Here is a 72,089-nt window from a genome sequence, read left to right on the forward strand (position 1 = left end):
AAGTACGACACAAATAATCTTCATGCTCATTTTATTTTATGGTGTTATATTTGTTGCATAAAGTTTATACTTTAAGGTTTGTACATAATATTTGACGAATGCGTGATTTAAAAGAAAAGGTAAATAAAATATCTATTTTTATTTGAATAACAACAAAGTTTAAATTATATTTATTCACCGTTGATTCAGACATATTAAAATAACTGAGACACATGTATTATATAAATCAAAAGTTTATATATCAAGTGTATGTTTGTTGTTGGCAAAATTGGTTGAGTCATCTCGGATATTATATGATGCATGCAAAAATTAATAATGAAGAATTAGAAGTTTCTTCAATATCCATTTTTTTTTGTGTATTCCCAAAGAAAATTAAAAATTTGAGAAATTGAGTATTTTTCATGACATTAATTATTGCATCAACTAAAAGATCATGCATATGTTTGTTGTTTACTCACACAATCAGAAATTTGTGAAATTATTTTCTCAACTTAAAGATCGTGTATATGTATTATGATGCGAAAAATAATATTGAAGAACTATAAGTTTCTTCAATTCAATAAATTTTGTGTGTTTCTAAAGAAAATTAAAAATATGAGAAATTGTTTTTTTTTTTTTAATGACATTAATTGTTGCATCGATTAAAATATCATTCAAATTTTTATTGTTTATTCACAACCTGGAGTTTGTGAAATTATTTTCTCAAACGAAGATTTCATTTTCTAATATTTTCAAAATTTTCTTAATAAATATTGCATGTATTATTAAAATTGAGATTGAACGTCTTGTAGCATACGCTCATAAAAAATGGACTTGAAAATCCAATTTTTAGATGTATAAAGTTAATTGTATGACTGATACTTCTAAGACCCTAAATTTTAAAGGAAAAAGCTAACATGTACACAAGTCAGTAAGCAATTTATGAAAATATTTTCTTGGAAGACATACATTCATTGTGTTGCAACTTTAAATGTGACTTTATTGTATTTAATTACATTTAATTTTTTCTAATTATAATATCCTTAAAATGTGTCCTTAGGGCACATGTTAGCATGACCCAATTTTAAATTAGATATTGGAAACACACAAAGCTTGAATATTAAGATATTTATTCGCATTAAGTCATCGCATTACTATATGTTTCTCCTTTCTTGATGTATAATTTATTTTAGGTTAACTACCTGGTACTTTTCATCTAAGTGAACTTTTGGATGTGATGTGTATTTACCAATTGCTCTAATAAAATACACTAAAACAAATTCAATACTTATTCTTGAGATATAATTTAAGCATATAATTCGATACTTGATTACAATCTAGTAGATTGATTATTAATGGAAAAATTAATTTTTACAATATTAGGGGAGAAAGATTAGGCAATTGAAGAATGACTCACAAGTTCAAATGAATAGTTTAAAATAAATTGTTATCTTGACCCTCGTATAAAAGTATATGAATCAAAAGTTCAATATATTTCTCATTTGTAAAGTTTATAAAATTAATTATCAACTACTAATACTTCAATCAAAGTAGATTTTCTTGTTGAACAATTTAATATTGCAATGAGTTGAAAATGCACATGAAACATGGTAGGAAAGTTGGTTACTATATTAAAAGTCCTCTACAAGAAAATGAGATAAATTAAAGATGACTCAAGTGAGGATATGAAAACTTTAAGATTACTGATCGGAAAAATAGCAAGTGTACTATTTTTACGATGTAGTAATAAAAGGGTAAAATCCAAGTATCGATCTCGAGGACTGCGTTGGAATATAAGTTTTATAATTATTCAATTAAATAAAAGGTCAACGGGGATTTTTGATTGAATTATAATTTCTAAGAGTAAAATAAAAATAGCGGAAAATAAATTTATGCTTTTTCACTAATATGAGTACATGTCAAGGCAAGGTGTATGATTTGCTCTGTAACAACCCTGAATCCTTATTTGAGATCTCTTCAACAAGTTCATTGTATTCAATTACTAAATCTTCAGATTGTTTGCCCATAAATCCTTATTTGGCAAACCTTTGGTTTTTCATCTATAAAACCTAAGTCCTTAGAGAAATCAGATAAAACCAAGCTTTGTACTATCAAGAGTTTCTTAGTGCCCATAGGGTATCCCTAGTCCTAGGCGATATCTACTATGATCCAATTGGATACAAACCTTAACAATTGCGGTCCGGTAAATTATTAACCACATAACAATCTTTATTGGTCCGATAAAGAAAGCATTAAAAACGGTATACAATTGAATTGAATAACATGAACATGGAATTGATCAAATCAAAGTATCAAAGTCATTACAAACCAAATCAGGGACACCCCCTAGCATTGGAGGGTTTAGCTACTCATATTATTCAAAAGAAATTCAAAGATATAAAAGTTAAACATTACAGATAATTGAGGAATTTTTTATCTTCAATTGCTCTTGCTCATGAATGATCTCCGTTCTTCAACAATCTCATATGTTACTTGCTCTCAATCAGATTCAATTTCTTCCTTGTGTAAAAGATACCTCTTCTCTTCTCAATCCTTCACTATATATTGCAAACCCTTATTTTTAAGTCGGAAAGTACCAAAACGCCCTTCTGGATCACTTTTTGAGTAAAAAACACAAAAACATGAAAATCAGCGTAACAAGCAAACACGGGTACCCGTGTTGGTCTTCTGGATCTCTTAATTCAATTTGTGCACTCAGTAGCAGCAACACGGGTCGTGTTGGGTAACACGGGTGCCCGTGTTGCTCCACTATTTCACCTTTTTGTTTATTGCCTTGCCTTCCCAGCAACACGGGTCGTGTTGCTCAACACGGGCGCCCGTGTTGCACCACTGATTCTCTATTTTCTTCTTTTATCTTGTTCCTTACTTCCGACACTTCTTGCAATGGATAGAGTGAACCATCTTCTAGATCTGAGGCATCATTAAACAACCAAACCAAAGCATAAAATGGGAAAATAAACTCGAAAACTTAAAAAGACTTAAAAAACTTGCAAACACACTCATAAATACTTAAAAAACTTAAAAAGACTATACTATGACTAGGGCTGGACAACGGGCCGGGTTGGGCGGTTTCGGGCCCAAAAGCCTCACCCATCCCAACCCGCAGTTGAACCCTATAAGCCCATTTCTGCTCATTTTTTAATGGGTTTGGACGGGTTGGGTTACGACGGGTTGCGGGTTAATACAAACGGTTTAATCGGGTTATTGAGTCATTTTTGGTTGATCCCAATAACACATTTTGAGCTACGAATTACTAAACTTAAATCCAAATTACCGAAAACTTAAATCTATAAATATATACAAGAACAAGAATGTCTTGCAGTGAGTTTGTGTTGTGGATTTAATACATACAAAATGAAAAGTTATATAGCAACATAATCACAAGACAATTCTAGTTGTTGTCAACTATTTGTCCCCATCAAAGCAAGGCTAGCCAAACTAGAAAAGAAAAACCACGTTCTGGTCCAAGTAGAAATAAACAGAGTGCTTTCTTTCATGAGTCACATAGAAACCTGCAAAAAGAAATAAAATTTACATGAACATTCCTTAATTATTATCTTAGTTTGTCATTCTAATCATTGAAACACCCTATAAAAGAATATTAATTAGGCATAGCATTTATGAGAACCAAACAATTATAATATGTTTTAACAAATAAATATCAACAATTCACCTTAAACATCTCTTGACTGGATCCCTCATTATAAAGCATCCGAGCAATTATCATTCTTCACCTAACAAGTTTTAGTGGACAAAGCATTCCATGTCTAGCACAAAAATTCAGCAACCCAATTAAAAATCAAAATGAGTAAATAATTGTATTAGTGCTTGTACTGTTGTGGAATGGTATGAACTGTCAGAACAAATAACAGCCAACAAACCTTAAGGGTTGTATCTGAAGAACAAGAAACGAGTGTGTTGTCACCGACAACAACAACATTGTTAACCTGCAAAGAACAATAACGAATTAGAAGCATCAAAGCAAGATTATTTACAAGCAACAGTTGGCATTACAACAACAAACAAGCTAATAATTTCAAAGATACTGAACTAGACTTTTTTTCCCTTCTGGACAGCCATAAATAACTCAGTGAAAGGTGCTCTTAATGACTTGGTTCTACAATTAACACATTTTATCCTGTTATGGTGTATGCTCTAGCAATAACCTGTTATGCTTTATGCTCCAGCAATAATAATGATGTTTGCACATGTTCTTCAATTAAAAATACAGAATAGATAACAAAAAATAAATGTCTCAAAGCTAGTTAAATAACATTGCTTTGTACTTACCTTCAAAGTTGTGTTCATCAATTAAAAATACAGAATAGATAATAAAAAAGTATGAAATAATGAAATGAAAGAGAAAGAAACTCACACATCATTTTCAATTTCAAGAATGGTGTCCTACAGCCATATCTTCATGGGTTCTGCCATGTACATTAATCAAACAATCCAGAAAAACATTAATAAGTCCAAAGAACTAAGAAAAAAAGCGAAATTGTCATTTTCATAAACAAATATATGGACTAGCAAAAAGAACAACAAAAAATTACAATCAAACAATCCAGAAACATAGTAGCAAAAAGAACACATGAGTATCCAATTTTTTCACTTTCATAATTAAATAAACACAAGGAACCTAAACAGATAAACTCACGCACTTGGAAACATACTTTTGACGAGGTCCGACATGCCGAAAATGTTACCCTTTTGGACAATCTTTGTTACCAACAATCTGTTAAACGAAGAGGAGAATAAATTAAATTAAGGTTTAATCAAATTCCTACATAGAAGAAAAATACAAATAGATATTTAAAATAGATAACAAAGTGAGAAATCAAAACTCCCAAAGGTTTAATCAAATTCCTATATAGAAGAACAATACAAAATAGATATCTGAAACCCTAATGAGCAAAACCTAACCATACAAAACTTTAAAACCGAATCAAAACCACAAACCTGAAACTTTTGCAAGTAGAAGAACAATGGTAGAACAAAGTAGATCAATGGTTTTTTGTGAAGGTCAGTGAGAATAACAGAAAGGGTGACTTATAGTTGTGGTGAGTGATGAGAGATGAAGAGAAATCGTGGTTGTTGAGAGAGAGGAGAAGAGAACTAAAAGGATTTACTCTGCTAGGGTTTCGTCGGATCTGAGATTAAGTGAGAGAGAGAGAGAGAGAGGGTGATGAAATGAGGGCTCTGGGTATTACCACTAAGTTAGTGGAAATCCCAAGTCGTTACATTCTATGGGCGGGTCTGGTTACCCGCGGTTCAGTTTATGTTACCCGGGCCCGCCCACTAAAACCCCCTTAAACCGTTAATTTAACCCGCCTAACCCGTTGGTCTGTTTGAACCCGCCCAATTTCCTTTTTTTTTTCGGTTTCGGGCGGTTTGGACCGGTTCAGCGGTTCTTGTCCAGCCCTAACTATGACATTAAGCAGTGCAAAATACCTGGATTATCATCAGGAAAGTGACAAAAACATAGTGAGAATCGTGACTGATCAAGTACCTTGACATAATTTATTTTGAGTTTTAGAAGAACTAACCAGTTACCCAAAATTTATGAAAATAAAGAGATCCCGATAAACTATGTATTGAATGGAATATGACTGAACGAAAATAAAGTCAATATTAATAATATCTTTATATACAATATAGAGCTAAAGGTGATAAATAATATAATGAGGACCATGAATCAAAGTTTATCAAAGATTTTAGACAAAATGAGAATTGGCAAAAATGAACAATTTAATTGAATAAGAATTAAACTCACTTTACAAGTGACTCGATTTTGTAGTTCGAACACCTCAAGGTGTGAAACCAATTGGATACAAATTTGATGAAACATAAACACCTGTAGTGAATGCAATTCAAATTTTGATATTTAATCATCTATGTAGCATATGAATGACTTAATTTGAACATGATGAATGTTGTAATAGCTTATTCGTATGACTCAATTGATAGTGACATTTGTATGAAACTCCCTAAAGGGTTTAATATATCAGAGATACATAATTTTGGATCTCGAGAAAGCTACTTCATCAAATTGAATGAATATCTCTATGGGCTAAAAATGTTAGAGTAAGCCTTAATAGCCAATCAATATTGGCTTAATATACTTTTGTATCATGACCTTGATATATATTTTATATATATATATATATATATATATATATATATATATATATATTGTTTGTTTGTTAATATAAATACTTATTAGACATTGTATTTATTATGTTATTTGTATATGTCATAATAAAGTCTTTAGAATAATTAGTGTATTAATGACCTATTAAGTGTGACTTAATCGTGAGACTTTATTAAACATAAGGACATTATTCTTAAAATATATTTGGTCAAGCTTTACTGTCAAATAAAACAACAATAACACATAAAGACTATTATGGTAGTAGACTGACCGGTCATGGATATGAGATATTAAGACTTCACATCGGTGTAAATATTATGAGTAATATTTATACTGGGTTGACCCACCATGAGAATACTACATAGTTTCTTATGTAAGTGTCATAAGTTATTCTCATTGTGATAGTGGTGTATATCATCCTTCGACCTGGAACCACTATGGACCCTAGATGTGGAGTCGAGTACTTTATTGCCAATCAAACATTGTCTGTAACAAAATGATCAATAAAGATGGTTGATGGGTACTTTATAAAGCATGCTGAGGGACATAAGTGACATAAATGTGATTGGCCCCTCCTATATGAGGGACATGAGTGATAGAGTATGACTGTAAAATGCACGGTCGTGCTCAAATTAGTCGATATCAGATATATGGCTTATTTGTTGTTATCAAGTATACTCGGGGATCAAGGAATAAAATATTGAGCTATACAAGGGTGACGCATTCTATGCCTTGTGTTCAATATAGATACTAGGGTGTAATACGGTGAATTGACCTTTTTAATCAAAAATGTCGCGGTTAAGCAAGAGTCGCCACCGACTTTTATTTTATCCAAACAAGTTAGAAAGGCTAAAAGAAACAGAAAAAACCTTTTAGAGAAAATAGGGTTCGGGGGGTAATTTATGCAAAGGGAGGGTGTAAGGCACCCTTTGCATCCATGGTTTTCCATGGGCTCTTAATTGCTTTGCTCGTTTGAAAAGAAAAGAAGAAAAGAAACTCAGGGACTTTAGCTCGTAAATGAGCGTAGCCTTGAGAGTGTTTGTTTTGAGAAAAAGATGAAAAGAGATAAGCCAGAACAAGGAAATTAGGAGCAATTACCTTATAGTTTGACGAAAACAAAGTTTCTTTTAGCCTTTCGGGATGAAAGGGTCTATTCGTGCCATAAGAGGGCAGAAAGCCTTTCGTTTGGATGTTAACGGGTCATCGAGTTATCGTTCGCCTTAAAACTGTCCCATGCCATAGAGAGGCAGGTAGTCTAAAGGGAAGGATCAGAATAGCCTCTTTGTAGGCAACCAGAAGATACCTCAGCCTTTTCAAAGGCAACTTCCGAGGGTCGAGATCATGTGTATCGAAGGCAGCATCATTAGGGACCATGATCTTAATCGAGGCAACACGGCTGAGGTATCCTCGTATTCGAGGGACAGGCTATTCTGCAAAAAACACAAAGGCAACAGGCAACAAGGCAACAGAGAGATTACCCCAAAAGTGTGCGTGGGTGCAACAATCATGTGGTTCAATTCGAAATACATTATCTTGTAATTATTAGTGATCTATGTTCAGTTCATGGTTGCACTCCCTATTTTACTAACCACGCAGTATAACATAAAGCAATAACAATAGCAATATGGGGAAGGGGACAATGAAACCAGCGGATCCCTTAATAGGGTTTGACATAAGTAATAATAAACGATAAGAAATATCAGGGTTTAGGGTTACCAATACTCGTAGCTAAAAGTAAATGAATAAAGTGTACTTAGCTTGGCGTTTGCCTTGCCAGGGTTGGTGGGCAAAGGTTTTCCTGAAGCATTGACTCTGACCATTGAGAATTGAAAGAAGAAACGACAAGGCGTGAGTGTACAGACAGTTCATTGGCATTTAAAATGAACCCTAATTAAAACAAAATAATAGGCGAAAAATATTAAGTAAGAAGGAATTAGAACTTAGCTTCGTTCTTTGACGTGGCGCGTAATCGGGGGAAATCCTGTTGCTAACCCTGAAAAGAATACACAAAAGAATATTTTTAGTGTAGGGCAAATTCTCGAAAATCCTGATTCGGACAAAAATTAAACATGGTTAATAGAATAAATAAATAAAATTGAATTAATTAGTTATTGGTTTTTAACCTAATTAATCCTAATTTATTTATCTAATTAATTAACCTAATTATTTAAATTAATTAATCAAATCTAAGTTATTTTCTTAAGGTTAAATATTAATTAAAATTATTTAATTAAAATTAAAACCTAATTAACCCTAAAATTATATTTATAAATTAGATAAATAAAAATAACAAAAATAAAAAGTTTAAGAGAATTTATGATTTAAAAAAAAAAGAAGAAAAAGTCTTTTTTTTTTATATAAAAAATTAAAAACTAATTATAAATAAAGAAGATAAAATAATAAAAATAAGAAAAAGTTAAAAAAACTTAGCGTAATAATCAGGTGTGGCAAGCCTGTGAGGGTTCATGGTGGACTTGCAGTCCTTCGTTCGTTGGATCTGGTCCATATATGATCTAGCGGCTGTGAGGTGAGGGCTCATGTTGGTCTCACATCCAAGCGTAACATTGAATTAGATGATAAAGAGACAAGTAAAAGAAAATAAAGAACGCACGAGGCCAGTTTCGAACCCACGCCTTCATGCACGTTACTCTGGTCCCTTGCTTCAACCATCGCACCAAGCTTCGTTTGCTGTTATTGAATTGGAACACGGTCTATATGGATAATCAAGCGACGTTAATAATTATAAAAAAAACTCAGCGCTCTTGTTCTTCTTCCTCGCGAAGATGCGGCCACGGTTTGGGCTCCATAGCCTCCTGCGAATCAAAGCTTAACAAAAATAGATGGTAAATAAAAATTAACGGCATAGATCGAATGGAAATTGCCCAATGAATCCAACGGTATCATCGATTTTGGACGATTTTGCCTCCAACCTCCGTCCCCAAATCATATGGCCGAAACCCTAACCATGGTGTTCCATGGTATCTGCATCAAACCTTGAAAAGAACAGCCCAGAAACGGTCTACGTACTCATACGACCAATACTATAGCTTTAAAACATATATATGATGCATGAATCGTGATGATTGAAAATACAGTAAACCGTAGCAAACCGTGGTAATAGTATGCGCGAATTGGCTTGCTTCAGTCAACAATATGGATTGTATCACGCCCAGAAAGCTTTGGAGAATTGAATGAGATTATTTGTTTGGCTTGAATCGATCTGAAACTTCAATCTCTATTCCTCCTTGCGCACGGTTTCTGAGTTCGGTCAGAGTTTTTTCGCGGCACCCAAAAATCCTCCTTTTCTATGATTTTTCTGTTAATATCTATGCAAGTACTTTTAGGTCAGTATTTGTGAGATCAATCTTGTGATTATGGTAGAGAGATTTGATTTGCAAATCACATGAAAGCTTGCCAATTTTAACCAAGATTCCATAGAGATTTATGATTCACACGACTTATTGCTTGTTTTGGATCTCAAATACAACTTGAACCTAGCCCATGTATTTTCATTAACTTGATTTGTTGTATTTTATTTTAATTAAATTTGAACTAAATTAAATTAATCCAACAATAAAATAAATGACAACAAGGCATGTAAATGGGCTTTGGAATTCCTTGCCAATATTAAGAATATGTTTGAATCAAAGAAACATAGGCCCATTTAAAGAATTTCCCAGTTTAGTCCATATTTTCTTCATGCATTTTCTTTAAAATTTTTGATTAAATCGATTTTTTTAATGAATCAAAAATTCATATAAAACCAAATAATAATCAATAATTTGTGGCATTGGATATGGACCCTATTGGTAACTTGTGGAACAAGATTAAAAAAATATTGGGCTCCTTTGAGGCATATGGGAGGTTATGAGGTCCACTTGAATTGTCAGAACTCGATTTTTCTTGAAGAGAAACAAAAAAACCTAGTTTGAGGGTTGTTGTTCAGTCGAGTCTTGAGCTTTTGATATTCAAATGAGCTTGAGTATAAAATGTGGTGGGCAAATTTTGGGGTATGACATAGGGCAAAAGGGCAATTGTACACATAATCATTATCACAAAAAGGTTATGTCAAATCACATGACATTCTCGTCACTTGGGTAGCAATGATGTGTTGTTAGATACCGCTCACTGTTTATAATATTAAATAGATGATTTAATATTATTTCCAATATTATGAGAATATACAGGGTCACACTTATAGTAGAATGAGTGATTAAATTAAATATGATTTAATTTAATTATGTGTTAATAGTATTTAAATTGTTTAATACATTAGGACATATATAATTTATTTGATTAAATATAGTTTAATTAATTAAATGAGAATTGATCGTTAATTAAATATGATTTAATTTAAATAATAATTTATTTTATTTAATTAAAAAAATTTGATTAAATATAAATGATATTGATTTAACTAAATAGTTTAATTAAATTATATTGGGTTTATTATGGGAAAAAACCCAAAATAAGAACATTAGGATTTTAGAAGTTCTCTATAAGTAGAAGAGCCATTTCCCTTACCAAAGTTAATTTTCAAATTTCTCAGAACAAGAAACGGCTAGCACTGCGTTCCACTTTGTACTTACGTGGGCTTCGTAGAGATGATGGTATTTTCCACGTTTGTGATCAAAGTTAAAGCACACTTCAAGAGGTAATTCAGAATCCTTATTTGTGTTTGATTTGTGATTAATAATTTAATCAAGATCCATTCATCGGGATTGTTCCGTTAAGAGGATTAAAAATTTGAAAAACCGCTCTTAAAATCCCTTCAAAAAAAAATATGGACACATGTGGTATAATTGTTTTAGTGAATATTTGCTAAGGGAGAGATGTACAAATAATTCCATCTGTCCTTATATTTTTATGAAAATATCTGAAAAAGAATTTTATATAATAGATATTCATGTGGATGACATAAATATTATTGGAACTCCTATAAATTTCCAAAATATATAAATTATTTAAAGAAATTGTTTGAGATGAAGGACTTAGAAAAGACGAAGGTAAATATTTAGACAATGAAATTTTTGTACACCAAGAAAGTTATATAGAAAAAGTGTTAAAATATTTCTATAAGGACATATCTCGTTGTTATATTACATAAATATTAAAATGTTTATATATGGACAAATATCGTTTGTTATCTACCCCAATGATGCTAGATCATTAGATGTGCAAAAAAATCTTTTAAGACCTCAAGAAGAGGATGAAAAATTAGGTTCAGAAGTATCATATCTTAGTGTAATTCAATAATTGGTCTATCTTGCTAATTATACATGATATGGTATATCAATTTATGTCAATCTATTAGCAAGATAAAGTTCTTCACCTACACGAAGACATTATAACAAAGTTTAAAATATACTTTGTTATCTTAGGAGTACAATGGACATGACTTTGTTTTATTCCAAAGTGTCAAAATTATAATTAACAGGATATGCATAAACAAATTACTTGTCAGGTCCTCATAATAGTAGATTGCATAAATTATCTATTTACTTATAATGGTACAACTATTTTATGGAGACCTGTGAAATAAATCATATCAACAACTTCATATAATCATGAAGAAGTTTTTAGCACTACATGAGGAAAGTTGAGAATGTGTTTGATTGTGATCTCTAATTCAACACACATAAAAGATTTATGGTTTGGCTTCTGGAAAAATAAATACAACAACCATATATGAAGATAATACAACATGCATGCATAATTCAATTGAAGGATGATTACAATAAAAGCGATCGAACAAAACATATTTCTCCAAAGTTCCTTTTCACTATTGATTTTTAGAAAAGTGATGATATAAGTATCCAACAAATTCGTTCATGTGATAATATTCTAGACATTTCCTCAAAGTCACTCCCAAATAAAACATTTTACCAACAATTATGAAAAACTGGTCTTCATCATCGAAAAAATGATTATTCAACTGAGGGGAAGAAATGAATTTTCTTAAAAGGATATTGTACTTTTTTTCCTTCACTAGACTTTTTCCCACTGAATTTTTTCTAATAAGGTTTAATGGGACATATTCTTGATGTACATCAAAGGGGGAGAGTAATAAATTGAATGAATATGTATGTCTATTAATTAAAAAAATTGATTTTCCATTCATGATATATGTCATATAAAGGAGACTCATATTGTATTTGAGACTTACACTGATAATGAAAATAATATCATATACTGTTTTCTTCTATTCTCCTCTCCTCTATTGTTTTGTTTATTCTCATAACAAGTTTAAACTTAATAATATCACTATTTGCATTAAAATAGATTTTTTTTTTGGAATGTACCTTTTTTGTTCCTGTTCTTTACTTCAAGACTTGATTTCAACCAAATTACAAGTTGTAATTGTTTTTCGTAATGATAATTTTTTTAGAGGAAACATTATTATGAAGGCAGAAATTTCTAAGGCTTTTGACACTATCAAATGAGATTTCTTGCTAATGGTGCTTCACAAGTTTGGAATTCACACTAGATCTTACATGTGGATTAGTTGCATCCTTATATCAACCTTGATTTCAATTTTCATCAATGGTCAACTAAGAGGTTACTTTAATTGCAAGTAAGGGGGTGAGGGAAAGTGATCCACTTTCACTCTTACTCTTATATTTGTCAAAGGATGTTCTTAGTAGAGGTTTATCTAAGTTGGCATTTGAACAAAAAATCAGCCTCATTAGTGCTTATAGAAATAAAAGGTACTTTCAATACACTTTATGCGGACAATATCATAAAATTATCCAAAGGCAATATGGAATATATTGATTTTATTACAATTTATTCAAGAGATATACTGCGTGTCCTAATCAACATTTTAACTGTTCCAAATTCACCATCTATGTTGGATTTATGTCTCCTCATAGGAACATGCATATAGCTAGTAAAATGAGTTTTTGCATTAGTCATTTCCCATTTCTCTCTATTGAAGCCCTTATTTTTTGAAACAACCCAAAGTCCATTCACTTGCAACCCGTGGTAGATAAAATTAGAGTAAAGCTTGCATCTTGAAAAGCTTCCATTGGAAAACTTCCCTCTTAACCATTGCTGGAAGGATTTTATTAGTTAAGAAAATCATTTAAGGAATGTTGATGCACACCTTAATGTTTTTTCCTTGGCCCATTTCTCTTTTAAATGTTATGGAGAAATGGTGAAAAAACTTCATATTGTGTGATGACACCTCCAAAAAGAAACTGGTGATAATTGCTTAGAAGTATTGTTATCAAGAATTAGCAGTTGGCGACTTAAAGACTAAGGTCTCTGGTCTATTTAAATTAGACCTATAACCTACTCCAGAGTTTGAACATGGCTAATTCTCAAGACTTTTAATCCCTCATCCTCTGGTCTAGAATGTATACGTCACGAGGACACATTAGACATCGTATTTCACCCTCTTTTTAAAATGGTATAAAGATTTGCTTATATGACTTCACTTCAAGAGTAAATATGCTTGGCTCATAGGTAAAGGGGACAAAATAAATTTTTGGTTAGGTAATTGGTTTGACATAATTATAGCAAACCATTTTCACATTCCCAAAAATTTAGTGGTTGTCTTTTCATCTGTCTATTTTGACAAAAGACCCTACCATTTATAGAAAAGGATATAACAATTGGATCTAATGCCCAGCAAATGATGTCAACTGTCTCTCAAATTAGCCTAAATTGACCAAATTGACACTTCTCAACATATTCACTTGGATAAATTAATTCGTCATAAGACAATCTCGCCTTTAACATCTTTATTATTTTGAAGACTCAACCATGGTATGTTGCAAACTTATGATAAAATGACACGAATGCGTGTGCATATGAAATTAATTTATAATCTTTACATGAACAAAACTAAATCGTTGCATCGACTATTTCTTTTCTTTTGATAAGCCAATATGGTATATTAAAAGAGCACAAGGGGTGCTAACCCATGATTACAAAAGAGAGGGATCAAAATCATTCTCACAATCTACAGAAAATCAAAACTTCATAATTACCCACTAGACATTCAAAAACATAAACTCGGATTGGCACACCAATCACCCCAAATAATAGAATCTCTAACATTATAGGAAGTGAGAAACCATTCCCAAGAGATAAATTGTATCAACCCAATCAAATCAAAGTTACTCACTAAGACTCTATTAAAAATCACCTCATTTATACATTTCCAAACCCCCAACAAAAAGCCATCCCAAAAAGCCACCTAGTATAAGTTTTGAACTTAATTCTAGACAAGGACTCCATACAACAAAACCGAGCAAAGAGTTTACTGGAAAAGGAAGCTACATCAAAGCGGAGTCAAACACCAAGCAAGTTCCACCAATGAAGAGATACCAGGCAAGAAGCAAAAAGATGTTCAAAGGTCTCCTCCTCCAAACTGCAAAGCGGACACAACAAAAGCGACGGATCAACCAAAATCTTCCTTTTTGCCAAATTTACTTTAGTAGGTAATCTATTTAGAAGAAGCCTCCAACCAAAGATTAAAATCTTATTTGAAATCTTGGTTTTCTAAAGCCTACTCAAAACCTTCAAAAGGGTGTCATCAAGATTCGGCCCACAGAACATCGACTATTTCTTGAATGCATTCACTTGCATTAAATCTCTGAAACTAATATGCTAATATCGTCCTCCTTCACCGTATAATCATGTCTTTGGAAGATTGTTAGAATATATTGTAAACTTGGGCGTCTAAGCATTCTAGTCTCATTTTGTTGTTTGCCACTGCTAATACCATCAATGAAATTAAGAAAACCTAAGAACACTTATAAATTCAATGGTATGACCAATGACTAGAAAACAACTTATGTTGCATTTTACTCTCAAGTCTCTCTATCAAGAGACATGTTCAAGTCCACAAATATATCCAAGTCTAAATTTAGTTAGTATTTGTAAACTTAATTTATATTAAACTATTTACGGTAACATGTATCAAATACTTATTGAAGTTAAAGGTAATGCACTGACAGTGTAAAAAAGTTTTACACTGTTATCTAATAGAAATAAATCGTTTTGCCATGTCATATAATTTTTTTTAAAGTTACAGTCTGTTTTGTTCTGATTCATATCAATACATCACCCATTTTCTCATACTTATTTTAGTTCCTATCTCATTAATATTGAAGGAAGTAAAATTAACTATTAACCTAATCAATCTCAATATAAAATAATTTACCAAATTAAAACTAAAGAACAAAGCTATTAAAACTAAATTAATTAAAAATATTTGTCTATAGAATTAAATATATTTTTAAATTTTTATTAATTTCTTCAACTAAATTAACTACTCCACACAATTTAAAACATATAAAGCTAGCGAATAACTATAACTAAATTATTCACCGTAGATTGTTCATCCATCCGTCAAAATCAAAACACACCTATCCGTGCACGTTAGTTCAACTTTTACACACCCAGTGCATGTTAGCGCACGGTAATGCTTCCCTGCAGTCACCACCATGGTTCTCCCGAACCTCTTCTCTTTCCTCACCTTATCCTACGCATCCCTTTTCTAGGGTTAACGTTTCTTCCATGCTTCGTCTCAGAATTAGGGTTCCTCCATTCACATTGTAGTCGCTTTTCACCACATGGATCACAGAACGAAACCTAACGATTCGCTCTCTTACTCCACTCTCTTCAATCTCCAGGTTCGTCTCCGTTTATTTTCTCTGCGTGTTTCTTCTTGTTGCGGAAATTCATTTTTTAATTTTTTTTCGCTTTTTTTTCCTCTCACGGTTAGTGTTTGAATTGAAATAGTAGAGTTGGTTTTGATAGTGAATTAGACGAATTTGTCTTTTTTTTTTTTTGCTTCTTCTGGTTCTGATTGCATTGTTTTGTAGTCTTTGATCAACTTTGAACTTCCAGAACAAGATGATGATTTTGAATATTATGGGAATAGTAGTCAGGATGAGAGCAGAAACAGCCGAGGTAGGCACTTTTTTGTTTGTTTGTTTGGGGGTTGTTGTTGTTGTTCAATTTTTACATGTCTTTTAGGTTTTTAGATTAGAGTGTTTAATCTAATTGGGTTTTTTTTAATCGTGAGTGACGGTTCTGTTGTAAGAACTTAATGTTAATGTTATGGTGATTGTTGTTTTTAAGAGGTTTGACTTATATGAGTATGCTGTGTCTTTGGGATGCTTCTATGTTTAGGTGGGGCAGTTGCAAGTCATAGTAATGGGAATGTGAATTTGTTGAAGAAGAGGAGTCGGTCTGGGAACAGTGATAACGAGGAGAAAAGTGGTTTTCACGGGACACATACGATGGAAGAACGATACCGATCAATGCTTGGAGACCATATTAAGAAATACCAGAGGAGGTTTAAGGGTACCACGGCTAGTCCGGACACGAATCAGGTTGCTGTTCCGTTTGTAAAGGCTAACAATGGATTAAAAGCTCCCAAGCTGGGGAATGAACGTAGAAGAGGATTGCTTGATGAAGAGACTATGTCTGAATGGATGAATGGTTCAAATGCTCAGAAACCGGGGAACCTCCTTGATACGGATTTTGTCCGGCAACATGGCCCTGAGAGGTTTGTCTTTTCTTCCCTGTTCATTTTGTAGAGTTTTGAGGTTTCTGAATAATGATAGTCTATCTTTAAGTTACAATTGACTTTACCTTTTCCAAACTCTTTGCAGGGTTATGTATGAACCTGCATTTGTGAATATAGGGGACGGTGTGACTTATAAGATTCCTCCAGTTTATGATAAGTTGGCAGCAATGGTGAACCTTCCAAGCTTCTCAGATATCCATGTTGAGGACTTCTACCTTAAGGGTACATTGGATTTAGGCTCCTTGGCTGAAATGATGGCATCTGATAAAAAGTTTGGGAATAGAAACCGAGCAGGCATGGGGGAAACTGTATCCCAATATGAATCACTTCAAGCACGTCTAAAGGACACACCAGTTTCTAATTCAGCTCACAAGTTCAGTCTGAAACTATCTGATGCTGATTTGAATTCCTCCATTCCAGAGGGGGCAGCAGGAAGCATAAAGCGGTCTATTTTATCTGAGGGGGGTATATTGCAGGTTTATTATGTGAAGGTTTTGGAGAAAGGAGACACTTATGAGGTACCTATCAGATAATATGTTAGAGATTTTTCCTTTTATATTTACCACACTTCATTTTTTTCTTACATATTGCTTTGTCTTTCAACTGCTTCAGATCATTGAAAGAAGCTTACCCAAGAAACAAAAGGTAAAGAAAGACCCTGCGTTAATAGAGAAAGAGGAAATGGATAAGTTTGGAAAGATTTGGGTAAATATTGTTAGAAGAGACCTACCAAGGCATCATAGGAATTTTACCTCTTTCCATCGAAAGCAGCTCATTGATGCTAAGAGGGCCTCAGAGAACTGTCAAAGAGAGGTATGCCCTGTCTCCCCCCTTCAATAGATTGTTCCTCTTTATATTTAACATCGAATTGTAGTATATTTAATATTAATATTAATATAGCTGTCTAGTTTAAAGCTTTTAATGCTATGTTGTGCATTTTTCATTGAACTTTAATAAGTTTTATGAATCTATTTTCTTTCAGGTTAAAATGAAAGTTAGTAGATCGCTTAAATGGACGAGAACTGCTAGCATGCGCTCCCGAAAACTAGCTAGAGACATGTTACTATTCTGGAAGCGAATAGATAAGGAGATGGTATTTTTTTTATTTGTTGCTTAAGTTAATTGATTATATGGTGCAAATTATTAAACTCTTCCTCGGAGGACATTGTATTTTAAGTTAGGGGACACATGATGACTCTCGAAAACATCTCTTATGCATGAAAGTTGATAATAGGTTTTATCTACTTGATTATGTGCCTTGGCCATGTGATTATCTAATGGATTATAGTCTTGTATTCTCCGTGTTAATCAGATTATGAAACGGTGCTTCAGTTTTTTAGATGTAGTGAGTCGTGATTGATCTGGGTGTTGAGAGGTATATGCACTTTTCAAACCAAAATATTAAACTATGGGATGTGAGCTGTTCAGTTTAGATGTTTTTGAGATTCAGATACACCACATTGTTGGTTCTGTTTGGGTGGTCTATTCGGTAGAAATGCAGATGTTATCATCATTATTTGAAATTACTTTTTGATGCGTGAATATGGTCAAGCTGATGTAATAGCTACTCATAGTATACGTTAGACTTGAATATGCTGTAATTTTTTAATTTCATCCCTTGCAGTTAGAAGTGAGGAAAAGGGAGGAAAAAGAAGCTGCTGAAGCTTTGAGACGCGAGCAGGAGATTCGAGAAGCCAAGAGGCAGCAGCAAAGGCTAAATTTTCTAATACAACAGACTGAGCTATACAGTCACTTTATGCAGAACAAGTCAATATCTTCAGAAGCTCTACCCATGGCAGATGAAAATACAAATGATGAAAATGCACTGATCAACTCTTCAGCTGCTGGTGGTAACGCGGAGGAAGATCCCGAAGAGGCTGAATTGAGGAAGGAAGCTTTGAAAGCTGCTCAAGAAGCAGTTTCTAAGCAGAAAATGTTAACAAATGCTTTTGACAGTGAATGCTTGAGACTGCGCCAGACTGGTGAATCTGATTCACTTCAATCAGAAGTTTCTGGAGCAAGTAATATTGACTTGAAAACCCCGTGAGCTGCCTCTCTTTCTTTATTTGTTTAAGTGTGAATGCATATTATCCTCAGATACTACATTACATAGACACATATGAATGTACTCATGCAAATTTATGTTGATGGTCAATTAGATGGTATCGAAGAATTGCAATAATCAACAGTGTTCCTTCTAATAAATTTTTGCATTGTTTGTATTGCAGCTCCACCATGCCCGTGGCATCGACAGTTCGGACACCTGAATTATTTAATGGCTGTCTGAAAGATTATCAGCTAAAAGGTCTTCAGTGGCTAGTTAATTGTTACGAGCAGGTTGTTGAGCACTCTTACATAAAGTCTCAGTGTTTTATTTTTTTTTGGTTGCTAATTGGAAGGCATTTGGTCTCTTTCAGGGTTTAAATGGTATTCTTGCTGATGAGATGGGACTTGGAAAGACCATTCAGGCTATGGTTTTTTTAGCTCATTTAGCTGAGGTAGCTTTTCATTCGGCCTTTTTTTCTTCTTTCCATTTCAGTGACTTTATTCAGTTTATCGTAACTTGCTTGTCTCATGCAGGAGAAAAACATATGGGGACCCTTTTTGGTTGTTGCACCTGCTTCTGTATTAAACAATTGGAATGAGGAACTCGAGCGCTTCTGCCCTGAACTGAAAGTACTTCCTTATTGGGGTGGGCTTTCAGAGCGGACAGTGCTTAGGAAAAGTATGAACCCAAAGGATCTTTATCGCAGGTAATATTATTTTCTTGTGCATTTTCATTACCTTGAAACACAGGTGGCAGTAACGGCCTTATGCTTAGGGTAGATCTTTGAGAACAACGGGCTTTTCTTGTAATAAATAAAATGTTGCTAACCCTATAAAGATATTTCAGCATATATAATATGGATGCTTGGATTGTAGAATGCATTCTCTCTCGTCGCTTTTATATTGTTGAAAAAGTGTCAAAATAAGGATCTCCTTTTAAACCTGATGATGATGATAGTTTAATGCATTGACTTTTGATATATACTAAAAATATCAAATGAACTAATCAGTAAAGGTGGTAGATTTAGCAAGTTTAACTTGAGAAAAATTGGTTTTGTGCTGCTACTGCTTTTTCGGATTTCAGAGAGACAGTGAGATATACAGAGACTGTTGTTGGCATCCAATCCCCTGCTGTGGTGGTGCGACAGGCAAAGAGATAAGGGGAAAAGTTGGGAGGGGCACTGAATAGAGAGAGAAGAGAGAGGCTGCAAGGTTTGGGAGAGCTTGTATTTAAAATCAAATAAAAAGACTAAAAAAGAAAATTTTAATTTCTAAAAGGGCTTGGTCTATGGGGGACCTCATGATGTGGCTTTCCACTCTAGAACATCCAATAATGACCCAAATACTAACACCGTCAGAAATGCACTAATACAATTTGTCGGCATGGCTGCATTATATTGGTTAAGTAAACAGTTAGTAGTGTACACTACCTCCAACTAGGATTTTCTTGAAATCGGTAATGAGGATGGATTTGGTAACTTAGAAAAAGATTTAACAATGTAAGCAAATATAATTTGTTTTGTTTTATTTGTTGGGAATTTGGTTTCTCTGGGTTTTATTCACCAGCTTAGAAAATTTAGTTAAATATGTTGTCGGTTTCTATGAAATTATGATCGTTCAACTTTAGTCTCTATAAAAATTTCTTAATTATTTGTCTTGATAAAAAAACACAATTTTATATTTTACAGAGACTACAAATGAATACATTTTTATATGGAGTGTTTAGAGACCAAAAAATATTTTCTCCTTAAAAGTCTATCTAATACTACAGTACACTATATATTCATTCACATAAGCTGCCATGTAATTAAACTCTGTAAGCATTTTTAGGGTATTAATGTGTAGGATGAATTTAGTCAAACTAAAAGCTTTGGAACATTTTAACAAATAAAACAGAATATTATTATGGGATGAAAATGAAACCCAAAGTAATGGGATGAAAAGTATATCAGTGCATTGTTCATTTGTATAGCATCATCTTTGGCTAAAACCTTTGGAATTTGTGAGGCTAATACAATATTTTGTGCTTTACCCACCATTAATAAATTCTATTTGTATATCTTTTGGTCTTTAATTTTGAACCCTCTAATTTCTATTGTTATTGTACCTTATTTACCAGGGAAGCTAAATTTCACATTCTCATCACAAGCTACCAGCTGTTAGTCTCTGATGAGAAGTATTTCCGGCGCGTGAAATGGCAGTATATGGTTTTAGATGAAGCTCAGGCAATTAAAAGTTCCAACAGGTTTGCATTAATATCTTTTTCTGGGGTGCATAAGTGAACGTTATTAATTATTAGTTGCTCCTTGTTCCTACTGGATATTTAAACAAAACTGTTATTAGTTATTTTATATGGTGTATTTTTTTAGTATTTAGCGTGTATAATTTTAGATATATTTTATTAACTTTGTGGTTGATGAAATATTTAAAGTTACCTAAACATCTGTTTTTATCATTGTCACCCCTTTAAAAAATCATAATTTATCCAACAGTATAAGATGGAAGACACTCCTCAGCTTTAACTGTCGGAATCGCCTACTGCTGACCGGTACGCCCGTTCAGAATAATATGGCCGAGTTGTGGGCTCTTCTTCACTTCATTATGCCAACTTTATTTGACAGCCATGAGCAGTTTAATGAGTGGTTTTCAAAAGGGTATGTATTCCTAATTATTGTCCTTGGATAATTTTGCTAATTTAACTACTGTCTAACCATCTGTTATTATTTTTGACACAATAGAATTGAGAACCATGCAGAACATGGGGGTACTTTAAACGAGCACCAACTTAATCGATTGGTAAGTGTATTTCCTGTTTGATAGTAATAATAAATAAATGGTAAGGATGTATTATTGCATTTTTTTAATCAGAAATTGTATGGGCATATGAAACCTACATTGTGGAATGAGAGGTGATAGACCAGTATAGTAGTATCTTATTACAAGAAAATATGGAAATAGAGCAAAACTTCGAGGGTCTGCAACCTCCAAATGCCCAAAGGTCCTAATTCTTTGGATGACAAGATTCCCCTCATTCTCAATCCTTTTTCTTATTTACGGAAACATGGCTTACTTCTCCCAAGTCCCTGATTGACCCCAATCCACTAACTAAGCTTTACCCTATTCGTGCCCGACCCTAATCCCCTTTCTTATTTTCAGGCAACATTTCAATTTTAAAATAAAAATGATTTTTGTATAAAGCTGATAGGATACTGGATTTGGGCCTTTTAACCCAAATGAGAAGGTTGAATAGGGAAATAGGATTGACATGGCAATATTCTGTTAGCAAGGAAAGGGTTAAAGAGATATAGGGAAGTGGGGATCATTGGGAAGTTTGTTAGAGTTGGTTAGGAGAGAATATCTCTCTGGAATTAGGAGTCTCGGACTCTGGGTTTGCATCCATTTCTGGTGTAAGAACTTTTCTGCTCAGCTATTTAGTAAATGTAATACACTTTCTTTTCCTTGAATTTTTGGGTTCTATCAAAAGCTTGCATACAAACATAACTAAACATCAATCAAAATATATTTTTTTAAGAGTTATAATAAATGGACCTAATGATTTCCCTCCTTCCCGATTTTCCCTATTTATAACCCCTTTCCAACTAACCTACAACGGGGCTGATCGGATAGGCCGAGCAAAGCGTCGTAGAGTGCAGCCTCCGAGGCATCAACTCTCCGAGGTGTTGTTGTGATAAGGACTTGAGTATTAAAGGGTACACAAGGGATGCTCGCTGCGGCATTTAAGTGTCTTAGTTCTTTCTTCCCCATCGACCTTGATAGCTTTTTTGTAAGGGTGGGTTCCGCAAGTGCTTGGATACTTATCATAATGATTGGGGTCAGGAGAGAGATCTCTCCTCCATTGGTTACAAAAGATTTCTCATTTCACACAGATTATGGAATTCACATAAGGATTCCCTCCATCCTGATTTTCCATATATATAACCCCTTTTAACTAGCCAACCAAATTTAACTCCTCTTTATTATCCTATCATATCCACAATATATAAACAAGCACATCGGTTTGTGTTAACATAGATATGGATGGCAATTGGAGTTACAATAGGATGGCTTATATGGCGACTTTCATATTTATTATTCCTTCTAAATATATTTTTATCATATTGTTAGAATTGTATTTTTAAAATTTTGACATATATTTAGTTGCTCTTCTCTTAACAGCATTCAATTATAAAGCCTTTCATGCTTCGGCGTGTTAAGAAAGATGTAGTTTCTGAGCTGACTAGCAAAACTGAAGTTACTGTGCACTGCAAGTTAAGTTCTAGGCAACAAGCTTTCTATCAGGCAATTAAGAACAAGATATCTCTTGCTGAACTGTTTGATAGTAATCGTGGACAGCTCAATGAGAAGAAAATCTTGAATTTAATGAACATTGTTATTCAACTGAGAAAGGTAGACATTTTTATCCTTATTTTTCACGCCTTATTTTCTCTGTTTTTAGTTTTAGTGATGTAAGTTTTGTATTATTTGGTTCCAGTTGAAATAGAGATTGTTATCCAACCATGATTACTCATAATAAATGTTGCTCTTTCGATTTGTCAGGTCTGCAACCATCCAGAGTTGTTTGAGAGGAGTGAGGGAAGCACATACCTTTACTTTGGAAAGATTCCAAATTCCCTTCCTCCTCCTCCATTTGGGGAGTTAGAGGATGTATATTATTCGGGTGGTCACAACCCCATCTCATATGAGGTACTTCTGGATTTTTTTGCTTACTGTATCAAAAACATTTCATGTTGTTATTCTCTCTTCATTGTCTCACATTTTTCGTTCATTTTCATTATGTCTCGTAAGTTAGGAGCAAAATCAGTATGTTGCATCACATAGTATTTGGTATCGTTTCTGTTAAGAGTGCCTCATTGGATGAGATAAGACTTGGATATAAGTTTATAAGTGGAGGCAATCCTCACCTAATAAGCCAGTATTGTTAGGGTTAAGTTAGAATGAACACAAATTCTTAGAATTTCTATTATGTTTCAGATAATACCCATTAGAATTGCAGGGTGTTGAATGAGAGACAATGAGAGAATAAGCCATTATTGTTAGGGTTAAGTTAGAGTGAACACAAATTCTAAGAATTTCTATTATGTTTCAGACAATACACATTAAAATTGCAGGGTGTTGAATGAGAGAAAATGAGAGACATCGGGAAACCCTGAGTTTAAACTACATCACGGAAATTCTATTATACAGGCTAATGAATACACAATCAACTACATTAATTACCATAGAATATGCTAGTGAGTATGCTAAAACATTAGAGAATATTCTATTCCTATATTTATAGAATATACTATTTAATTTAAATATCAACAGTCCCTCAAGATAGAGCATATAGATCAAAAGTACCAAACTTGCTACATATATAATTGATTCTAGGATCTCACAAATTTTTTGTAAAAACATCTACCAATTGATTATTTGAATTAACAAAGCTTGTGGTGATGTTGCCGATTTTGATATTTTCGCCGACAAAATGTCATTCTATCTCAATATTCCTGGTCTTATGAAAAATGGATTTCAGGCATTTTGCAATGCAACTTGATTATCACAAATTAATGTAATTGGTTTTGCTTCTTCAAATTAAAGTTATTTGAGTAGATGTTTCCATCAAATGAGTTCACATCTTACTAATGTCATAGTATCAGCGTTTTAAAACTCAGACCGATGACTCACTCGGTCAAGGCACTTAATCAGTGGGTCACTGATTGGCCTGCATGGCTATTATACTGATCAATATTAAAAATTTCTATCATAAGTCGTTTTTGACTTATCGCACATATTAGAAAATATAATAATTGTTTTACGGAAAAGAGAAATTACGAAGGATTTTACAAAATTGTCCTTCATTAATTGTATGAGAAAGATAAATTTAAATAATTGAAAGAAGAGAATATAATAAATACTCAAGGGTATAATAGAAAAATATTATTAATGATTCATTGGTATTGTTAAACGACTTATAATTTGATACACAATTTTTCTTCAAAATGATTTATAATAAAAAACATAAAACTGAGGGAGTATCTATCTTTCCTACTTTAAAATTACAAATGATTAAAAAAATAGTTTTGATCTTATATATTAATAAAATAAGATATAGCATTTTACTTCTCTGAAATATAAGTGCTTAACATTAATATTATTTCAATAAAAATTGAAAACAAGTGAAAGCAACAACTAACAACAACACCCAAGCCTTATCCCACTAAGTGAGGTCGGCTATATGGACCAACTTCCGCCATAATGTTTTATCAAGGACCATGCTTCTATAGAAACCGTTAATCTTGAGATCCTTTCTTAATAATTTTTTTTATAATTTTTCTGGGTCTTCTTCTACCTCTAGTTGTTGGATTGGACTCCTCTCCATCTGTTATACTCTTCTTACCACCAAATCTACGAGCCTTCTCTTTACATGTCAAAACCACCTAAATCTATTTTCCCCCATCTAAATCTATTTCCCCCCATCTTTTCTACTATAGGTGCTACTCCAACATTCTAATATTAACATTTCTAATCTTATCTCGTGCCAGTGTCAAATAGTTGCAAAAGACATGAGGAGACTAACAAATGTCATTTTTGCTATAGTTGAGAGCGTATCACTAAAATCCAACCCGAATCTGAGTATATCTCTTGGCCACCAAGCGAGCCTTAAATTGATCAATCTTAGCATCAGGACCAACCTTCACCGTTTAAAGCCAGCGTAATGAAAACATGCTAAAGACTTCTCTGGGTGTAGAGCAACCAATTCCCAAGTACATCAGCTTTGGAGAGAACACATCTCGTCAATCGTTGCTTGCCTCCACTCATGGCGGAATAATGCTTCACATGGAGACATTCACAATATAAGGTGGTTGACAACGATGATATGTCCGTAGAGGTTGTGGAGCAAGGGGTTCACGCGAGGGTCTGCAGCAGGGATAACAATAGTTGGCTCAAGCGAGACAAACACCACATTTTCAAGAATAGTATGAGAGGTAGACAGCGGCGAGAAGAGGGTCAAGAAGAGGTACTCAGGTCAACTCAATATGGAGCAATCTCAAAAAAGGTAACATTAGCCGAAATGAGGTACCCTAAAAAATTAGAAGAGTGGCAACAATGACCTTTTGAGACCGATGAAAATCAAGAAAGACACTGTTAGTTATAGGCAGTTTATTTTATTATTAGTAAATGTTGTGTGTGCAGTAACTGCTATCTAACTGCTTTAGGCAGTCAGAATTATAAATATAGGGTGAAAGGGAGAAGGGAGGGGATTGGGTATTTTGTAAGTTTGTTGGTTTGGGAGAGACTAGGCTCTCTAATTCCTAGAGGTTGGTTACTTGGTTTATTTGTCAATTCAATAACTGCCTTGTTGGAAGTTACATCTGCAGGCTTTGTTCCTTTGTCCTAAAGTTTCTGTTCTCATTCTTGATTTACAAGTAGATCATATCCCCAATATCTATGACTGGTACAGTTCCAGTTTTCTAATATATTGCCCTAAATAAACAATCACAATTCCAGTTTCTATCAGACACACTTAAGTAATCGGGCTTAGAGTTTGTCTATACCGGGAGAGAGATGGTGGACAAAACATGTGGACTCATTGCCACGAGGAAGTCTTTAAGGGTATTGGGAAAGAGAACCGAGTGGAGAAATTGGTTACCAAGGACCAAAAAGAGGGTACTATTTATAAGATAGCATGCCGATAAGGCAACATCTGAAAAACAAGATTGAACATTATCGCGAAGGAGAATAGTTCTAGTATTTTCAATGAGATGTCGATTTTTCTGTTCAGCTACCTGCTAAGGTGTATGGGCACATGGTGATTGGTGAAGAATGCTATTAGTGGCCATAAAATTTTGATATTAATGGGACAGATACTTTATGGCATTATAACTATGCGAAGGCTAAATAGACACGCCAAACCGAGTTTTGATTTCACAGCAAAATTGCTTACAAATAGAATTATTTGTTCAAATATATTTTTCATTAAGAACCCATGGACTAAGAAAAGGTGACTCAAAGATTCCAGCAAATAATTTACCAGTATGTGCAGCCAAAACAACATATCTTAAGTTATGATGATTCTTTACCCAATAGAGAAAATCTTCGTAAGTAGTAGCCAGAGAGGCCTCAGGAGGATCAATAGTCTGGATAGTGTCAGATTGAGTAATCTGAGGACGTGGAGGGAAGGCTTGAAGTTTCCAGTACCAAACAATTGTATGTCCTAAAACAGTGACAATGCTAACGTGGGACGAGTTTTGGAGGTGGGGGTGATTGTCCATGGGAATTTAAAACAACCATAAGCAGTGAACAAATAACTAAAACTCGCAGCAAAATGATACCTGAAGAGGAATTTGCGCGGTGAACAGTCGCACACGAGATGAACAATATGCTCGATGGACAATACAGTTAGTGAATAATATCACACAAACAATACTCGCCAAAAAGGGGACGGGGCAGTAGAGAAGGACAATGGGTCAACCGGGTAAACACAATTTAGAGTTATCTCTCAAATAGGCTTTAGATACAATGTTGAATGAGATAAAAAGGGAGACACATGGTGAAACTGTGTATTTCTACTACGTCACATGATTCAATTATATATAGACTAAGAAACAAATCAATATACAATCCAAGGCATTAATAACAATAAAATATGCTAGTGAATATGCTAGAATATGAAAATTAATAACAATATAATATGCTAGAACGTAAGAAAATATACTATTCCTTTATTTACAAAATATACTATCATTTGGTTGGTCCAATGGTGATTGGCGCTAGACTTGGTAGGGAGGACCACAGTTCGATCCCTCGCAATTGCGATCGGGAGGGGCTGGAACCACTCTATGCTAGAACTGATCCCCGAACTGGATCAGTCGGTCAAGTGGGCCGGATACTAGTGGTGAAATCCCAAAAAAAAAAACAATACTATTTAATTTAGATATCACCATAATAAATTAAGGGAACTCAATAAATTGCTTCCATAATTAGATACTATCTAATTCTAGAACATACTCCAAGGATATTTTGAGATACACCATGCAAATCCGGAGGATTATATAAGCTTTAATGCTTTATCAGTACTTTCATTTTAAACTTTTGTCTATTCTGGATGTATGTCACAATTTTATAACATGGCTGACTTATAATGGCTTATCTTCCATGGCCATCTGATCATAGTCTTAAAAAAGATTTTTTTTCACCCTATAATTCATGATGTTGAGAATGCCCTCCTTATTGTTTTTGTCCCATTTTTTCAGATACCAAAACTTGTCTATCAAGAAATTTTGCGGAGTTCTGTAACTCTCAGTTCAGATGTTGGTCATGGTATCTGCAGAGAATCTTTTCAAAAGCATTTTAATATTTTTAGACCAGAAAACATTTATCAATCTGTCTTCTCAGAAGATATGCATGTTAAAAGTGGAACTTTTGGGTTTACCCATTTGATGGGTTTATCTCCTCAAGAGGTGACATTTCTGGTTACTGGTTCTTTTATGGAGCGATTGTTATTCTCTATGATGAGATGGGAACAAAAATTCAGTAATGAAGTTGTAGACTCTCTTATGGAGACCATAGTTGATGATCTTGAATGTAGCTACCTTGAAAAAGGAAAAGTGAGAACTGTTGCCCGAATGTTGTTGGTACCATCAAGATCTGAGACTAAGTTTCTTCAAAACAGATTGCCAACAGGACTCAGCCATGCTCCTTTTGAGGCCTTGGTTGTCCCACACCAGGAGAGGATTTTATCAAATGCAAGGCTTCTCCACTCAGCTTACACATATATTCCAAAAAGTAGAGCACCCCCAGTATGTTATGTTTCTTTATTATCTAGTCCTCTGTTTATTTTTCCAAATTAAGTTGTCTTCTATAAACAGAATGATAATTAACTATCAACCATGTTTCTTTTTTCTTTCTTAGATTGGTGCTCACTGCTCTGATAGGAACTTCTACTATAAAATGATTGAGGAACTACATGATCCATGGGTTAAGAGGATGTTTGTGGGATTTGCCCGTACTTCTGATTGTAATGGGCCTAGAAAGCCAGACAGTTCTCATCATTTAATTCAAGAAATCGACTCTGAACAACCGGTCTGTAAACCCGCACTTCAGTTAACACACAGTATTTTTGGGTCTTCTCCGCCTATGCAAAACTTTGACCCAGCAAAATTGCTTACTGTAAGCATTCTTTTACCCCCCCTCCCCCCCCCCCCCCCCCCCCTTATTGTTTCTCGAGAAGTACTCCTTCTCTTGACTTTTGTATTAAATTGATTTTTTAATTTAAACAATTTTACTATAGGACTCTGGGAAGCTTCAAACACTTGATATATTATTGAAACGCTTACGAGCAGGAAATCATCGCGTTCTCTTGTTTGCTCAGATGACCAAGATGTTAAATATTTTGGAGGTATTTTAAACTTTTCACTGTTAAACCTTTTGATATTGCTATTTAGAGTTTATTCATTTTATTTATTCCTATCATGTTGTGGGTATGGCATTCAACTTTATGGACTTATGCTTACCGGTGATTTAATCCTTCTTACAGGACTATATGAACTATAGAAAATATAAGTATTTTAGACTTGACGGATCAACATCTATTCAGGACCGTAGAGACATGGTCAGAGACTTTCAGCACAGGTAATGTCTACTTTGTAAATTTTCCATTTTGTATTCTAGTTAGAATACTGAACATTACTTATTTCATTATGTAGTTTTATACAGCTTTTTTTATTAATTTGCTGTAGGGCTGATATTTTCGTGTTCTTACTGAGTACAAGAGCCGGTGGATTGGGTATTAACTTGACAGCTGCTGACACAGTCATATTTTATGAGAGTGATTGGAATCCAACATTGGATCTACAGGCCATGGACAGAGCTCATCGTTTGGGTCAAACAAAAGATGTTAGTTCCGCTTCTTCCTCTCCCTTCCTCCTCACGTGCTCTTATCTGTTGATTGTTCTTTTGATGTGATGTTGCTTATTTTTTGGGATCACAATAATTGGTCCCTGACTTCTTTCTTTCTTTCTTATTTGGAACTGTTGCTTCCCTTTGTTTCTTGATTCTTGCACAATTTTGCTTGCACAGAAACAGAAACTATTCATTGAGTTTGTAAGTTCTTAATTGTTTAATTTAAAACTAACATTAGATGTATTTTCAAATTGTAGGTTACTGTCTACCGACTGATATGTAAAGAGACAGTTGAAGAGAAGATTCTTCTCAGAGCTAGTCAGAAAAGTACTGTACAGAATCTTGTCATGACCGGTGGTTCTGTTGGTGGTGATCTTTTAGCTCCTGAGGATGTGGTATCTTTGCTTCTGGATGATGTTCAGTTGCAGCAGAAATTTAAAACTATAACTGTCCAGGTTGGTTGTGAAATCTTTTTCTTTTTACCGGCAGTTGGTTGTGAAATCTGGTCACTAGAATTCATTGTTTTACATTATGTAGTTGAATGTCCCTCTCACCAACTAAAAGAACAAGAATTAAATAAAGTTCCAGAAAGCCTAAAACCTTCTTGAGTATTTTCTCCGGATTATATTTGACCTCACTTATCCTTCCAGGGTAGGGATAAGCAAAAGAAAAAACCTATGAAGGGTATTTTGGTAAATGAAGATGGTGATGCATCTTTGGAAGATGTGTCGAACTCTGTAGCCCTGGGTACAGCAGATCATGATCTTGCCGTAGATCCAGAGGGATCAAAATCCAGTAATAAAAAGGTATCACCTTGCTTCTAAGCTCATTGATTTTTGAAATGCTTTGAATCTCATTTCGATCATTTTATTTCAGACTCATGTCAATTGGTTCCATTCTAAAAACCTGTTTAAGTTTGTTTTGAATTTTTTTTTAATTATTTTCTGTTGCCCTAGTTGTTGAGTAATTATCATTTATTTCAAGCTCTAGTAAAATAAAACTCATAATTAAGGCTTGGCTTGCTTTTCTTAATCTTTATGCCTTTCAGCAAAACACCGTATCTTGAACTGGAGGAAGTAAAATGACAAGACTTCAAAAGATTTCGAATGTCTGAGTATTCTCTCTTGATAATCTGTAGGTCTAGGAAATATATTGAGTTTGTTGTGTGGATACTGGATAAGCCTACTGTTTTAAGGATGTATGTTCAAGTCAAGAGAAAAAAATTCATTAAAATTGAGGAAAGGAGATGTGTGCATTAAATGGTACATTTCACCCTCCGATCTATGGATCCCTTAGAAAAAATTGCAGGGCATGGAGTATATGGGTACAGATTCTCTATTACTGTTTAAATAACAGAAGAAGGCTCTCTTAGAAACGACACTGTTAACTTTCAATATAACTGCTGGACCCTCAAATCATCAGGAGTGGAACTTTTGATTATATCTTTTATAACTAGATCATCATGTAACTGTAGAGAATCAAAATCTGTAGTATTTTATTGGTTTCATCATTTAGGTGATAATATGTGAACTTTTAGGTGTACCTTTTGTGAGTTTGTTATTTTCAACTTTTAAACATGATGTTTATTTGCAGAGAAAAACTGCTTCAGCTTCAAAAACTTTGAGACCAAAGAATTCTCATAAGACTAGTGAGTTTGATACCACACCTAGGGATGACGAATTGGATGATGTCCACTTAACTACTGATCCAGTCGTTCAGAGACCCAAGAGACCAAAGAGAACAAAGAAGAATGTGAATGAAATGTTTGAAGAGACTCTTACTGGGTCAGCTACCAAGGTCCCAGAGCAGACCCAATTTCAACCTCCCCAAGATGGAGGTTCCAAAATAGAATCAGCTCAAGACACCTAATATTTTTCCCAAAACTGGGGAGTTACTGTTCTATCAGCTGTGAATTAACAGTTTTGGGGAGTCTGCTAAGTTGATTCTCAATATGATCAACAGTTTCTCGTTCCTACTTTCTTGGTTTTCATCTGACTGTAAGTAGTAATGGCAGCAAAGTCGAATCAAGACAAACAAAGAAATGCTGTATATAGTAGGCTTGTATATTGTAGTCATATGCTGGTTATAGATCTTCACCTCTTCCAGCATAGTTGTACAGATTGGGCTATCTTCTCTATAATTAATTTTTTGGTGCCATGAGTAATATACATATGGTTGCATTGCTACCCTTACTGTGTCCATTCCTTGACAATTTACACCCTGTAATCAATATGATGGTGTGATTTTTTGACATGTTAAGAACAACTTGTTTAATTAATCTTATGAAGGGATTGCTATTTGAAAAATTGATTGTTTATTTTTCAAGTGCTTTGGTACAAGATGCCAAAATTTGCTAATATGTTGCAATTGGGATCAAATACAATTACTTTGTATTAGTTTAATTTCTTTTATATTTTATATCTAGATTCTGTTAACCTAAGATGTGCACTACTCACGAGATAAGGTCCCTATATAAACTGCAATCTTTTCTCTTTAAAATCAATGAAAAATAGAATATTTCAAACACTTTTAGGTATGAATTCTCTAAAATTCATAATAATATCAAAGAGCTTGTACCCGTTCCATTCTTTATTTCTCCTTAAAAATTTATGACAAACTTAGTGAGAAGAATTTTCATGTTCAGTGTCAACAATCATTGCTGACAACCTCCATGGTTTTCTTGTTTCTCCCTCAATTCCACCAAGACTTATCAATGGTGAAGATCATGCATGTAGCAAACTGAATCCAATGAGATCTTTGCTTGTGTTTTTGGCTATGCTCACTATAACATTTCAATATTTTTAATAAAAATTATAGAAAAAATTCTGTAACTTTTATTATTTATTATTTATTTAATAAATTTTTTTTTTTGACTTTATACCACCGGTTTAGTCCGATTCGGGGGCGAGTTCTGGCATCAAGTAGTAGCGCCCAATCACCACTGAACCAACTAACGATCGGTTATTTAATAGACTTTTGTATGCCTAAGAAATCTAAAAAGTTCATTTTATATATTAATAATTAACTTAATGTGACAATTGATAAATGACATAATTATTTAGTTAGTTTTACTCTTGTATATTAATGCTTAATAATTGAGTGGGTGACTGAGGTAGTTGAAATGCAATTGGATAGAATTGACTTAAATTAGTATAAACTGTCAACCTTAAGATTCAATTTTTGATGATAGCATTTATTTATATTTATTTAGTAATTAATGTAAATAAATTGTTGATATTTAAAACTCAATAGCTTTGAAAAATATAATTAATAGTTAATTTATTTTATGATTTATTTTAGAGAATTTTTGTTATTTTATTAATATAATAGCATTTAAATACATATTTGTTTATTGGTAATTTCTCTGTTAATTATTAAGATCGTAATCTCCTATAAAACTTGAGAAAGTAAATTACCATTAAATTTACTTTTGCATCCTTTTAAGCTGATTATAAATATTTAACACATATTGCTTTATGAGGATAATTTTGAAAATTTATGATAATATTTAGGTAAAATTAGCAGTTGAATAATAAATTACTTATAACTTATGGCTGCTAGCTGATGGCTGATAGTTTATAGTTAATGGTTGATAATCGATAACTGATAAACTAATTAAAGTGTTTGATAAAATTAGCGGTTTAACTAGCTGATAAATATAAAATAACATAAAAAGACATTTATTAATTAATAATTAAATATACATTAAAAATAATTAAAATTTATAAGAATATTAATGAAAGAAAAAAATGATAAGTTATAAGCTATAAGGTAAAATGCTATTTAAAATAGCGTTTGAAAAATAAACTATAAGTTAGTAAAATAAACTATAAGCTCAGGATGAAAAGACTGTTACAAAACAGATTTTTTATTATCATACGAACTTATAAGCTATAGACTATAAACCATAAGCCCAAAATATAACTTCCCAAACAAAGCCTTAATTTTTATAAAATGAACAAGTTGGCATGTGCATCTTATTTAATTGTATAAAATATTTACTACTTAAATATTTTTAAAGTCTAAAGGCTTTTAACAAAATAATTATAATATATTTTCATTGTATTCAGGTTGGTTTTCTTTGACAGAAAAGAAGAATAGTTGTTTATAATAGTAAGATGCATTTATTTAAAACCAAATTTCGATCATTATAATTATTTTTGTTTTTACGATTTTAGTTACTCTATTTTGTTTCTAAACATTTTGATCCCTCATATTTACTTTGCCTACAAAAAAATCTTATGTTTCACATTTTAAAATACATATTTTGATCCCTCATCCTTACTTTTGGTCCTCCGTCTTCTCTTGAGGATGAACTACCTATTTTAAAATGTGACACATAAGTGTTTTTTTAAGCCAAAATATAAATGTGAGACCAAAAATATTTAAAAACAAAATAGGGGGACTAAATTCGTGAAAACACCAAAATAGAAGATCAAAATTGTAATTTAGCCGCCAAAATTTTATAGATGTTGAAAAGGTATTATACTATTTAAATATTAAGAATATGAGACAGGATGAAATGACACCAAGATGTCAAACTTAGTAACTCGACACTTCCGATAACTCTTTACCGCAAATTCGTATAACGAAATCCACCAGGATTGAACGCTAACATCATATAGATCATGTCCATAAAATTTAACATCAATAAAAAAATCATTTGATATGTTAACGAGATGCATAAAAACTAATGTCTTACAAAATTTTAACAAAACTGTTAATTATGATCATTTTCTTTAATATATCAAATGATTTCCGATTTATATCAAGTTTTATGGACATCATCTATATGATGTTAGGTTTCAATTTAACGGTGAATTTTGTTATACATATATACCATAAAGAATTATTGAATATGTCACATTACTAAATTTGCCACTTTACTGTCATTTGATTCCGTACTTCAAAATATATCACCATTTATATATTGTAGTTTTAATATTTTTTTTGTCCTATATATTGTATTTGAGATTATTTTTATCTCATAGTTTTAAAAAGGATCATAATAATTCTTTAACTATATAAATTGAATCTTGTTAATCACTTTTATCCATTTTTCTTAAACAATATGTTAAAAATATGTGTGAAATCCATGCCAGCAACGCGTGACAATGACCCTTTTCTGATTGATTTAGCTACAAACAAATTGGTTACTAAATGTCATCTTCAATTTCTTCTTCTTGATAGTTTGGATCAATGAAAGATACATCACTCCTAACAACTGGTATGGTGAATGATCATGACTCAACTTTACATCCTCATGGAACCAAAGATACACCACTCCTCACAACTGTTACGGTGAACAACGTGACTCCATTAACACCTTCGTAACATAACTCAATCTTTCTGACACAAACATTCAAGCTCCATCCTCCATGTCTATTTCTCAGTCGTCTCTCTAACTTTTTCTATATTAACCTATTTAAAAACAAATAATGTGTTTGAGATATTATTGAGATTGATATATCATTGATATAATATCAACTATAATCTAATATAATAATATCAAATATAATCCAAATTGTGTAAGTCAAAACCTAATCAGAGTTGTATATAAATAGTTATAGTCTGTATCATTATTTGTATAATTCAATTCATTAATATAATCCTTATTTATTTATTCTCTCTCTACTCTCTCCTCACTTAAGTGTTTCACGCACTAACAAATTGGTATCAGAGTTTCTGGTTATTATTCTTGATCAAGTTTTCAATAATCTCACGTCAGAGATCGTGTTTAACGACAAAAATTGTTCTAATGAAGAAAACAGATGCAATCCTTGTTTGACTTCCATGAAAACCTAGAAGTGGTTACCGATGGTGTTCCTGCGTTAGCTGCAAATGCTAGCGAAGCACAGAAAATAACCCACAACAAAGTCAAGAAGAAAGATTACAAAACTGCTATTGCATTCAATTGGCGATTGACACTGTAAATTTCAAGAGATTCTCTCATGCTGAATCGACGAAGGAGACATGGGATATTCTTATCAAATATTATGAAGGAGGTGAGAAATTAAAGGTTGTCAAGTTGCAGACCTTGCATCGACAATACGAATTATTGTCAATGGGAGAAGATGAAAAGATTGCAGAGTATGTGTAGAAGGTGCAGAAACTCGTCCCTCTCATGAATGGTTGTGGCGAAGCCTTAACTGATAAGATGATAGTTGAGAAGGTAATGCGTATGTTGCCCTCTCACTTTGATCATATTATCGTAGCTATTCAAGAATCCAATCAACTCGAAACCCTAAAACTGGAAGATTTGGTTGGTTCATTGGAAACGCGTGATATAAGGATTGTCGAAAGGAAAGGAGTTCAGGATTTGATACAAGCTTTACAGATTCAGTCATGTAAAAAGAATGGTGGTTCCGAAAAATTCAAAGGCAAAGTCGACATGACTCAGGGCAAGAAGCCTTGGTCGAACCCTCACTAGCAGCAGGTTAAAGATATAGCTTCTGAATCCTCGAAAAAGAGGAGGAGGAAACTATCGAAAGGACAAAAAATATAAGAAGGGTGTGAAGTGCTATCACTGTGAGAAGTGGGGTCACTTGTCTAAACATTGTTGGTACAAGAAAGACAACATATCGACAAAAGGAAAGGATAAAGGAGAAAACTTTGCACGCCGATTCAAATGGTTATAAAAGTATGGTGGTTAAGGATGAAGTTGTAGAGAACCATGTCGAGTCCAAGATCTGGTTCCTCGACTCAGGATGCTCGAATCACATGACTGGTCAAAAAGTGTGGTTGGCAGATTTCGTCGAGTTGAAGAAGAGCAAGGTCAAACTTGATGATAATAGTTCGTTGAAAGCATAAGGTACCGAAAATATATTTTTTCACATAAGTAATGGAGTGAAAGCTATGATCAAAGTCCAAAGATGTGCTCGATGTACCTGGAATAAAGTGCAACCTGCTGAGTGTTGGACAATTGGTCGAAAAAGGTTTTGCAATTGTCATGAAAGATAGAGCTTTAAAATTGTTCGACACCCAGAACAATTTGGTATTGAAACCTCCTATGTCGAAAAACAGGACGTTTAACACCATGATCAGTTCAACGGAAGTACAATATCTCGAAACTATTGTCGACCACAAGGATAGTTGGTTGTGGCATTTGTGGTTTGGAGATTTGAATTTTCGATCACTCAATAAACTAATTACTCCATATATGGTTACTGGTATTCCAAGTCTTGAAATGCCTGACAAATTCTGTGAAGGTTGTTTAGTCGCAAAGCAATCTAGAAACTCTTCCGCTTCAATTATGCAAATGAGATCTTCCTGAATACTCAAAGTGGTACACTCAGATGTATGCGGTCCATTCGAAGAACATGCCTTTGGTGGAAACATATACTTTATTTCGTTTGTCGATGAGTTTAGTCGAAAGTTGTGGATCTATGTGATCAAGAGAAAGGACAAAGTATTTGACATCTTTAAGATATTCTAGATACTTGTCGAAAACCAGACAAATGTGAGAAGTCAGCTCAAACCCGCAGTAGGAACCAAGCAAATCAAGGGTGAAGACGAAAAAATGGTCAAATCTGGTGTGGTGTTGGAAAATATAATGGATGCATGTAATGGTATATTAAAATAATCCACGGAAGACTTGTATGCTGCCTCTATAATTCCTTCCAAGAATGTGTGTGTCAAATATCCAGATTTCCTGAAATACACTGAGAGTATTATTCTGGACCAAGTGAAGGAGACGATTGTTTGTGCTTTGATCGATTAGGTTAGACACCTCGATAATACAACAACTAACAGAATCGAATATGAACATTTGACACTAAAGGTTGGTTGGGGGACAGTATGGGTGATTTTTGTAGAGAGTGGGACACCGTGAAGCAAATGCTCCAAAACCAATATAATGAAATTTACACAACTTTTGGTTGGAGCATTATCGTGTTAGAACACTGATTCAAAGAAAACACTCTTTATTCGCATTTAGTTGGCAACGTATCTCGGGAAGGATTAAATTTCATTTTTCACGAAGCGACGCGAGTAGAGAAGACATGCTAGGATAGTTCGAGTGGTAAATATTCCAAGATTGATTTTTTAAAATAGATGGCACCATGAAATTGCATACTAAAGAGAAGCCGAGGAATATTTCCATCAAGCAATCACATATTTGAAACCTCATTCGGAACCGGTTAAAACCTAAGGTGCGCCTAAAAAGGTCAAACTCATACAAGATGACAATTCAACAAAGTTGTCTCCTTCATACTTTGAACATGTTGATTCACATTTCTTGGATTTTTCAACTCTGAAATCTCAAAAAAGTGCTTACAAGGGTTCACATTAGCAAACCACCTCCTTCACCGTCGGTGTTGAAAATAATCTTCATTGAAGAAATGTCGCTTTTTATGCGCAAACACATTGAGCGGATTATAAAATTAAAGGAGGACTATAATTGTGATTATCGGGGTGTATCTGATTTGCTCGGTAGAGGATAGGAGAATTACTTTATTGTCGGCCACCAAATTTTGAAAGAGTTGACAACGTATAGGGAATTCTACATATCGTTTTACGGTGAAAAAAAGAACATTTTGATGCGATTCACAATGCTCTTACTCCTTGTGTTAGCGGTCCCACATTGTTTTCAAAATGTATGCACTGCCTTTAATTGGGCCATCTTATAACAAGTGCATATAACAGGGTATGTACCGATTTGACAAGATATAGTTTCTCAAAAACATTTTTTCCTCTTCGGAGTGGCTCACCTAAAGATCCTTCCGGATGCATCATGTGTAGTGGGTGGATTTAAAAATCGCTACATTTTATTGAGTTTTATTTGAAATTGGGGTGTCCTATACCAAGTACATCACTAGAGTGGACATCACATTCCACATAAGAGGCAAAAACTTGGCCGAATCATTTTCTAGAATTGATGGGAGAGTTCTGCAAATTGAGCGAGCTTGAGAGAGAATCAAATAAGGAAAAGTAAAAGGAGAAACTAATAGTAGATTTATGCGGTGATGCATCTTTTGATGCATTCTAAATTGTAGTCGATACACTTTTTTTAATGTATTATCGTCAATGATGTAACCTTGATACGATTCAATACATGACTAATATATATTCAGCAACGATGGTGTAAATGTCGACTATTTCTCTTTACAAATTTTATGATTTATAGGAGTCACCAAGGATACACATCTCACTGATTTGATGTCAAAATAGAATACTCTCATGTGATATCTATAAAATTGAAGAGTTATCAAGCTCGAGTATTGTTCACATTCATTTGACAGCAAAAGGAAGATACACTTCACAACCTTTGAATTGAAGACAAATGAATATTTAGATGTTATGTGGAGTAATTTTCATTGTTACGCAACAAATGGTCTGATTGAAGTGGAAGCGAAGATTGTAAGATCTGTCGAATATATTATTAATATTTTTCAACATCCTAAACTACCCGTTTATAATGATATGTAATATTAAATTTATATTAATGACTATTTACGTAATGTTGAGTGTTTTAATTTAATGTCAAGTTATTATGGTTTCTAGATCTTACTCATACTGTCTTTGTTTCAATTTTGAAGTATCCACGTCATTTTTCAGATATGCATCTCGAAATATACCAAATATGTAACACCCTTCTAAACTCCGCGGCAATTTAAATAAATATATCAGAGTAACATGAAACAAGGGTGTCACAGTTTCAAATTTTAAAACAAACATCATACGTCATTGTCATGCAAACACTAAGGAGTTTCATCATAATTCATAGTAACTCATGTTAATACAGCGGAAAAACAATTATATGGGATAGTCCAACACCTTCGAAACTATATCCTTAAAAACTCAAAATAAAGCAATAAAGTCATAAGACATGAACGATCAAAACTCGTGTCCCCAGTGTTACAATATCAAAGCATGACACCTGATGCTAAACTAGACACACTGACTCATGAGCTAATCCTCACCAAGTCGTAAAGTCGTTATCCTCAATCTGAAAATGACAACATGTAAGGGTGAGTCTCATTCTCAATTAGTAAATATTATGCAATTCATAAGCAACAAGCATCATAATATATCGTTCACCCAATCATACATATTTAGATTGGCCACTATCATTCATCAACTCATACAACAATAAATCACACAACACAACACTGAAATTCATTCAATCATGTTATAACAAAATGTATATGACTCAACTGACACTATGCATGTGGTACCAATAAACCGTGGAATTAATCCACCTGACCGATCTACGCCTCATCGAGATACGTCCCACCGACACAAATTATGCAAATTGGGAATTATGTCCACCATCGATCCAAACATCACCGAGATCCATCACCGAATGCATATGAATGAATGAACACACATAACATACTTAAAAACATCACTGATGACGATGAACAACTCATCTCAACACCACGTCACCGAATATGTATGTACATGTTCTCAACATCATTCAAATATCCATGCATTCAACATAGTCATAATAATAATCACAACCAATTCATCACCCCATCAAATACATTGTCACACCTATCTCATATGCACACAATGCTTAATTCTCACCAAGTAATTAAATCGAGTTTTAAATAATAAATTCGGCCATTGCCCATATTCATCGTTTATCATATAAAACATTTAATTACCTTTACAACGCCCAAAACGGCACTAAGAAAGGATACACGGTTCAAAATTTATGATTTTTCAAAGTTTGGAAAATTTTTGTATAACAGGGTCCGCTGAGCGACCCTCTAGCGCGCTTTCCAGTAGCGAACTAACTTGGACTGCCTCTTAGCGGACTAGCTCCGCTTAGAGAGCCTGAATGGAGCATACAACCTCCGCTTAGCGAGCCTAGCTCCGCTTAGCGGACGTGCGATTTCTCAGAATCTCAGGTCTGCGACAGACCTGCGATTTCAGACATCCATCATCCCAAATCGGTTCCAGACATCAAATACATGCATACAATCATCATACATTCAATCATACACTATCAAACATCAATTAAACTCATTATTAACCAATAGTTCATGCAAATTTCATCAATTAAATCTAAATTATAACACTCTAACCTAACAATCCCAATATCTAACCAAACCATACATCAATCTACCTATCACTTAAGATCACATAAGAGATACTAAAAGGAAAAGTCTCCCCTTACCTTGATGGAGGTTCTTGAATTGATCCTTGAACTTTGGGATTTTTCCTCCTTCCCTTGCTCTTCTCACGTCTACGATAAAATCTTTTTCTCCCAACTCTTCTCTTGTCCCTTTCTTTTCTATTTTTCTCAATAATAAAATAATAATATAATTAGGACTAAGTGTAGAGATTTTTACTCCATACACCCACTAATTACACTTCACACCCCCAAAAGTCCAATATTCTCTTCTTATTCATTTATTCCATTATTTTCAAAATATTCGTAAACTAAATTTTAATTAAATAATTAACCAAAAGTCAATTTATCTAGTAATTTAAAAATACGGGTGTTACAACTCTCCCTCACTAAAAGAGTTTTCGTCCTCGAAAACATACCTTAGACGAAAAGTTCTGGGTAAGAGTCCTTCATCTGGTCTCTAGCTCACATGTAACATTTCCACTGGTTGGTCCTCCCCAAACCACTTTCACCGTTGCTATCTCTTTACCTCGCAATTGCTTCACTTTACGATCCTCATTCCTCATAGGTAATGTCTCTACAGTCAGATTATCTCGCACATGTATATCATCTACGTGAATCTCATGAGACGGGTCTGCAATGTATTTCCTCAACTGGGATACATGGAATACATCATGCAAATTAGCGAGTGCCGACGGTAAAGCAATATGATAAGCAACCTTCCCAATTTTCTTAGTAATCTTCAATAGACCAATGAAACGCGGAGTTAACTTCTTCGACTTCATGGATCTCCCAATGCCAGTCATCGGAGTAACTCGCATGAATACATGATCTCCCTCCTTAAATTCGATATCCTTTCTTCTTTTGTTGTGGTAACTTTTCTGACGACTCTGAGAAGCTATCATCTTCTCTTGAATCATCTTGATCTTTTCTTTAGTTTGTTGCACAATCTCCGGTCCAAGCACCGCACTTTCTCTAGATTCGTACCAACACAACGGTGTTCTACACCTCCTACCATACAATCCCTCAAACGGAGCCATACCAATACTCGAATGATAACTATTGTTATAGGTAAACTCAATCAAAGGTAAATAACTATCCCACACAGCACCTTTCTCCAATACACAAGCTCTCAACAAATGGGCTAACCCATATGGGTCAGCCCCAAAAAATCATAGGACTTGGGCCTTAAAATTAAAGCCCATATTTTCAGGGCCTTTTCACCCCCACCCTAAAAAGCCCACTACCCATTAGGGTTAGCCCATATCTGCCGTGGGTAGCCCATTAAGCCCGTATAATTATTATTTTTAAAAAAAGATATTAATATTTATATTATCTTACTCTAAAATAGCATATTAATTTTTCTCACTTCACTAAATTTTATCTCTATTCTATTAAATCTTTCTCTTTTAAATATTATACATTAATATAATCAACATTTTTTCATCGTATTATATTAGTTTTTCTCTTATAATAAATATTCAATATTATTTTATACAATTTAGACATATATTGTATTTAAAAACACATTATAATATGTATAGGAGATAATATAGTACTTAAAAGTGTATTATGTTTAAAATAACATAATTTTTAATTTTATTTATAATAAATATTATGAAGTTTTTATTTTAATTTTTTTAAATAAAAAACCCATTTAGGGTTGGGTAGCCCGAAGTCCATCTAGGGTCGGGCTCAGGTAGTAAATCTTGAGCCCATATTACACAGGGCTTTTTTGGCCCAGTCCTAAAAAGCCCAGGTCCTCCAGGGCCGGCCCGACTAGGGTCGGATATCCCATTTTGACAGCTCTAGTTGTCTCTGATAAACCATTTAAGTTTGAGAGTTCTTACTTCAAATATTGGCAAGCTAAGATGAAATTTTTCTGAACCTTGAAGAAGGTTTTTCAAATTTTGATTGAGGACATTCCTGTTGTTCCTTCTGGATAAATCAAATAAACTAATGGTAACAAAACTGTGAATTCAGACAGACCTGTTAACTCTTTTGAATTAAACTATGTTGCAAAAGCTAAAGTAGATGATTTATAACTCGGAAAAGAAATATCCATACGGAAATATAATGATTATATTCGCAAATCATATTCTGAACGGTCTTGCTGATAATCTGTATGATTACTATAGTAACTGCGAGACTGCTAAACAGGTATATGAAGCTGTGCAAAAGAAATAAGATATTGAAGAAGCTAGAACAAATAAATATGCCATAATGAGCTACTTAAAGTATCAGATGGTATAGATGAAAAGTTAGTGGAGGCTCAATGTTATGAACTTCAAAAGATTGTTTATGATATCATCATCGAAGGTGTGTCTTTAGATGAACATTTTTAAATTACTTTTATTATTGACAAACTACCCATAGTTTGAATCTTTTTTAAAAGTTTGCTTCACCATAAAACAAATGAATTCTTAGTTAAAAGTTTTATTATCTACCTTTGAATTCAAGAAAAATCTCATAGATAAGATCAAAAATAAAAGTATTGGTTGTATCAAACAACAAAAAGAAATTCGATGTAGTTTTGAAGCCTTTTTCAAATGATTAAAGAATCAGAACTACAATGTTGTGAACCAAATTAAGAATGAGAACCCTTCAAGGGCCCGCAATTACTCCAATTGATAGGAAACAACTACCACCGTAAAAAATTACACTGGTGTTTTATCTTTCTCCAATTATGGAAAACTAGGTCATATGATTAAGAAAGGTAAGATCATGCTTAGTCCTTGTGATGCCCCTAATGCATAGGTTAACCTAACTGATAAGTAATTTATTGCTTTGATAACCAAAATCAACATAATTGGTGAATATGATGGTTGGTGGTTAGATATTGCCTCTTCTCGCCATTTTTTTTATGATCGCATGTTCAAAACATGCACGAATATGAAAGTATTGTTGGGAGTTGTCCTACCAGTAATGTTGTCAGTATTGGAGAAGTAAAGCAGAGTCCAACTCTAAAAAGACTTTAATCTTGAAGAATGTCATCCATACTTAAGAGATTATAAATAATATTGTTTCTGGTTATCTACTGAAAAAGGCAGGGTTTAGTCAGTCTATTCGGGTAGATTTGTACACCATCACAAAGAATGATATTTTTGTGAATGAAATTGATATGTTTAAGAATTTTGTAAAGAATTTGAAAATGATTTAGTAAGAAGATTAAGATACTTCGTAGTCATCGAGAAATTGTATGATTCTAGTTTATTTAATGAATTTAAAAACATCATGGAATTGTACATTAAAAGACTGCACCATACTCTCCTGAAATGAATGGTAAAGTAGAAATAAAGAATATAACTCTTACTTAACTTGTTGTTTCAATTATGTTGAATTCAGACGTTGTTTCTCATTTATGGGGAAAAATTTTATTAACTGGTTGTTATGTCCTGAATAGAGTTTTCAAGTTTACAAATTAGAACTCTCCTTATGTGATATTAAAGAAAATACAACAAAATTTGTCTTACTTTAGAACTCGGGGTTGTCTGGCTTAAGTCTAAATTTTGGATCCAAAACGATTTAAACTCACTAGTGTAGCTTATGAACGTGTATTCATTAGGTATGTAGAAAACAGTAAGGCATATAGATTTTATGACCTAAATGCTAAAGTGATTATAGAATAAAATGATGTTGAATTCTATTAACACAAAATTCCTTTCAAATTGAGAAATAGTGGGGGCACTGAATTGATTCACCTACCTGTGATAAGATGCTTAGAAAGCAACGACGAAGTAGAAACAAAACTTTGACGAAGTGAAAAAGTAAGAGTTGCTAAAGAGTATGTGCCCAATTATACGACTTATAAAGTATAAGAAGATCCACCAAATCTTCAAGAAACCTTGTCATCACTGGATGCAGATTTGTGGCAAGAAGCTATTAACGCTAAGATAGATTCTCTAGAATCTAACAGGACCTGGAACTTAGGAGACTTGTCTCCTGGTTGCAAACCAATCAGTCGTAAATGAGTTTTAAAAAAGAAACAAAAACATGATGGAAAAGTTCATAAATACAAGGTTTACCTTGTAGCCAAAGGTTTTAGGCAGATAGAAAATATAGATTTCTTCGATACTTTTACTCCAGTTACTAGAATTACATCCATTAAAGTAGTGCTTTCAATTTCTTCTATTTATAACTTAATACTACACCAAGTGAATGTTAAAACAACTATTTTAAATGGTGACTTAGAAGAAGAAATATATATGGACCAACTGGAAGGGTTTGTAATTCATGGGCAAGAAAACAAGGTTTGTAAGTTAGATAAATCTCTGTTTGGTCTAAATCAAGCTCATAAGGAATGACGTGAAAAGTCTAATAACTTAACGATATCGAATGGGTATAAGGTGAATGAAAGTGACAAATCCGTTTATTACAAATCTGAGAATCGCATTTGTACTATCATATGTCTATATGTAGATGATTTACTCTTATTTGGATCAAACACTCAGGACGTTAATGATGTGAAATCATTGTTGAGAAACAAATTTGATATGAAAGACCTCAGAGATGCGAGTGTGATTCTTGGAATCAAGATCACTAGATCAAAAAAAGGAATTTTCTTGGATCAATCTCATTAGGTAGACAATATCTTAAAGAAATATAACTACTTTGACTGTAAATCCGCTTGCACACCATACAATCTAAGAGTAAAATTGTTTAAGAACACTGGTGATAATGTCAAACAAACGGAATATTCAGTCATCATTGAGAGTCTAGGTATGCCACTGGTTATACTAGACCCAACCTTGCATATGTCGTAGGATTGTTATGCAGGTTTACTAGTAGGATGAATAATGAGCATTGGCAACTTAAAACGACCATTAATTTAGGTTTACATTATAAGATATTTTCTGGTGTACTTGAAGAATACAATGATCTTGATTGAAATACATTTTCAGATGATTCTAAAGCAACTAGAGTTTATATATTTTGTATAGTTTGAGGAGTTGTATCTTGGAAATCAAATAAACAAATTATTTTGGCTTAGTCCACGATGGAGTCTGAGATGATAGCATTAGCGACTACTGGTGAATAAGCAATTTGGTTAAGATGCTTGCTAGCAAATATCCCATTGTGGAAAAAAATTGTGCCACTTGGGTTGATCCACTGAGATAGTACCACGACTATTGCAAAAATTGAGAATCGATATTATAATGGTAAAAGATGTCAAATTAAGAGAAAGCACAACATTTTTAGAGATTGTATCTCTAAAGGAGTTGTAAGAGAGCAAATCCTTTGACAAAAGGAGTAGTTAGAGAGAATGTCTAGAATACATTAAAGAAGATGAGACTAATACATATAGAGAAATGAGTTGCTCATGATGGTAACCTTACCTAAATGATTTGAGATCCTAAAAATTATTGTTTAATGGATAATAACAAGTTGTGAGTAATATGAGGTGATCATGCTAAAGTAAATAAGAGAAACATGAATCTTGAAGAAGTAAGAGTAAGGGATAATAGAAACTCTAAATTAGATCTATACTCTGTATGAAAGAGTACCTAGGCTACAAGAGTACTCTTGATAGACTCACCTATGTGATTGTGGAACTTAGACTGATTCTTATATAATTTCAAGGAAAAATTCATAGAGCCTTGACTAAACTGAGATACACGTGCAAGGCAATTAAATCATGGGCTATTAGAATACTCCTTAAGAAAAGGTTGTGTGCGGGTTTGGTGTCTGAGATAGAGTTCAAGACAACTGTATCACTCTTGTTGAATAAGAATCATACTTGCTACTTAAAGTTTCAAGTCGTAGACACCTCTGTTTATGCACAATCATAAAAACGTTTGATGTTACTTCTGCAATACTTTTTAAATTCAAGTGGGAGATTGTTGAAATATTATGTCAATATTCTAATATAAGGAGATGAATTTGAAAAAAAATTCTTAAATCAAGTCTTATATTCTGTGTTAATTGAAAAAAATACATTAGTCTCGCATTCTTTATGTGAGATATCTTAACTAGTTCACTTTATTATATAAGAAAGCTCTTTGTTTCATTCAAACACATAAAAAAAAACATATTATTGAGTTTTCCTTCCTCACTCATAATTATGCATCTTTTGAATTATCGAAGCGCCAACTTCTTCCCCTTTTTTTCTACTCGTTGAATTTTCTGAGTACTTTATTGAATTCTCTTTAGAGAATTATGTTAATTTCTCATCGTTTGAGTTGAGAAATTATCAAGTATAATTTTTGGATTCTCTTTAGAGAATTATTCGAATATTTTTTTTTTAGAACTCATTTTGAGTGGTCAAATGATTATTATTGAATTCACTTAAAGAATTATTGAAATTTCTTTTGGTTTAATAAATTATGATTGGTCATTATACCAAATACTATGATTGATATATATACCATATTTGAATGGTCTTTGTACCATCATAAGGTGTATTTCTAGAGCGATCTAGTCTGCGACTCTACCTAATAATTTTTTCACTGGCAATTTTTCAAAACCTTAAAACAACATATATTGTAATAAAATCACTTGTTTCCTTATTTATTGACTTCCAGTAGAGTTTTTTTTTTTCTGGATGATATTCTTTCGAAATTTGATTTCTTTTCTATTCAAATTAATTTCTTTTTTGATTACCACAAAATTTTTTATTTCTTTTCTTTAAATATTAAGTTATTGAGGGTAAGAAAGTAAGTTACAATCTAAGAAAGAAAGAAAATAGAGGAAATTATGAGACATAATTAATGAATTGAATTCATAACTTTATTTAAATGACAGAAAAGTATCATTCAATTACACACATTTAATATTTATAATGGAATCAACGTTAAGTCATTCACTTGCGACAAAAGCTAACTAACCCACAAACTTAGTTATTCATCTAAGCAACTTCTAATTAATTATGGTTTTGACTTTTCAGAATTACAAATTTGTGGGATATCCTCCTAAGACACTTTCTAAAGAACCAAAAACCCTAATTACATACTAGTAGCTTAAAAGTCCCAATTTGTAAATGATTGCAACATTGTGTTCAAACGTTACATCTAACAAAAAGCCTTATTTAGCATTAATACTTCAATTAAAAACAGGCTCAAAGTAGGAGGGAGCATATGACACATAAGAACATTTAATAAGTTTTCAGCAACCACAACGTACATCACATGAAACTACTTGCAAAGTCATACAATCTTAATGACCGTTGGGGAAGTTGGCCATACCCAATAACCTTTAATGCCAACAAATTAATTCATGAAAATGACACTTATATGTCATAATGATAAATGACTCAACCCTAAATAGCATTAGCAAAACGTTACCTCTATTGTTTCAAAAATTCAGTTCAATTGATAGATGTTCAGAAACATCAGACTCCAGAGACAGACACTAGTTAAAACACGCGACATCTCACTTATTTGCTTTTAAATGACTTTTGAATTGATGAACGAATACATTAGATGGAGAAACACGTATTGCAACTTATAAACACAATCATCAATTGTACAAACTAAATTCAATGAACCCATTCGTTGAAGGACCATAACATAACTTGGTAGTTCCTAGCACGAAAGTTTAGTTTTGTTTATAGGTACAACAAACGATAGACGGAGAAAACAAAGTAATGCAATTTTTTTCTCCATTCCTCTTATCTACTCTTTTGGCTTTACATGCCATGTGCACAACTATTTGTATCTACAAACTACTCCATCCATTTTCAAATACCATGCTTTAAAACTTTCTCTCACATATATATTTTTTAAAAGTAAATAAATATAACAATTTTATAAAATTATACTACTAAATACTCCTATAACTATTATCTTAAATGAATCTCATTAAGTCATTTTAATATTAAGATTTTAATTGATAGTTGCATATGTACATCCAACTGTAGAAACACGAGTTCAAATTCGCAATATTCTAATTATTTATATGCTAAATGTAAGTCACTAAACTATTAGACTAAACGAATCCGTTATTCAATAAATTTTAAAATATAATTTTTTTCTATATTATAGAGATAATAATTTTAGTAAAAGAAATATTTAGAGAAATGGGCACATATTTGTACCATATTCATGCATTGAATGTTTCAATAAATAATGTACAACATTGGTCAATCAATATCTACCAACAAGATTTTATTTTTCACATTCCAATGCTGCCTCATCTTTTCTCAACCCAAAAAAATCTTATTCCTATGCTAACAAGAATCAAATTTGTTAGTTGAGTAAACAAAAAAGTGAAACTCACAAGTTTATATAATAGAGCCTCTCACTTTAGTTTACATTCACATTCACATTTTGAAGATTTTTTCTATAACATTTTTTTATAGTTTTGGATCATGGTAGGAAGCATATTGGGAAAGATAAACAATAACACACACTCAAATGGATCATCTCATAATCATAACAATGGATTAGAAGAGAAGCTTGATGAGTTTAGAAGCCTAATTGGCAAAACCAATGGTGACACTTTGAGAATTGTGAGTATAGGAGCTGGTGCTTGGGGAAGTGTTTTTGCAGCACTTTTACAAGACAGTTATGGACAATTCAGAGACAAAGTACAAATAAGAATATGGCGAAGACCGGGACGTAAAGTCGATAGAGAAACGGCGAAACATCTCTTCGAAGTTATCAATTCGAGAGAAGATGTTTTAAGAAGATTGATACGACGGTGCGCGTATCTTAAATACGTCGAAGCAAGACTTGGTGATAGGACATTGTTTGCGGATGAGATTCTTAAAGATGGTCTTTGTTTGAACATGATTGATACTCCTGTTTGTCCTTTGAAAGTTGTTACTAATTTGCAAGAAGCTGTTTGGGATGCTGATGTTGTTGTTAATGGTTTGCCTTCGACGGAAACTCGCGAGGTTTTCGAAGAGATTAGTGAGTATTGGAAAGAGAGGATTAGTGTTCCTGTTATCATTTCTTTATCTAAAGGTATTGAAGCTGCTTTGGAGCCTGTTCCTCATATTGTTACTCCTACAAAAATGATTCATCAAGCAAGTAAGACAGTTTTTTCTTCTTTTCTATTTACATTTCGTCTCGCATCCAATGATTTTTAGGTATTCACTATTCAATTACATGTAGATTTGAGCTATGTTAATTAACCGATTAAAAAGTTGTCGTGAAAATTGTCTAAATCTAGTCGTTAATGTTATACAAAACATGTTACCAAAAATCTAAATTTCTGAACAAAAACGTATTTGGTGTCTGACATAAGACCGACACATATGATTACATTCAATTTACTTATTTTTAAAAATTATTATCTGTGTCAATGTGTGTGTGTCCGTATTTGTGACAGCGGGAGTGCCTATGGAGAACATACTTTATCTTGGTGGTCCAAATATTGCATCAGAAATCTACAACAAAGAGTATGCAAATGCTAGAATTTGTGGAGCTGAGAAATGGAGAAAACCTTTAGCAAAGTTTCTTAGACAACCACATTTTATTGTATGGGACAATAGTGACCTTGTCACACATGAAGTCATGGGTGGATTGAAAAATGTCTATGCAATTGGAGCTGGTAAGCTTCAACTTTTATTCTATATCATCAATATATTTTGTTAGATCAAAAACCTTGTTTGAAAGTAAAATGATACGAAAGAAATGCAAACGCCGAACATATGATATTTGATCACGAAGTTCAGTCAATTGTGTCTACGTCTGTCTCTAATGATTTCCATGTCTTAACAGGAATGGTAGCATCCCTTACAAATGAGAGTGCTACTAGCAAATCAGTGTACTTTGCACACTGCACTTCAGAGATGATATTCATCACTCATTTGTTAACCGAAGAGCCTGAGAAACTTGCAGGGCCATTACTTGCTGACACATATGTCACGTTATTAAAAGGGCGTAACGCGTGGTACGGTCAGATGTTAGCTAAGGGTGAACTTAGCCCTGACATGGGCGATAGAATTAGCGGCAAAGGAATGATTCAGGTATAAAAACTAACAATATTAACATCGACCGTTTCTAACAAACTTGTATGTAATTTTTGACCTGCCAATTATCTCTTCTAGGGAGTATCTGCAGTGGAAGCATTTTTCGAACTTTTGAGCCAATCAAGCCTGAATGTGTTGCATCCCGAAGAAAAGATTCATGTTGCTCCCGTTGAGCTTTGCCCTATTTTGAAGACACTCTACAAAATATTGATATCCAGGTAAATAATTTCCTAACAATATAATTAACATATAAGCCTTGGTGGTTAGTGTGACTAATCAGAGGAAGTGAAGGTAAACATGTACGGTTGAGCATTAACCACCTCTAACTAACTTCCCAACTAACTAATATATACTCTGGTGCATGCTGGATTGTTAGGGAACAATCAACACAAGCTATTCTGAAAGCTCTGAGGGATGAAAATCTGAATGATCCGCGAGAACGCATTGCAATTGCACAAAGTCATGCTTTTTACAGGCCTTCACTTCTTGGACAACAGTGATTGTTTTCACTGGACAAAAGCAAACGTGGATGTAACCATTTATAGGAAAAACAGGTCAAAGGGATATATATCATTTATGTATTATTTTGTGATGTGATTGTTTCTGTTTTTTACATTGCATTATTGTTTGTATATATATGTCAAAATATTAATCTATTAAGAACTTACCATGACATAAGCACTTATGATAGTGTTTTGATAATCTTTTAAACTAATGATATATCTATAAATTGTTTTTACCTTACTTCAGATAAATTGAAAGGTGTTGGCAGTTTTGATTTAAACTATGGGATTGAATATTAAAATTAAAAAAATTAAAACATAAACTTGTTTTGGCAATTAAACAATAGCAAAGTCAAGAGTTAAATTATGCTTTTTGAAAAAGTGCATTCTATCATTATTAATTTATTTGTGGTGTGTGGGACTGAATTCCCAAAATCTTAGGTGATTGAAGAGCTGTCTTCATTTTGACCACCAAAATGTATATACTAGATGAATCATATATAAAACTTAATCAGCAAAAAGCATGCTTAGCTGTTTAATGTATTTTGAATTGTATCATGGCTTTGGATCAAAGCAGATCAATGTGGACACAACAGCAAAGTTTCAAGTCTCTAATGAGGCTGCAAAGACTAACAGCTACTAGGAAGAAAACCTATACTTCCTTTCATTTACAAAGTATTCTATCTATAGGCTGTACAAAATCCATTTCCGCGTGCCTACGTATTTTTCACAACTATGTCAGAATCGTACGCCAAACTCCGTGGAAGCACTGGACCTAACCAAAAAATGATGCCCAAAAGAGAATTGCAAAAATGGGCTAACACTATCAAGCCCACTAGTAAGTTCAGCGGCTGCTGAGTCGCATAACTAATTGTTCAACCAAAGCTGCTTTTTTAAGATCATAGGACTTTGCTATTTTGAGTTCCTTTGCCATGGGCCTCAACTCAGTCAATTTCATTTTCATCAAGGTTTCGGCCGAGTAAACAGGGAGCTGAACTGAGCTCTCATTATGAGGATCCACCAGCGCAAGCGGCATGACATCCAATGTTGTTGTGTCGAAGTAGTTAACAATTGAATTTTGTACTTCTGAGGTAATTGACAACTCTGAAAATTGTCCTTTCTCTTGTAATTCAGAAAATTCGCTGCCATAAAGCACAACAGCATTACCATTAGTTTCATGCTGGCCCGGCTTCCCAGTCCAATTAGTAATTTTACTATTCATGGGCTTTTTAAAGGTCGTGCCAGCAGTATGAGTTTCTGGTTTCCGCTGCCTCTTGGTTGAAGCATAATCGTTGTCATAAAGAACAATATTATTACCACCAATCTCATGCTGGCCTGGTTTGAGAGCTCTCTTACTAATTTTACTATCCATGGGCTCATTTAAGATTTTACCAGCAGTACAGGATTTGGATTTCCGCTGCCTCTTGGTTGGTGTATAATCGCTGTCATCAAGATCAACAACATTATCATCAATTTCATGCTTGCCCAGTTTCACAGTCCTCTTAGTAATTTTACAATCCATGGGCTCATTGATTGTACCAGCAGTACAGGTTTTCTGTTTCTGTTGCCTCTTGGTTGATACACTCTTAGATGCACTTGGAATAACTTCTGCAGGACTGTTAAGTGGTTCTCTGGCAGAACAAGCCTCAGACTCTGGTTTCTTCTTTCCCTGACGTTTATAGGACTTGCTGAATTTAACATCAACTTTGGCCTTTACGTCTAGGGCTTGCAGGGCTGTATCAGCAAAACACCAATTTTGAGGAAAAACAACTTGTAAGGGTGCATCCATAGATTCCAAATCCTCATCTGGAGCAACCTCAGGTTCTTTCTTGCAGGCTCTTGGTGCAGTTTTTGGAACAAAATTACGCATAGATTCCAAATCTTCATCTGGAACAACCTTGGGTTCTTTCTTGCAGGCTCTTCGTGCAGTTTTTGGAATAAAATCACACAACTTTTTAGCTAAATCAAAATTTTCGCTTTCTTCTTGTTGACTATTACCAAACCTGGAATGAGAATGCATTTTTATCTCCTTGAAAATTGCAAGTCTATAATCATCTGAGCATACATTTCCTTGGGGATTTGTATTATCTTCCTGCATAATTTTAAGAAAAAGCAACGAATGGAATACATTGTTTAAAATCAAATCAGAAAAATGCAATGGCCACATCCAAAAGCTTTAAATTGATTAAAAGAGGAAACGAGCTTTTTGCACCTTGGTTTCACTTGGAATACTTTTGTTTCTCTTAGACCAATATGGATCCAAGGTTTGACCTGCACTTTTAGCAATGAGTTGGCTCCCTTTGATAAACGAAAGTCTATGATCATCTGAGCAGACATTTTCTTTCACAGCTATATTTATTTCCTGCACAATTTAAGAGCAAACAATGATTAGAATCCCTTGTTTAAAGTCAAAGTAGAGAATTGCAACTACACATTCAAGAGGGTTAAATTGATTAAAGAGGGGAAAAGGGTTTTCACCTTGGTTTTACTTAGAATATTTTGGTTTTCCTTGGACAAAAACGGATCCAAGATGTGACCTGACTCTGCAGTAATGCTTCCTTTGATAATTGCAAGTCTATCCTCATCTGAGCAGACGTTTTCCATCAGAGTTGTATTTTCTTCCTGCACAATTTAAAAAAATACAATGAACAGAATACCTAAATTAAAATCAAAGTAGAAACGTATTAATGCCACATCCAAGAAGTATAAAATGAGTAAAAGGGCTTTTAGCACCTTGGCTTCACTTCGAATATTTCCATTTCCCTTAGGCAAAAACTGATTCATGATTTGACCTGTCTCTGTAGCAATGAGGTGGCTCCCCTTGATAACAGCAAGTCTATGATCATCTGAGCAGAAATCTTCTATGACTGTTATAATTTCTTCCTGTAAAATATAAAAGCAAACAATGGATAGAGTCCCTTGTACAAAGTCAGAGTAGAAAACTGCAACTATCACATCCAACATGAGGTTTAAACTGATTAAAAGAGGAAAAGGGGTTTTTTGCACCTTAGCTTCATTTGGAATATTTTCATTTCCCTTGGACAAGAATGGATTCAAGATTTGATCTGACTCAGTAGTTAGGAGTTCGTTCCCTTTGATAGTGGAAAATCTATAGCCATCTGAGGGGACATCTTCTTTGAGAGTTGTATTTTCTTCCTGCATAATTTAACAAAACACAATGACCAGAATACCTTGATTAAACTCAAAGTAAAAAAATATAACTGCCACATCCATGAGCTTTAAATTCATTAAAAGAGGAAAACAGCTTCATGCACCTTGGACAAAAACAGATTTGAGATTTGACATGTATCTGTAGTAATGAGTTGGTTTTGCTCGACATCCTCATCTCCAGTAACTTTATCATCTAATGTATCAGATGATATCATCCTATCAGAATGGTAAGGTACACAGCTAACAACCCCCGAATCAGGACTTCTCACAAGAGATATTGCAAGCAACTCCTTCATTAAAAAAAAACCTAATCAGGTTCAATAGCTTAGACAAGTTTAGCAATGTTTTCAGGGCATATTATATTCAAAATTACCAGTGCAGCCTGATCAGGGAAAAGCTTATATCATCGCAAAAGGGAAAAAAATACAGACTGTCAAGTTTACTCTTTTTTCTTAGAGTTCAGTACCAGATTCAAACTGTCAAGAATTTAAACTAAACTTTGGTGTTTCTTCTCAGTGGATAAGTTATATATTTCTATTGCGTCTTTAAAGGGCTATTTGATATTAATATTTGACAGCTGATCATAGACATAAATGAAGGTATGCAACCAAAACTTATGATTAATTATCATGAGCACAATATCTAGAGGTTTAAACACCAGCACTATTTCATTCGATAAAAAATAAGTCAGTAAATTGGAATGGTAAAATCAAATCTTATTTCAATCTCAGTTCAAAATGAATCTCTTATGATTTTCTTGACAGAAGGTAACAAAATATTTGGTGACGCCAAATTCCTCGATATATATTTTTGGACTAGGATGATTGGACAGAATTTAAAATAATAATTAGCAGGAAACTTGAGCAATCATAGAATCATGTACATCTCTAACTAGAAGTATGCTTATTTGTAAATGAGAAGTATGCTGCATATCCCCATATCTGTTATTAGACATACTCAAGCTTCATTTTAAATGTTATTGTTGGTAACATATCTCCACTATATGCATATAAAAATTTATCAGATTCAATGCATGAATCATGGCGTTTTGTGGCTTAGAGAGAGGCAGAAATATTGTATAACTATCATGTTAAAAGCAATTGTGTATGAAGCAAGTAGACATGTTATACAATCATTATGCAAACACATCAAATAAGCATACACATTTTAAACAGGCCTGACATGACAGACAGCACAGGTAACAAGAGTAGAAAGATTGGTGTAATAAATCAGTTACTTCATGCAGACAAATAAAATGTTCACTAAGTTTTAAAATTAATACAATTAAGAAAGGCAGGAAGATAAAATAAGTGCCTCTTGAACTAAGATAAAGTACATAGCTTTTTCAACCTTGCTCTTTTCAGGATCATCTGATTTCTTTTCATGAAGTTCCGAAAGAAGCTCTGAGCTGCTAGAGCTTTCCGAGGTTCTAAAGTCTTCTTCTCCTGTCTCCCTTATGATAACATTTGCATCAGTATCGTTAGAATCATTATCCGGTACATGTTCAGTAACACTCACAATTGGATCCAAGATGTTCTCATCTAGACGCTGTTTCAAATTGAAAGGAAGAAAAACCCAGTTAAGTTAACCATGTGTGAAGAACAGTAAAAGTGGTTTACATTATTCAATGATGAATGATCCTCTAACTCCACAACCCCCTTATTTAAATATGATGAACCTGTTAAGAAATGTGGATGGACATGCATTAACTAATAACTTTCACAGACTAATTCATTGTTTCATTTCCTAAGAAGCTCCTCTGTATCCTATATTCTAGTGCATTCTCTCACCGAATACCGAGCTAAGGAATTTTATAAAGAACAATATTGTCACAATAAAGTTCTTTGTTGTCCAAGGGAGCACAATCATAAAGCACCCATCAATTTAGCCTGCATAAATAAAGGGTGGCTTGTAGCAAAGAAAGAGGCATCTAAAATGATTGGCAGATACGAAATTAGAACACATTAAAAGGTAAATATGGCAACCTCTAGTCAATCTTCCAAAGGAAACAAAATTACATACTAATATAAACTCAGGGAGTGAAATTGGTTTCAACGGCCAAACCTGGACATGTGTATCTTGAAAGTGATTTTTATGCAAAGCCTTCACTATTTCATGAAGTGTCTCCGCGGGTTTACTATGCAACAGTAGCTGCATCTCCGTATCATCAGCATGATCACTCTTCAAAGCAGTAACCGCAACATCAAGTTGATTGATCCTTTCGGTCAACGCACTACAGCATATTTCAGGCCAGTTTTCATTCTCAGTCCAGGCCAATTCATTCTGAAGGCACAAGAGATCCTTTTCCAGTTCATCAATTTCAGTATCCGCTTTAGTGATCAAAATTCTCAAAACCTGAACACAGGATTCCGCATTCAAGGCATCTTCTTCAATCTCATCTGTAAAACTCAACAAAAAGCAACAATAAATACAAAGCACCAAACCAAACAAAATACAGGGTGAGCAAGTATAAGAATAAATACCACGGCCACAGCTACGGCCAAAGTAATCACAGTGCCACTTGAGAATCTCGGAGTAATCACCATCATAGGAAACTAACACCAGCAAATCACATGCCAAAAATAGAAAGGAAAACAAATTAAACTAATCTCAAGCAACCCGATAAATAAAGCATTCTTCACAGAACACCGACACCGATATACCAAATTAAAAATAAATAAATAAAGGAAGACGTTGACAAAATAAGAAACCTATATCAGAAGATGGACTCCATAGATCCCAATCCATGAAATGCAAGTAACTATTTCCTGAAACACAAAACAATAACAACATAACAAAACCGCTATCAGGATTATCACCCCATCCGTAGAGCCAACAACAGACGACAACAACAAAAACAGCAATATCATGAAGAAAAGCAACAGAGAATCTTCTGAAAGAGTCAAAACAACAACCACAACAACAAAAAGGAATAAACAAACAAAAAACGTGATCAATGGAAAAAAAAGTACAAGTAAAAAACCAGCAACTTGTTCTTCTGTATTAAACCATTCCTTCGAATTCCAACAACCACAAACGCATTGAATGAGTTTCGAAACCCGAACCCACTGACACGAACAATTATTGAGTTTCAACAACACACGCAGCCAGAAATTAAATAATGCATTTAACAATGATAGAGACATTCATAACCATTAACAATGACAATAAATGCGCTTTGATGTTCAAAAACTTGATCAAAATTAAACCCTGGTTATAGTTACTAGAGTGAAAATGACAAATGAGGAAGCGAAAATGGAGGGAAAGGGAACCTGAAAATGCGAGCGCCTAGGGTTTCGCGTTGTTACGGAATTCAGAGATGAAGCGGAGGGGAGAGCAGGAGGAGTGTGTATTTGTACGGTGAAAGGACTGCCAGAATGAAAACGACGGGTGAGGGTTGTATGGTCATTTTAAAGGAAGAGGAGGTGGGCCCGATATCTTCTTTGGGACCCACTTTGACTTGAGTCATTCGGGGCCGTTTGATTTTCTCAGGTGTTCTTTTTGTTTAAACTTTTGTAGGATTAAATATATTTTTTATTTTTATAAATATTTTTAATTTACTTTTAATTTGATATATTTTTATATATACAGTCCTCTTATCTTATTAAATTTTGAAAATTATTTAATTATTTCATTTATATTCTTGTTTTCGTAGATGTATATCTGAAAGCACTTTTTTTATAAAAAAAATTGCTTATTTTCATAGGTGCATCTATGGATGCGTAAAAAATCATAGTAAACGGTGAGTACATCAAAGGAACGTGTTCAAAACTTTTTAAAAACTTTTTATAGAATCGAGTTCGTGGTGAAATTCAGCTTCTAATGGTGTATTCATTTGTTTGAAACAATTAAGAATCATGATTTTTCCATAGTATATCATAGTAGTGTAATGTAAATGTAATGATATATATAGTAGACGAAAAGAAAACATCTTATAAATCTCACAAATAGTATCAAACATAATAAAAATAAAATTACATCAATCAAATAAAAAATATAGACATCAAAAGTGTCTCAAACTAAGACCGATGAGACTAGTAGTTCTAATCGATATTCAAACAAAATAAGGTCCCAAAAAAAATATAGCCAACATCAACAGTAAAACATAACTTCGTTGACGTTATCCACGATAACTGAACTCTCTCGGAGCATAGTCGACCAACACATTACCATATGTTGTATGATGAAAATAGATTCAGTGCAGAATAGCTTCAATGTTTTAGTTGTTTTAAATTACGTTTAGTATAAGTTATTAGTAAAACTTTGTAGTTGATCTGCACTGGATCTAATTTCATCATACAACACATGGTAATGTTGGTCGACTATGCTCCAGGAGAGTTCAGTTATCTTGGAAACGTCATAAAAGTTATGTTTTACTGTTGTTGTTGGCTAGGCTTTTTTGGAGGCCTTATTTTGTCTGAATATGAAACTTATGTTTTGTTGTTGATGTTGAAGCATGTTATGCAATCCTCTTGGTCGGCCATAATGTCCGCGTAATACACATAAAGTCAAATTAGATACAATTAAATTAGAAAAACAAAAAATATTGATTTTTTTATATTCCGTAGATACAGCTATGGAATGACCTAACGTTCATCTCTTCCCTATATGTATCTACAAAAGTTTCTGAAACCTCCAAAATCCAATAATGGCGTCGGGTCACTGTTGTAGAGGGTTAAAAAAACCCATTTTGGTGGCTTGAACGTCATTTTAACACATCAAACAACACCTTCATTGTCTCTAAAGTATACTTCTAAAATAATCCTATCATTGCTACACCTTAAAGTCGAATTTTAACTCTATATTACAAATGCTCTTAAATAACTCGAAAATTCAAAAACTTACCGATTAAATTGAGTTTTGAACTTGATAGAATATGTTGATAGTTGTTGTGGACGTTATCGGCCGAACTTGAGAGAAAGAAAATAAGCTTTGGGGAAGTTTGATTTTTGAGGTTGGGAGAGTATGAGAGTTGAAGAAGAGAAAAATGAAGAATGGGGAGGAGACGAGTGTGTGGTGCGAATTATAACATCAAATTCTCCCGTATATGCATTTATGAAAGAAATCAATGTTAAACAATAAAAAATGTGCTTTCGGAGATGCATCTACGGAGGACAATTTTGTCAACTCGCAGGTGCGTGAGAGATCCATGGGGTGGGGTAAGAAATTCTTTTTTTTTTCAAATTTTTTAATAATTTTTTTATATATATATTAAAATATTATAAAATATTTATTTATCTAATTTTAGAATTTTTTAAAATAAGAAAAATTAAATATGAATTTTTTAAATTTCAAAAGATAATGATAACCGTAACGAAAATCTTGATTTAGAAATTAAATTTTTAATTTTTTTCAAAGAACTTTTTATAACGTTTTAAATATATCTGTAAAATAATTATTTAAAAATACGCATTAGTTTAACTGCAGAGACTAAAATTACGTACATAAAAGGATAAAAAACATATTTAACCTTTTTTATTTAATAAAATAAAATTTATCATCAACTCTCATAAATCATAGTTTTTTCATTATTTATGTTTATTTTTGAATTGTGTGATCTTATGTTTAAACTCTGTGATCTTACGTTACAATTGTGTGACCTTATGTTCTCCTCGTGCGATCTTATATTCCAATCGTGTGATCTGGTGATTTTGGATACTTAAGTCCGAATATTTCTTTAACCTTGTTTTTTAATATTTTCAAAAATTTTTAGTTGTATGTACTTAAATTGTTCAAACTAATTATATCTGGGATCATCCATTAAAAAGATTAAATTAAAAATAAAAAATATATCCATCAACAAAGCTCAAAGGCACTGTGTTTAAAGTGTTTACTTCGGTATTACAGCAGATGCTACAACACAATAATCTATCTAAAAGTGTTCACCAAGCCGTATGAATTAGTTTTGAGATGAAAATTCTTTTAAGTCTAAAATAAAATTACTTCTGGTTGGAATTGATTTTGGATAATTAGTTTAAAAATTAATATAATCCAATTCAAATTATGTTTTAATTTGGATCCATTTTTTAATATTGAAATTAAAAAAATTATAATTTTTTATTAATATTAATACCCTAAAAACATTATAAAATAATTTGCTTAATATAATATATAATATATTCTAATATATTAAAAATGAATATTACAAAATGACAATGATCGGTTATATTTGAAACAATTGAAATAATAAAAAAATCATATTAAACTAAATTAAAAAAATAATATTAAAACAAAACAATTATATATGAATAATAAGTTATACACAGTATATCACACTAAAAGCAAATAACCAAGTGTGAAATATATGAATGCAGTTTAATTTAAATTGTATAAGTTTTAAAAATTTAATTTGAAATTCGATCTAATTCAAGCGGTTTTTACAATGAACATCCAAACACGTTAGTTTTGACTCGCATTCTGTTTCAAAAGACAACAAAACTTCAATCTTTAGAGTTCCCTTAATATACCTCACAATCCTAACAGCAGCCTTGATAATGTGGTCACTTTGCTTTGCTCATAAACCTACTCCTCATTACAAGTGCGCAACAAATGTTAAGTCTGGTACTACAGAGATATCTCAGCGGGCAACCAATTGTTTGAAGTTGTAGCATCTACAACATCACCCTCAGAATCAAAATTCATCTTGATTCGTCTCAGCATGTGTGACTGCAGACTTGCAATTTGTCAGCTCGAATCTCTTTAGAAGTTCATACTTCAGCTGATGCAGAATGATATCCTTCTCAGAGTACAAAATCTTCATCCCTATAAAATATACCTATGAAAACTAAGTTCAACTCATTTAGTTAACAAACTTAGTTTTTTTCTTCTCATATTCAACTTATTTGTTTCATGAACCAAATCCAGTAATTTAGTTGTAGAATTGAGTTTCGAATTTTGTTTAAACTGGTTTGGTTCATTGTCAGCCTTAGTTATATATCAATATTGGTTATTAACTTTACATTTAAATACTTTAATTTAACTTTTATTTTAACTATGCTTGGTTGCACTTTTAAACTTAAGATCCTTTACTGCCCACTACATATATTTTAGGCTAAATTGCAGTTTTGGTCCCCCTATTTTGGTGTTTTCACGATTTTAATCCCCCTATTTTATTTTTAAACACTTTTGGTCCCTTGTCCCTATTTTGTTTTTAAACACTTTTGGTCCCTTGTCCCTATTTTGTTTTTAAACACTTTTGGTCCCTTGTCCCTCCCTATTTGGCTTAAAAAAACTCTTATGTGTCACTTTTTAAAATACGTAGTTCATCCTCAAGTGGGGATGGGGGACCAAAAGTAAGGATGGAGACCAAAAAACGTATTTTAAAATGTGACACATAAGCGTTTTTTTAGCTAAAGTGGGGATGAGGGATCAAAAGTGTTTAAAAATAAAATAGGAGAACTAAAATCGTGAAAACACAAAAATAAGGGGACCGAAATTGTAATTGAGTCTATATTTTATAGAAAATTTCTTTAGCCACCTCCCTATGGGGGTCACCCCCAGCGAAAATCCCAAATTACCCCTGCTTCGGAAATGAACTTCCGAAGCGTTTTTTTTTTTAAAAAATTTCCACAATTCGGAAGTGCATTTCCGAAGTCAAAAAAATTCAAAATCCGTGCATATTTTCGGAAGTTCATTTTCAAAACTGTTGCTGCATATACAAATTTCCCTCCTTCACTATTTCATCATTTTTCTCCAAAACTTCTCAAACCCCTCTCTAAAACCCAATCAATCTCCATCCATTTTTCGCCCTAAAATCAAGTTTCAAACCGTTGATCACGTTAAAGGGAGCATAGAAAGCATCAATTTCAGGTAAACATCACTCATTTCATCCCCTATTTCACTACATTGATTCAACAAATTTATGCTGAAAACTGATATGGTTCGGAAGTTTGAAGAATGGCGGTCAAAATGATGAGCGGAGTTTGAAGAAATGATGAGCAAAGAGCGCGAGCAAAATAGAGAGCGGTCGAAGAACGTGCCTATTTTGGACTTAGGATCCACCGATTGGTTCGGTGAATTTTAGTTCGTTCCGGATCGTTTTTGTTTGTAACGATCATTTTTTGTATGTATTGTTGTTTATCATGTAAAATCGGACCGATTCAATACATATATAATATAAGTATGTTTTATGTCATCTTTGTGTAATTTATGCCTATTTTAAATGCTTTTGGTATTGGTAACACAAAACTGAATACAATGCACAAAATTTGAAATTTGCCTCTGTTTCTGCATAATTCGGAAATGAACTTCCGAAATATACATGTCTGGAGCCTATTTTCGGAAGTTCATTTCCGAAATGTCCCCTGATGCAGGATAAGATTTGTTGGGCCATCAATGCTCCAATAAGTCCATAAATACCACACACTCTTCTTCATCCTCTTCACACCACAAAACACAAATGACACAAACCTACCCCCACCTAGCATTCGTCTACTTTGAAACCGGCTACCCGATGCCGTTCCAATTTCGCTTCTCGCGCGACACGCCGTTTGCGGAGTTGATACCGTCGCTCAACACGCTTTTGCGCTATCCCGAGAATCGAAAGGTTGTCAAGCTCGAGTACCGCTCGCCATCGCTTAACGACGAGGGAGGCATTAAGTTCACACCTTTTAAGATCAAGAACGACGAAGATTTAGCGGTTTTGTGGACAACGTTCGACCGATTTTCTTCGAAAGGCCCGATCGAGTTGGACGCGAAACTTCAAAGATCGGCGGACGACGTAATCAAAATGTTGACTCATCCCCACCTACCCGTGTTCAACAATATGTAACTTTAATTTTCAGTAATATTATCATTGTAATCTTCACCCGATTAAATAAAGCGAATCGTTGTTGTTTTCCATTTTTCTTCTGTCCAGACATAAATTCGGAAGTTCATTTCCGAATTCCTCCAGGGGGTGCGTTCGGAGATGAACTTCCGAAACACCACATTTTCTAAAAATGTAACTTTATTTCGGAGATGCATCTCCGAAATCAATATTTTATATTAAAAAAAACACGTTTTCGGAGATACATTTTCGAAAACACCTTTTTTTCAAAAAAAAATTGCTTTTCGGAAATAAACTTCCGAAACAAGGGGTAGTGTTGTAAATTCACCAGGGGTGGGCTGGAAGGTTAGGAGGTGGGTGAAGAAATTTTCATTTTATATGTATTTTCATTGAGATTGAAAATTATCAAATATTTGTTATTTTTAATTTGCTTAAATAGTTTATAGTGTTCTTTCTCATTTTATTATATAAACCTTAATTTCATTGTTATGAGGAAATCATCATGTCAACGTGTGCTTTCATTGTTGATCTTTCGCTCATTTTAATCAGTGTCAACAATGTTGATTTTCACCTTTTGATGGCACAAAAGATGCACAGCAGGTGGTTTTGACCTTCAATGAAAGTTGATTCAATGACTCGTTTTTAGACAGGAATGCTTCACCTGTTTTCAACCAGTTGACGTATTGCTTTTGCTCTCTTGTGTGTAGGTAGTGGAGAAGGAAATTGGTTAAGCTTCCTCCAATGCCCTTGGTTATCAGGTATTCCTTGAATGCTTTTTGCAACTTAAAATCCAATTCACTGCACGTGATATAGAGAAGACAATGAACAAGGTTATAACAGGAAAATGACTCAGTTTATGAATGGTTCGACCAAAATCCAAAGTGATTAATATGCCAAGATGAATAGTCAGGCAGAGTGGTTTGGGCTATGAATCAAAGTAATATAAAAGAAGTTAGCAGAGAGCCTAGGAGATCAAGCCATAGAGGTAATTAAGATGATTATATGAAAGTAACACTTGCAGCATAAAGTGAACAAGAAAAATCTAACATGTTGATGAGGGAAGAGGTTACAATAATCGGATGAAACAAACTGGCCCTAGTCCTATGGTGCAATTCCAAATTTGTCTCTTACTCTCTTTACTTTTCGGAAGCACTTTTTCAAAACTAATAGTTTAAATTTTTTAATAAAATAAATAAATAAAAAATAAAATAAAGTCAATAATTTATAACTTAATATAAAAGAAAATATAATAGTATAAATAATAAAACTAAAAAGAAAATTGAACATAAGTAAACATTAAAAAAGTATAAAAATAATGTAAAGATTATGATTTATATTAAGTAAAAAATTTGAAGATGGATAATAGTTATAAAAAATTAATGGAAAATTTATAGAAGAGAAACATTAACACTAAAGAAAATAATTTTTTTGTAATATTAAAATAAACTGAGGATATTTCAGTAAATATAATAATCTTTTATATATTAAAATTCATATTCCCTCCCCTCCCCTCCAAATCCCCTAATTCGGAGGGACTCAAAAAGTGTGGTTTGAAAAGATTTTGCTTCCCCATCCCCTCAAATTTGAACCAAACATATTTAATTAAAAATTTTCCCTCCCCTCTCCTTCCTTCCCCTCCATCTACCCCAAACCAAACACATCCTAAGATGGGTTTTCAGCTGTCTTTAGAATTTAGAATTTGGAGATGTGTCTCTAGGGATAACTTTTTGAGCATTTTTCATTGCAGCCTATGATTCTTCGAGTTACATGGCGAATTACCATTTATGATTCTTCCAATTACATGGCGAATTTTGAATATGCATCTTTGAAATATGTCATGTTAGACCAAATCAGAAACAACTAGAAACAATTGCATAATGTTGGAAAAACAACTTAAATTAACATTCAAATACTTAAACATTACATAGATAATCGTTAATGTTAACATAAATTTAACCTTATTTGAAGTCTTTGTATCTATGGTTGATCTTGTAATCATTGTATGCACTTTAATCGAACCCTTTGTTGAGTAACGGTAAAATGTACTTCACTTAACTTTTAAATCTTCATTCGTCTTCAGTTCAAGCATGGTGAATTGTATCTTCACTTCATTGTCAATTGAGGGTGAAAGATGCTCGAATTTGACAACTCTCTGGTTTTTTAAATAACGCAAGAGAGTATTCAATTTAAATTTTAGATTGACGAGAAGTGTGTCCTCGGAGACCCTAAATTGAAGTGGAGGATTTGCGCCATTGAAATACACAAATGTAAGATGAGGATTATTTATTATGGTTTTTATAAAGAAAATGGATTGACAGACCTTATTTATATAAATCGTAGAACTATTTAGAACATAGAAACCATATCCTTTCATTAAGGCACATTTTAGATATGCATATTCGAGCACACCTTATTTTTAACTAAATAAGGGAGTTTGCATAGATGTACATCGTTAAAATCATTTTGTTTGTTTTTAAAATTAAAATGGGGTGTGTCTGGAGGTACAAATTGCATGGAGGATACATATAATATTAAAGTAGAATAGACATTACGTATGTCATAAATTTTGTATCGAGATTAAACCATTGATAATATTACATACAAAAAACGAGTTACATTGTTAGATTAAAACACAAATATATCAAAATATGTGTCATTACCTATAGCTATTGGTGGTTCCTTTTTTGACCTTTCTTTATTTTATTATCTTTCAATGTTACTCAACTTAGTGAATCATTTCATCCTTTCTAGGAAGTGATCCGTCCAAGTTTCAACATCTTGGATAAATATGTCGTGTACTCTGGTTTCAAATAAACTTGAAAAAAATGTTGTGTTTTTTAAAGCCATCCAATACACATGATACATTCGGATAGAAAAAAATAAACCAAAACTTGGCATTTGATACTTCTTACTGATAAATATTGGATGTCAAACTCTAAAATTTCTATGGCCCAAGACCCATTCATCATGAGAGGTCGGGCTTCTTGAAAACTTGTCTGGTAGTGTAGTTGGTTTTTACGAACACTTTATCATCTTGAAAATATGGTTGGAGCTTCCTCACTCTAATTATGACCCGCAAAGCTAGATTTTCGATCTTCTGATAACGTGTCTTGAGGCTTTTGAACACTTTGCCTACAAAATACACTGGATGATATGCCTAGCCCTTCTCTTGGACAAGTATTAAACTCATCTCCTGATTTGTGACTAAAAGGTAGAGGAGAAGTGACAACCTTTCTCTTAGGCGAGTGAGGATAGGCAGAGATGTAAGTAAGGATTTTATTCTTTAGAATGCTTCCTCACATTCTGATGTCCATTTGAACTTCTCCTTCTTCTTCAGGGCGACGAAGAAAAGAAAGGCCTTATTGCGCGCATAACAGAGGAAACAGGTTAGAGAGGTGAGGAGACATGTTAGTTGTTGGACCTCTTTAAAATTGGTGGAGCTTCTCATGTCAATGACTACTTGATAATTATCTTGGTTTGTTTCAATTCTCCTATTCGTTAATAAGAAGACAAGGAACTTTCCCGCCAGCACCCTAAAGGAGCACTTGGCAGGATTTACACACACATTATACTTTCTGACCAAATGCAAGACGTCCTCCTAGTATTATGCATGACTATACCTTTATGAGGTCTTCATTATCATATATTCGACATAGACTTCTAAATTCCATCCTATTTGTTGGGACAATGCAACACCCATAAGTCGTTGGTTGGTGGCGCCTTCATTCTTGAGGTCGAATGGCATGACATTATAATACTAATTGTTATGGTTCGACATGAATGCCCTCTTTAGAGCATCAAGGGTATATATTTTAATCTGGTTGTACCTTGAGTAGGAATTCATGTAACTCAGCATCTGGTAGCCCGAGGATTTCCCGCCTGCACCCCAAAGGAGCACTTGGCGGGATTTACACACACATTATACTTTCTGACTGAATGCAGGACATCCTCCTAGTCTTATGCATGACTATACCTTTATGAGGTCTTCATTATCATATCTTCAACATAGACTTCTAAATCCATCCTATTTGTTGGGACAATGCAACATCCATAAGTCGTTGGTTGGTGGCGCCTTCATTCTTGAGGTTGAATGGCATGACCTTATAATACTAGTTGTTATGGTTCGACATGAATGTCCTCTTTAGAGCATCAAAGGTATCCATTTTAATTTGGTTGTACCTTGAGTAGGAATTCATGAAACTCAGCATTTGGTAGCCCGATGACCCATCAATCAGACGATCAATGTCTGACAAGAGATAAGGATCCTTGGGACATGTTGTATTAAAGTCAGTTAAATCCATGCACATGCACCATTTTTTATGCTTTATTTACCAAGACAATGTTGGTTATCCATGTTGAGTATTTTACTTCTATGATGAAACTAATGCTTGCTATCTTATTCACCTCCTCATTGATGTCAACTCTCTTCTTTATGCCAACTTTTTGCTTTCTTTGTGACACTGGTCTTACAGAGGGGTTGACGACAGGGTGATGGCACTCCACTATAGTATCTATGCCTGGCATATTAGAGGGGGCCCAAACAAAAAAGTCGAAATTTCTCATGATTTGGTCGACTAGTTTGCCCTCTTCTTCTTCCTAAAGTGAGGTCGGGTGACCTTTCTGGACCTTCTTCAGATCCTTAGTGGGCGTGGGTTGACCGGCCACCAATTTCATCTTGTTTTCATCATCTATTTGATGGAAAATCGAGTCATTCAGTAGCATTTCATTGTGTTCTTACTCATGTTTTGATAATGATGGTAGTTTTTCGTATTTGAGTTGTGTTACTTTATTTTTCGCAATTATGGGTGTATTTCGAATACTGTTGAGCACTTGGATGGTGTTGTTCAGTTTATGCAGGTTTGGAGCAGGTCCAGAGTCATTTGGACTGAATTTTGATGTACCAGAGAGCTGACACGGGCAACCGTGTAGCCTGACACGCCCGTGTCATACTTGCTGAAGGTTTGGTGTCCAAAGCTGCTGAAAAAAGGAAACCAGAGTTGTGACACAGTCACCCCGTCTCATGGGACGCGGTCGTGTCACACTACCTGATGGAATTGGAGCGTGCTTAGGAAGCCAAAGGGCTGACACGTCCGTGTCAGCAGTGCGTGCAGAAAAATTCTAATTTTTGGACTTTTGGATCTTTCACTCGAGTGACGGTATTTTTGACTTTTCGCAGAGGAATGATGGCTGGAAGGGGATTTAATCACTTTTTGAGAGAAATAAAGGGACTTTTGTGGGCTGAAGATCGTAAAGGAGGAAAGAACACAATAGAGGCTCAAGGGTTCCGGAACGAAGAGATCTTCAATAGCATCCGTGATTTAAGATCAATTCATACCAATTATCTTGTAATGTCTTTATCATTGAATAATGTTATTTTGAATATTGCCATGAGTAGCTAAATTTTATTATGTTAGGGGGATGTCCCTGAATCACATTTATGTAATGAATCGAATTACCGTTATTCTATGAATTTGAAGTTTTATGAATTAGGTTTTTATTCAAAGTATCTAATGCTTATTTCTATTGGAAAATAGATTGTTGATATATGGTTAATGTTAGGTCGGACAAACCACTTTAACGCTTTTTGAATAATAACATTTTCGGTAAAGCACTTAGGAATAAGGGTTTAACAATAGTGATAGTCTATTCTTGCTTATATGAATACGAGTTCTTGATACAGGATTGAGTTGTTAAGGAATTAAAACCTAACTTGAGTATCAAATGATTTTATACTAAAGAATTAGGGAAAATAACTATTGACAATCGATACTTAATCATATTACAATTTTTTCATAAAATAGTGGTTACATGAATTACAAGGCGTTGAAACATCTACCCTAGCATGTCTTCTCCTCTTGTGTAAAATTAATTTTTACGTTTTCTTTAATTTGCATCGTTGACCGTTTCTCCAAACAAACAACATAACCCCATTGCTCTTTCTGCTCTATTAAATTTCTACAAATAACTTATATCTCCTACGCAGTCCGCGAGATTGATACTTTGGATTAATCCTATTATTACTACATCGGTAAAAATAGTACACTTGCTATTTTTTTGATCAAGTTTTCTGGCGCCGGTGCCGGGGACTGCCAAGATATAAGTTGTATAATAATTTGATTGGATTTTTGTTGCTCTGCAACTAAAAATTTTATTTTTATTTTTCTGTGGTTTCATTTGATCATTACTAATAATTGTCTAATATTTTTATGCGAGGTAAGGCCTCAGCAAAATTTCTTTTTGACGCAGAACCAGAACGGTCATTGCACGCTGGACTTCGAAAAGCAAAACAAGAAATACTGGAAGCGATAGAAGAGACTCTGACAGCTTCAAAATTTGATAACAAGGAGAATTTTTCTGTTCATTTTGAACACTTAGATTCGAAGGCTGAAATTATGGCAGCTCCCGTAGAAAGACTGTTAGGTGATTATGGTGGAGCAAATGCACCAGCTGACCGAATGACAATCTTCAATCAACCAGTCGATGTTGCCCACTTTCAGTTGCACCCGACAACAATACGACAACTTGAAAAGAAACCGTTTTCTGGAAGAATCAACGAAGATGCAAACAAGCATTTGCAAAGGTTTCTTACTATGACTACATCGTTAAAAATTGAAGGGCATTCTGAAGAGGCAAAGAAACTAGGGATGTTTCAGTTCACTTTGTCAGATGATTCCGAAGAGTGGTTTTACTCTTTACCTGCTGGAAGTATCACATCTTGGCAACAAATGGAGAGAACATTTCTGAATGAGTATTTCCTTGCGTTTGTGTATATCCGTAAAAGATATGACATAGTAAATTTTAAACAAAAGGAAGGAGAGTCACTAGGAGATACGTATAAAAGGTTCAAGCGGTTGTTGGTTGCATGTCCCACTCGTAACATGGATATGACTGAACAAATGCAGAATTTTGTGAATGGTCTTAAGCTGAAGACGAAGCAACTTATTGACACAGCTGCCGGTGGCTCAACTAATTTTAAAACAACCACTGAGACAATGAGGATTATTGATGCTATCGCTACAAATGAACATCTAGAGCTGTATGACCGTAGTGTAAATCAACCTGAAGGGTTAGTCGATTTGAAGCTGTCAAATCAAGTTGTTAAGATGGAAGATCAGATTGCGGCTGAAGTTGAGCGAAGACTGAAACAAATGACGCCTGAGAAGAAAACTGTAGCACAAGTTCAACCAGCTCAACCGAGTCAAGTGGTAAATTGTGAAATATGCAGAGAACCTCATTTCACCATGCATTGTGTAGTAACTGCACAACAGGTGGAGGAAATTAACTTTTTGAAGCAGAACAATCCCTACTCAAACACTTACAATCCGGGATGGAAAAATCATCCAAATTTCTCCTGGAAAGATCAACAAGGGAATGTTCCTAAATAAGGTATTGTGCCATATCAAAGTCTACCACAACAACAGCAATATAGGCCACCGCAACAACAACAATCGTATCAACAACCATACCAGCAACCTCAACAACAATTTCAGCAAGAAGGACTAAGAAAAGTTGATTGGGAGATCACAATTGAAAAGATGGCTGCTCAAAGCTCTCAATTCCAAGAAGAAACAAGGAGTAATTTTCGAAACACGTGTGCATCAATTAAGAATCTTGAAATTCAGATGAGTCAAATAGCACAGCAAATGGCAAACCCTTAACAACTGGGTGCCACTGTCACAAATCCCAAAGATCATAATAATGTGAGTGCTATAATCACTAGAAGTGGTAAAGCGATAGAGGCTGTGGAAGAAAAGGGTGAAGAAGAAGAGTCGTTGCTAGAAGTTGATCTAGAAATAAAGGAGAATGAGGTAGAAGCTGAAGATGTGGATGAACAATTTGTAACATACTCTATTCATATGAAAATATAACAACTTATTTATTAATTACGCAGCAGAATCACAACTTTTAACTTTCAAATCATTTACAACTTTATTTAACTAAAACAATTTCAACTTATAATTATTCAACAATTAATAGTAACAACAACTTAGAAACAATTGACATTTCACCCCCCGAGTGCTACGTATCAGAGCATCTAAATCGACTTGGACTAACAACAACAAATTCTTTAATTCTCGAATACTTGGACGTTACCCGTATAAAGGTAACAGTGAAACAAAAGAAAAATGTGAGATATCTGATCAATATAAACAGGTGTATGATAAACAGTGTATTAGATCAGAATCATACAATTTCACAACTTTATAACTTTCAAACAGTAGTTATAATGACAACTAGCAACAACGGTTATAACAACAATTATAGCAACAATTAGTAACAACATTATAACAATCATTGGTAACAACAATTACAACAACCATTAGAAACAACAATTATAACAATAGTTATAGTAACTATTTCACAATTTCTAGACGGTACCTGTCACAACAAGTTAATAGCATAATTTCACAACTTCAAAATAACACAACTGAATAATGACAACAACTTTAATCAACCAACACATCACGTAACAACTTATAATTACAACGTCAAATTATCACAACTTAATAACAACAACAACTTTAACACACAACTCAAAATGTGACGCAACGATGCATATGCATGTGGTACCATTGGAGCAGAACTCTCAACTTAGAAAATTTCCAATTAATAGAGGCATCAAGGCATAAGCCTTCGTCGCTAATTTTCCAATTCAGGCCAACATGGTGAGCATAGCTCCAACTTAAAAATTGCCAATCCAGGCCAACTTAACAATACAAATGTATGAATGCAACAATCACATACAACAACAATCATTGCATGGCATATGCCTACATCGATATTGTACCTATAAACAGAGGTACTCAACATCGCTTCAACACTGGCCATAGGCCTACAACTTAATCAACTTATCAGCAACAATTTATAACAACAACAACCAATATTCAAAACAACTCAATTCAAACCAGATTAGTTATAAAACATGCAACTTAAGCTGCCCGTAAACCGGGACAATTTAACCGTACCTGCAAATCGACATATTCAACATGATTCAAACAAAATAAACCAA

The 72,089-nt window shown here is 33.7% G+C and overlaps 3 protein-coding genes and 1 long non-coding RNA gene across 10 annotated transcripts; 2 read left to right on the forward strand and 2 right to left on the reverse strand.

Annotated features, from left to right (window-relative positions):
- Nucleotides 1–2,865: 2,865 nt before the first annotated feature.
- LOC131610308 (uncharacterized) lies at nucleotides 2,866–9,672 on the reverse strand. 4 transcript variants are annotated; one of them, XR_009286454.1, is made up of 6 exons: nucleotides 4,960–9,672; nucleotides 4,662–4,735; nucleotides 4,376–4,427; nucleotides 3,882–3,947; nucleotides 3,674–3,767; nucleotides 2,867–3,512 (listed from the first exon to the last, which is right to left on the reverse strand). It is a non-coding gene; the product is annotated as an uncharacterized LOC131610308 (long non-coding RNA). The 4 variants fall into 4 exon arrangements; XR_009286455.1 differs by having other exon boundaries at nucleotides 2,868–3,512; nucleotides 5,774–9,672; XR_009286456.1 differs by having other exon boundaries at nucleotides 2,866–3,512; nucleotides 4,674–9,672.
- Nucleotides 9,673–15,505: 5,833 nt separating this feature from the next.
- Nucleotides 15,506–31,931, forward strand: LOC131610309 (chromatin-remodeling ATPase INO80-like). Of its 2 annotated transcripts, XM_058882218.1 has the most exons (23): nucleotides 15,507–15,795; nucleotides 15,988–16,075; nucleotides 16,298–16,676; nucleotides 16,783–17,215; nucleotides 17,310–17,510; nucleotides 17,680–17,790; nucleotides 18,322–18,740; nucleotides 18,926–19,034; nucleotides 19,115–19,195; nucleotides 19,278–19,450; nucleotides 20,863–20,988; nucleotides 21,236–21,397; nucleotides 21,482–21,539; nucleotides 22,920–23,150; nucleotides 23,301–23,447; nucleotides 28,001–28,546; nucleotides 28,659–28,916; nucleotides 29,038–29,145; nucleotides 29,284–29,378; nucleotides 29,486–29,642; nucleotides 29,906–30,103; nucleotides 30,299–30,454; nucleotides 31,242–31,931. In XM_058882218.1, exons 1-23 carry the CDS (start codon nucleotides 15,736–15,738, stop codon nucleotides 31,515–31,517), a joined length of 4,572 nt encoding a protein of 1,523 aa, XP_058738201.1. In that variant the 5' UTR covers nucleotides 15,507–15,735; the 3' UTR covers nucleotides 31,518–31,931. The 2 variants fall into 2 exon arrangements, with proteins under 2 accessions (XP_058738202.1, XP_058738201.1); XM_058882219.1 differs by lacking the exon at nucleotides 15,988–16,075 and having other exon boundaries at nucleotides 15,506–15,795.
- Nucleotides 31,932–48,821: 16,890 nt separating this feature from the next.
- Nucleotides 48,822–51,230, forward strand: LOC131610311 (glycerol-3-phosphate dehydrogenase [NAD(+)] GPDHC1, cytosolic). The gene is made up of 5 exons (XM_058882224.1): nucleotides 48,822–49,694; nucleotides 49,996–50,217; nucleotides 50,388–50,635; nucleotides 50,717–50,856; nucleotides 51,015–51,230. The coding sequence occupies exons 1-5, from the start codon at nucleotides 49,031–49,033 to the stop codon at nucleotides 51,136–51,138; spliced, it is 1,398 nt and encodes a 465-aa protein (XP_058738207.1). The 5' UTR covers nucleotides 48,822–49,030; the 3' UTR covers nucleotides 51,139–51,230.
- A 418-nt stretch (nucleotides 51,231–51,648) lies between these two features.
- On the reverse strand, nucleotides 51,649–57,685 carry LOC131610310 (uncharacterized). Of its 3 annotated transcripts, none has more exons than XM_058882222.1 (11): nucleotides 57,585–57,685; nucleotides 57,024–57,080; nucleotides 56,796–56,867; nucleotides 56,377–56,711; nucleotides 55,663–55,860; nucleotides 54,417–54,602; nucleotides 54,148–54,297; nucleotides 53,875–54,024; nucleotides 53,620–53,763; nucleotides 53,354–53,503; nucleotides 51,649–53,233 (listed from the first exon to the last, which is right to left on the reverse strand). In XM_058882222.1, exons 2-11 carry the CDS (start codon nucleotides 57,058–57,060, stop codon nucleotides 51,986–51,988), a joined length of 2,670 nt encoding a protein of 889 aa, XP_058738205.1. In that variant the 5' UTR covers nucleotides 57,061–57,080; nucleotides 57,585–57,685; the 3' UTR covers nucleotides 51,649–51,985. The 3 variants fall into 3 exon arrangements, with proteins under 3 accessions (XP_058738205.1, XP_058738206.1, XP_058738204.1); XM_058882223.1 differs by lacking the exon at nucleotides 57,585–57,685 and adding an exon at nucleotides 57,285–57,530; XM_058882221.1 differs by lacking the exon at nucleotides 57,585–57,685 and having other exon boundaries at nucleotides 57,024–57,276.
- Between the last annotated feature and the right edge of the window lie 14,404 nt (nucleotides 57,686–72,089).

The sequence above is a fragment of the Vicia villosa genome, linkage group LG6, assembly GCF_029867415.1.
Source record: "Vicia villosa cultivar HV-30 ecotype Madison, WI linkage group LG6, Vvil1.0, whole genome shotgun sequence".
Lineage (NCBI taxonomy): Eukaryota > Viridiplantae > Streptophyta > Magnoliopsida > Fabales > Fabaceae > Vicia > Vicia villosa.

What these genes read in the sequence shown, in the direction of transcription:
- LOC131610310 (XM_058882221.1), bottom strand. Translation starts at nt 57,105, where the DNA reads ATGTTGTTATTGTTTTGTGTTTCAGGAAATAGTTACTTGCATTTCATG. An exon ending in TTCAAGATACACATGTCCAG is followed by an intron (nt 55,861 to 56,376) that starts GTTTGGCCGTTG and finishes AATTTGAAACAG; the next exon opens with CGTCTAGATGAGAACATCTT. An exon ending in ATGATCCTGAAAAGAGCAAG is followed by an intron (nt 54,603 to 55,662) that starts GTTGAAAAAGCT and finishes TTTTTAATGAAG; the next exon opens with GAGTTGCTTGCAATATCTCT.
- LOC131610311 (XM_058882224.1), top strand. Translation starts at nt 49,031, where the DNA reads ATGGTAGGAAGCATATTGGGAAAGATAAACAATAACACACACTCAAAT. An exon ending in AAAAATGATTCATCAAGCAA is followed by an intron (nt 49,695 to 49,995) that starts GTAAGACAGTTT and finishes TATTTGTGACAG; the next exon opens with CGGGAGTGCCTATGGAGAAC. An exon ending in TACAAAATATTGATATCCAG is followed by an intron (nt 50,857 to 51,014) that starts GTAAATAATTTC and finishes CTGGATTGTTAG; the next exon opens with GGAACAATCAACACAAGCTA.
- LOC131610309 (XM_058882218.1), top strand. Translation starts at nt 15,736, where the DNA reads ATGGATCACAGAACGAAACCTAACGATTCGCTCTCTTACTCCACTCTC. An exon ending in AGAAAGGAGACACTTATGAG is followed by an intron (nt 17,216 to 17,309) that starts GTACCTATCAGA and finishes CAACTGCTTCAG; the next exon opens with ATCATTGAAAGAAGCTTACC. An exon ending in TTTTAGCTCATTTAGCTGAG is followed by an intron (nt 19,196 to 19,277) that starts GTAGCTTTTCAT and finishes TGTCTCATGCAG; the next exon opens with GAGAAAAACATATGGGGACC.